This window comes from Oncorhynchus kisutch, linkage group LG4 (genome assembly GCF_002021735.2).
Source record: "Oncorhynchus kisutch isolate 150728-3 linkage group LG4, Okis_V2, whole genome shotgun sequence".
Lineage (NCBI taxonomy): Eukaryota > Metazoa > Chordata > Actinopteri > Salmoniformes > Salmonidae > Oncorhynchus > Oncorhynchus kisutch.
The window spans coordinates 72,281,783-72,353,658 of record NC_034177.2 but is presented as its reverse complement, the minus strand read 5'-3'; the positions used below and the strand labels follow the sequence as shown (position 1 = coordinate 72,353,658).

General features: G+C 40.7%; 5 protein-coding genes across 6 annotated transcripts in view; 2 read left to right on the top strand and 3 right to left on the bottom strand.

Annotated features, from left to right (window-relative positions):
• The window catches only part of LOC109889965 (serine/threonine-protein phosphatase 2A 55 kDa regulatory subunit B delta isoform), a 4,531-nt gene extending 2,533 nt beyond the window's left edge, over positions 1-1,998 (top strand). The window contains exons 8-10 of the mRNA XM_020481832.2: positions 107-276; positions 423-514; positions 658-1,998. Of these exons, the coding sequence (XP_020337421.1) occupies positions 107-276; positions 423-514; positions 658-937 (542 nt within the window). The 3' untranslated portion in view covers positions 938-1,998. The remainder of the gene's footprint in view (positions 1-106; positions 277-422; positions 515-657) is intronic.
• Positions 1,999-4,823: 2,825 nt separating this feature from the next.
• LOC109889964 (BCL2/adenovirus E1B 19 kDa protein-interacting protein 3) lies at positions 4,824-15,223 on the bottom strand. 2 transcript variants are annotated; one of them, XR_004209838.1, is made up of 6 exons: positions 14,910-15,207; positions 14,441-14,600; positions 7,926-7,986; positions 7,632-7,738; positions 5,725-5,874; positions 4,824-5,418 (listed from the first exon to the last, which is right to left on the bottom strand). XR_004209838.1 is itself a non-coding variant. In XM_020481831.2 (6 exons), exons 1-6 carry the CDS (start codon positions 15,020-15,022, stop codon positions 5,376-5,378), a joined length of 564 nt encoding a protein of 187 aa, XP_020337420.1. In that variant the 5' UTR covers positions 15,023-15,223; the 3' UTR covers positions 4,824-5,375. The 2 variants fall into 2 exon arrangements, 1 of the variants encoding a protein (XP_020337420.1); XM_020481831.2 differs by having other exon boundaries at positions 14,980-15,223.
• A 23,577-nt stretch (positions 15,224-38,800) lies between these two features.
• On the bottom strand, positions 38,801-40,928 carry LOC109888984 (alpha-2A adrenergic receptor). Its single transcript, XM_020480129.2, has one exon. The coding sequence runs from the start codon at positions 40,493-40,495 to the stop codon at positions 39,284-39,286; it is 1,212 nt and encodes a 403-aa protein (XP_020335718.1). The 5' UTR covers positions 40,496-40,928; the 3' UTR covers positions 38,801-39,283.
• A 545-nt stretch (positions 40,929-41,473) lies between these two features.
• On the top strand, positions 41,474-49,503 carry LOC109889963 (survival of motor neuron-related-splicing factor 30-like). The gene is made up of 6 exons (XM_020481830.2): positions 41,474-41,649; positions 45,058-45,177; positions 45,325-45,467; positions 47,158-47,313; positions 47,444-47,597; positions 48,703-49,503. The coding sequence occupies exons 2-6, from the start codon at positions 45,058-45,060 to the stop codon at positions 48,838-48,840; spliced, it is 711 nt and encodes a 236-aa protein (XP_020337419.1). The 5' UTR covers positions 41,474-41,649; the 3' UTR covers positions 48,841-49,503.
• Positions 49,504-49,654: 151 nt separating this feature from the next.
• Positions 49,655-61,756, bottom strand: LOC109889962 (max-interacting protein 1-like). Its single transcript, XM_020481828.2, has 6 exons — positions 61,375-61,756; positions 57,112-57,214; positions 56,839-56,868; positions 55,225-55,339; positions 52,075-52,252; positions 49,655-51,447 (listed from the first exon to the last, which is right to left on the bottom strand). Exons 1-6 carry the CDS (start codon positions 61,589-61,591, stop codon positions 51,284-51,286), a joined length of 807 nt encoding a protein of 268 aa, XP_020337417.1. The 5' UTR covers positions 61,592-61,756; the 3' UTR covers positions 49,655-51,283.
• Positions 61,757-71,876: the final 10,120 nt, after the last annotated feature.

Genomic DNA, 71,876 nt, shown 5'->3' with positions numbered 1-71,876 from the left:
CTCTGCATTCTAAATTATGTTCATTCACAGAAATTAGTTTTAAATTAATCTATTTTCAGGGGTTTTGTCTGTCATTTTGAATATCTCTCCATGTTTGTGATTGCAGTCTTTGAGGAGCCTGAGGATCCAAGCAGCAGGTCATTTTTCTCTGAGATCATCTCGTCCATCTCTGACGTGAAGTTCAGTCACAGCGGGCGCTACATGATGACACGGGACTACCTCTCCGTCAAGGTGTGGGACCTCAACATGGAGAACAGGCCAGTCGAGACATATCAGGTACCTGCCTTGCTCTGCCTAGTGATAACACTACCAACAATGTCATAATTTTCAGTGTGGTCCACAATTGTCCAGTTAGGTGTATGGAAATAGTTGGATAGATGCAATTATTTTCCAAATACACTAATCAACATTCTACCGCTCAGGTTCATGAATACCTTCGCAGCAAGCTTTGCTCGTTATATGAAAATGATTGCATCTTCGACAAGTTTGAGTGCTGCTGGAACGGTAGCGACAGGTAAGAAACTCTAGCACTTTCTCTGTTTAAGGCAATCTGCACCTACAATGTTCTTTGGACAACTCTTCTGACAATATGTAAGTTTAAGTTAAGGAGTATCTTTGGAGAATTATAAATTACCCACAATTTCCTTCCTTTCTCAGTGCCATCATGACCGGCTCCTACAACAACTTTTTCCGTATGTTCGACCGCAACACCAGGAAGGACATCACACTGGAGGCCTCTAGGGAGAGCAGCAAACCGCGGGCTACACTCAAACCCCGCAAAGTCTCCACCGGTGGCAAGAGGAAGAAAGACGAAATTAGCGTGGACAGCCTGGACTTCAACAAGAAGATCCTGCACACCGCCTGGCACCCCAAAGAAAATGTCATCGCTGTTGCGGCCACCAACAACCTGTACATTTTCCAGGACAAGATCAACTAAAAAAATAATTGGGCTCCATCCTGAGGACAAGGCTTTACTGTTCCTGCATAGTTAAGCCTAGTGGTTTATCTGTAACAGAAACAAACAGCCCTGTCGTCCTCCTGGTGAAGTTTAAAGCACTTGTCTCCTTTTTTTGTGGCAGGAGGTTGATTGGTCGGCCTGTTTTCTTTTGAGTCTGAGGTTGATTTAGCCTTGGGTAAATCAGTGCCAGGGCCAAGATCGGACCCTGAGAGCCCACCTTGTGTTGAATCAATAGAACGGCACTCATAAGAGGTCAAACTCTTGAACATTGGTGTTTGTGTTATTTTCAGCCTTCATTTCATAGTCTTAACAACCAAACTATGGAAACCCTGAAGATGACCTCTTGTCATTTTTGTAACACCCTCATTAAGATTTTTTGGCCTTTCTGAAACATGGATATTTCATGGGTTATAGGCCTACCTGTTAACATTCCCCATTGACCATGCATTCAGGCTAAAGCACTTGCAACATGTTGTGAATTTGGAAAGTGGACTTCTTCTGTTCTCCACCCACACCCTCCTATCCAAAATTTATCCCCCAGACATTGTAACGTTATATCACAGACTTTATCTATTCAAATACACCTTTATGGTGTCATCCACTTAATAAAAGTAAATAGAACTACATATGTGTTTTAGAATTTAAATCATGTTTATAGTTGCTTTGCATGTTTTTATGTTGTAGTTAGGTGGAAAAAATGTAAAGTCGCACCAGTCTTTTGAGTAGTTCTTTCAAGCTATCTCTAAAATAACTACTCTTAAGTTTCAGAATCACAATTTGAGACTGACCATGTGCAAGTGTCAATATATGTATTTATGTGTTGCTCTCATTTAAGATACAGGCTGGAAACTTAATGTGAAGAGACGCAAGACAAAGGGAATCTGCAGCCTTAATACCTACGTCTATCAATGACAGCTACCGGTTATGTCCCCAAATGTTTTACAAACCTTATGTGCATTATTTTTTTATTCTATTTTATAGATTTGTCTCATATTACTGCTGCTATTTGTGGCTGTCTGTGAAAACAAGGTATATAATAGTCAGAGTACTACACACCATACAGATAAATCTAGTGATAGACAGAGTTCTTCCAAAACATGGAAAGTTCTTTGTGTAGTAAGAGAAGGAGATTCAGACAAACCTCTTCTTACATGTGCCCTTTAAATCATTCATTGGTATGCCACTAAAGTCAACTGCATACTTTGTTTTCCAAGTTATATCAATGCAAAAATGAAGGTTGAATAGACCTGTACTGATTTTAAAAACAGGAACATCGGTAACAAAGCCTTTCTCTGTTTAATCATTCTGAACATGGTGGCAGTGTATTCACTTGTTTGATTATGTTGACCAAAGTTAAATAAAATCTAATTGTGTTCATCTGCTTTATGCCTCCATTACTTTAAATGGGTGAGAATAGTCCTGGAGCTATAGTTGAAGTTGGAAGTTTACATACACTTAGGTTGGAGTCATTAAAACTCGTTTTTCAACTACTCCACAAATTTCTTGTCGCTTAGGACATCTACTTTGTGCATAACACAAGTAATTTTTCCAACAATTGTTTACAGATTATTTCACTTATAATTCACTATCACAATTACAGTGAGTCAGAACTTTAACTACACTAAGTTGACTGTGCCTTTAAACAGCTTGGAAAATACCAGGAAATTATGTCATGGCTTTAGAAGCTTCTGATAGGCTAATTGACATAATTTGAGTCAATTGGAGGTGTAACTGTGGATGTATTTCAAGGCCTACCTTCAAACTCAGTGCCTCTGCTTGACATCATGGGAAAATCAAAAGAAATCAGCCAAGACCTCAGGAAAAAATTGTAGACCGCCACAAGTCTGGTTCATTCTTGGAAGTCATTTCCAAACATCTGAAGGTACCACGTTAATCTGGTACGCAAGTATAAACACCATGGGACCACGCAGCCATCATACCGCTCAGGAAGGAGATGCGTTCTGTCTCCTAGAGATGAACGTACTTTGGTCCGAAAAGTGCAAATCAATCCCAGAACAACAGCAAAGGACCTTGTGAAAATGCTGGAGGAAACAGGTACAAAAGTATCTATATCCACAGTAAAACAAGTCCAATATCGACATAACCTGAAAGGCCGCTCAGCAAGGAAGCCACTGCTCCAAAACCCACCATAAAAAAGCCAGACTACAGTTTGCAACTGCACATGGGGACAAAGATCGTACTTCTTGGAGAAATGTCCTCTGGTCTGATGAAACAAAAATAGAACAGTTTGGCCATAATGACCATCATTATGTTTAGAGGAAAAAGGGGGAGGCTTGCAAGCCGAGGAACACCATCCCAACCGTGAAGCACGGGGGTGGCCGCATCATGTTGTGGGGGTGCTTTGCTGCAGGAGGGACAGGTGCACTTCACAAAATAGATGGCATCATGCAGAAAGAAAATTATGTGGATATATTGAAGCAACATCTCAAGACATCAGTCAGGAAGTTAAAGCTTGGTCACAAATGGGTCTTCCAAATGGACAATGACCCCAAGCATACTTCCAAGTTGTTGCAAAATGGCTTAAGGATAACAAAGTCAACGGCATTGGAGTGGCCATCACAAAGCCCTGGGCAGAACTGAAAAAGCATGTGCGAGCAAGGAGGCCTAAAAACCTGACTCAGTTACACCAGCTCTGTCAGGAGGAATGGGCCAAAATTCACCCAACTTATTGTGGGAAGCATGTGGAAGGCTACCCGAAACGTTCGACCCAAGTTAATCAATTTAAAGGCAATGCTACCAAATACTAATTGAGTGTATGTTAACTTCTGACCCACTGAAAGAAATAAAAGCTGAAATAAATACTCTATACTATTATCCTGACATTTCACATTCTTAAAATAAAGTGGTGATCCTAACTGACCTAAATCAGGGAATGTTTACTAGGATTAAAATGTCAGGAATTGTGAAAAACTGAGTTTAAATGTATTTGGCTAAGGTGTATGTAAACGTCCGACTTCAACTGTAGATGTATATTCAGTAAATTGCAGAAATCAGAGAAAATTAGGGAATTAACTTGAGTGCTCAAAAAATACAATTAAGTAGCAAAGATAGCTTATATGTCTTACTGATCATACAAAAAATTGGAGACATCTTATTTCACAGTGATATTGACTAATTTGCCTTAAAACTGCATGGTAATTACATAACTTGGGATGCTTTGAAACATGTGCCACTGCAGATGTGGTACCAAGTACTTCATTCTTTAGAGTACCTGAAAGTACCACTTCTTAGCATATGTACCAAATATAGTACCAGCTGTGACTGTAAAATAGTTACCAAATAAAAACATTGTTTTGTAACATATAGCTATGAAAAACAAACAAAACATTTCATCATGATTATACTCAAATAGTTGCTACATTTATGGGCCTAATAGTAGACATGTTTTTATCTGATTTTCAATCACTGTGCACATTCATCCACTCCACTAATTGCAGCATTCAAACAGTCCACTGTGCACCAGTCATTGAATGGAAAGAGACAGTTGTTACAAAACACCAAAACATGTAATGACATCAGTGATTGTCATCAGGCCTTCACTCTTGTAGCCGGAATTAAATCATCTTGCTGACAAATTGAGCTTTTTTTGTAAAAAGAGAAGTTGGGACATCTGAAAAGGGCCTGAAATACAGGATGCAAACAAGTGTCTGTCCTGAGCTCATCAGCAGGGGAAACTGAGGGCTCAGTTGATAATGTTGCAAGTTTGCTAGCTAGCTCAATCCAGTCAATATAATGTTGCATGTTTGCTAGCGAAAGCTCAAGACAGACATAAGAGAGATGAATACAATTGAAAGAACCTGAACCAACGGTCACTGGTATAAACCATGACAGAGTGGTGAGGGTGTTCATTTAATTTGGAATAAGCTTTTATTTTCATCTTTACCACTAACAGTACACAATAGAATTTTAAACAAATAGGAGAATAGGTTAAATTAGAGACCCCCCAAAAGTTGGACTTTTGTTGCAATTCACACCCTGCCTTTCACATGTTGCATGAAATGTATTAACAACCCCAGCTTTTTTCAAAGAAAATGAGTGCAGGAAATTATTTCACAATTAATATTCATTCACATTAATCATTCCCGTAAGAATAACAAACAAACAGGCAAAACACAAACACAATATGCTTAAGAAAATGAGAAACAATGCCAATTGGCAGCAGTTCAATATAAAACAACATTCTAAAATAGTGTGAGGAACATGGCAGCACAAATCAGTTCCTGATTCAAGGCATTTCTGGGAGAAAGAAGCAGTCACAGCATTCAGAAGATAAGATGAGGCAATCAGCTAAAATGGAGAATGCTACATCAACCACTTCTCCTTGGATTCTGAAGTTGCCCCCATTTGAAGGCATGCCAGCTGTATGAGTCAGTGGTCTCATAATGCAGCATCAGCTTCAGTAGGTGCTGTATGTGCTGAGACGCCTCCCAATGTATATCCTGAGAAGAAGAACAGAATAGCAAAGGGCCATTCAAAATATTATTTTGATTAAAGTAAAAATGTATCATGGCTACTCTGAAATATCTATCCATGGCCAGCAGCAAGCTTTCACAAAGCCTACATTTCCTCAACAGGGTAGTGTTTGCTTTATTGTATTACAACTCTCAAAAGGCTAAAATACAAAACAATTCGACACCCATCTGGGGCACCATACTTTTAGTAATAGTAAAAGGCAGCTTTTAAAGTATTCAATAGACTGCATGTATTTGTACTGTGTTTAAGTTTCAAAATGCTCAGTCCCTTACCCCAGGCCAACTGCGAGTATATGAGAAATGAATAATGAAGGAAGGAAAAGCTTGAGGAAGTCAGGGGAGAGAACTCCTCCTTTCTTCATGACGTTGGTCTTCCTGATGCTGAGCGAGGCTGAGCGCCTGGGGTGTTTCAGCAGAAACTCCCTACAGAGACACAACACAGTTACAACTGGGTTAATAAATCTTATCTTAAATCAGTGATTACAGGTCTTTTTCTGCCATTGAAATTCTTGGGTGGACCGCCTAAGCATTTTTTCTGGTCGCCTAAGTCTAAACAGTGGGTATGGAAAAACCCTTTCAGTGTAAAATTAAACGACTAAAACCAGATATATAGTGCCTTCAGAAAGTACTCTGACTTTTTCCACATTTTGTTACGTTACAACCGTATTCTAAAATTGATTTAATAAAATAAAAATCCTCTGCAATCTACACACAATACCCCACAATGACAAAGTGAAAACAGGTTTGAACATCTCTGGAGAGACCCGAAAATCGCTGTGCAGCAATACCTGACAGAGCTCGAATACAACCTGACAGAACTGGAGAGAATCTACAGAGAAGAATGGGAGAAACTCCCCAAATACAGGTGTGCCAAGCTTGTAGGGAGGCTGTAATCGCTACAAAAGGTGCTTCAAAGTACTGAGTCAAGGGTCTGATTTAAAAAAAAAAAGTTTAACCTTTATTTAAATAATTCTGTAAATGTATATTTCAGTTTTTTTTTTATAAATGAGGAAAAATGTCTAAAAACCTGTTTTTGCTTTGTTATTATGCAGTATTGTATGTAGATTGATGAGGGGGGAAAACGATTGAATACATTTTTGAATACGGCTGTAACCTAACAGAATGTGGGAAAAGTCGTCTCGGACCGGTAAACCGTGCCAATATATCCTCCAAACACAGACTTCGATAGCATTATCACTTTTATACAACGGGTTACCAACATTTTCAAATAATGATTTACATATTTCCATTAAAAGCGTTATTTTGATTAATGTATTCATATCATTTCATCCTTCCACAAGATACAGTCCCGACACAAATCTAGGGTTGCTACCCAAGCCGACTGGTCGTTCGTTCTATCGGTTCGTTTGCAATAGACGCAACACAGTCATTCAGTCTTTTTGTTCTTAATGTACGGACACAACCCAGTCGTTCGTTCTAAATGTTCCATTGCAATACTGGCTGGCAACATTCTTATCCCTTGCTTGCTAGCTAGCCAACTACGACTAACTTACAGTCACGTCAAAAAGTGCAGCCAGAATAACCGCTAAGTAAATGCATTTGCGTTTGTTTAAGCTGTTTTCTAGTGACATTTATATGGATCCATCCACAACAATGAGCTAATGGTGAACAATTTCGCCCGGCATAGAAATTGGGCTCTTGTCAGGACACGGTTGTTCAGAGGCGCTAGCCAACAACACAACTAAGACAACCACTTCAAACTGAAGCTGGAAAGAAATCAAACTAGCTACAATTCGTATTGCTTGACCTGTTTTCTAGATATATATATATATATATAACTTGTGGAATAGATACCAGCTGGAATGCGGTTTTAACCAATCAGCAGTTTTAACCAACCAATCAGCATTCATGATTAGATCCACTCATTGAATAAAGATTATGGACAATTATTTGTTTATATATATATATATAATATAATCTTTGAGAATTTACAAATCACCAAAATAAAAGCTAGACAGTCAGGGAAAATTGAAAATTCCCAAAACAATGACTAGCAGTAATGGGAGTTACAGGGAGTTTGTTTTAAAATAGCCACTAAGACCTGTAAAATGATCTATACAATTCAGCCGTACCGAAATGTTCTCTCTCTACATTCAATTTCTATCTTCAACATTATGAACATTGGGCCCTACTGTATATAATTACTAGGTACTATGCACTTTGGTGGGTTGTTCTCAGGACGACTGGACCAGTCCCAGATCCAGTCAGCATTCTTCTTCAGTAGATTCTCTACTTCCTGGATTCTTTCTTGGTTATCTTCCTCAGACTGAAATCAATTAAGAAATTCCTTAGTAAAACCACTTTCCACATTATAATCACAAACATGTTTGTACTATTCACCTAATGTAAAGTCTGGTATTATCATGAATTATTACCTTCTGAACATCACAATACATTACATATCAGAGACCTACAGAAGACAACCTTACAACCCCTAAGGACCATGTATTTACCTGTGAACTGTTTCCCTCTGAGCCTCTAAACAGAAGAAGAGGAGTCTGTGACCTAAGTGGACTGGAAAGATAGACAACAAAGATGACTCAAGATGACTCAAGACATCCCTAGAACTTTTGAAATGTGTATTAGGTCATCTGCTAAGAAAGAGCATTATAAATGACATAATCCTTATCTCCACATTCTCAGGCCTTGAACAGGGATACCAAGGCTTTGCCTGGAAACCATATGTTGAAATGAATTGAATTGTATAAGGGGCAAAAACGAGCATTTGAATAAGGAAAGTTTCCTCTCACAACCTCTACAAGCCAAAATGTTGAATCAAATTATGTTGCCTTCTGAGAATCCGTAGGCGAGCGAGTAAACTCCCACTGCCTTCCGTTCTACTTGCTAACATGCAAAATAAAATTGATGACATACGATTACGATTATCCTACCAACGGGACATTAAGAACTGTAATACCTTATGTTTCACAGAGTCGTGGCTGAACGACGACACAGATAATATAGAGCTGGCGGGATTTTTCATGCACTGGCAGAACAGAGATGTTACGTCTGCTAAGACGAGGGGTGGGGGTGTGTGTCTTTTTGTCAATAACAGCTGGTGCGTGATGTGTAATATTAAAGAGGTGTCGAGGTATTGCTCGCCTGAGGTAGAGTACCTTACGATAAGCTGTAGACCACTATCTATATTATTCGTAGCCGTCTATTTACCAAAACAGACCGATGCTGGCACTAAGTACTAGAGGTCGACCGATTAATCGGAATGGCCGATTAATTAGGGCATATTTCAAGTTTTCATAACTATCGGAAATAGTAATTTTTGGGCGCCGATTTGCAAATAAAAAATAAAAAAACTTTATTTAATCTTTATTTAACTAGGCAAGTCAGTTAAGAACACATTCTTATTTTCAATGACTGCCTAGGAACGATGGGTTAACTGCCTCGTTCAGGGGCTCGGGGGATCCAATCTTGCAACCTTACAGTTAACTAGTCCAACGCAATAACGACCTGCCTCTCTCTCGTTGCACTCCACAAGGAGACTGCCTGTTACGCAAATGCAGTAAGCCAAGGTAAGTTGCTAGCTAGCATTAAACTTATCTTATAAAAAACAATCAAATCATAATCACTAGTTAACTACACATGGTTGATGATATTACTAGATATCATCTAGGGTGTCCTGTGTTACATATAATCTGACTGAGCATACAAGCACACAAGTATCTAAGTATCTGACTGAGCGGTGGTAGGCAGAAGCAGGCGCGTAAACATTCATTCAAACAGCACTTTTGTGCGTTTTGCCAGCAGCTCTTCCCTGTGTGTCAAGCATTGTGTAGTTTATGACTTCAAACCTATCAACTCCCGAGATGAGGCTGGTGTGACCGAAGTGAAATGGCTGGCTAGATGTCGCGCGCTAATAGCGTTTCAAACTTCCATCGCTCTCAGCCTTCATGTGGTTGTTTCCCTTGCTCTGCACGGGTAACGCTTCGATGTGGTGGCTGTTGTCGTTGTGTTGCTGGTTCGAGCCCAGGGAGGAGCGAGGAGAGGGACGGAAGCTATACTGTTACACTGGCAATACTAAAGTGCCTATAAGAACATCCAAGTCAAAGGTTAATGAAATACAAACAGTATAGAGGGAAATAGTCCTATAATAACTACAACCTAAAACTTCTTACCTGGGAATATTGAAGACTCATGTTAAAAGGAACCACCAGCTTTCATATGTTCTCATGTTCTGAGCAAGGAACTGAAACGTTAGCTTTCTTACATAGCACATATTGCACTTTTACGTTCTTCTCCAACACTTTGTTTTTGCATTATTTAAACCAAATTGAACATGTTTCATTATCTACTTGAGGCTAAATTGATTTTATGTATGTATTATATTAAGTTAAAATAAGTGTTAATTCAGTATTGTTGTAATTGTCATTATTACAAATACCATTTTTGAAAACATTTTTTATATAAAATCGGCCGATTAATCGGTATCTGCTTTTTTTGATCCTCCAATAATCGGTATCGGCGTTGAAAAATCATAATCGGTCGACCTCTATTAAGTACGCACTCAACGAGCTGTACACAGCTATAAGCAAACAACAAAATGCTCATCCAGAAGCGGCTCTCCTAGTGGCCGGGGATTTTAATGCAGGCAAACTTAAATCAGTTTTACCAAAGTTTTAACAGCATGTCACATGCGGAACCAAAAAATAAAATTTATAAAAATACTAAAATACAAAAAAACTCTAGACCACCTTTACCCCACACATGGAGATGCATACAAAGCTCTCCCCTGCCCTCCAATTGGAAAATCTGTCCATAATTATATCCTCCTGATTCCGGCTTACATGCAAAAACTAAAGCAGGAAGTACCAGTGACTTGCTCAATACTGAAGTGGTCAGATGACACTGATGCTACAGGACTGTTTTGCTAGCAGACTGGAATATGTTCCGGGATTTATTCAATGGCATTAAGGAGTATACCACCTCAGTCACCGGCTTCATTAATAAGTGCATCGACGACGTCCTCCCCACAGTGAAGCCATGGATTACAGGCAACATCCGTATCGAGCTAAAGGCTAGAGCTGCCGCATTCAAGGAGCGAGACACTACTCCGGACGCTTATTAAAAATCCCGCTATGCCCTCAAACGAACCATCAAACAAGCAAAGCATCAATACAGGATTAAGATTGAATCCTACTACACTGGCTCTGACGCACGTCGGATGTGGCAGGGCTTGAAAACCATTACGAACTACAAAGGGAAACCCAGACATGAGCTGCCCAGTGACTCAAACCTACCAGACGAGCTAAAAGCCTTTAATGCTCTCTTTGAGGCAAGCAACACTGAAGCATGCACAAGAGCAAAAGCCGTTCTGGAGGAGTGTGATAAATAAACATTGGCTACCGAAATCGTTATTTAAAAAATATATATTTCACCAGGTAGGCCAGTTGAGAAAAAGTTCTCATTTACAACTGCGACCTGGCCAAGATAAAGCAAAGCAGTGCAACAAAAACAACACAGCATTACACATGGGATAAACAAAGTACAGTCAATAACACAATAGAAAATCTGTATACAGTGTGTGCAAATGAAGTAAGGAGGTAAGGCAATAAATAGGCCATAGTGGCGAAGTAATTACAATTTAGCAGTTCATACTGGAGCGATAGATGTAGAGATGAGGATGTGCAAGTAGAGATACTGGTTTGCAAATGAGCAGAAAAAAAGAAAAAAAAAACAGATATGGGGACGAGGTAGGTACTTGGTTGGAGGGGCTATATGTCCGGACCTCTGGCAGTCTTTATGGGGGTGCCACAGAGTTCAATCCTCGGGCCGACTCTTTTCTCTGTATACATCAATGATGTTGCTCTTGCTGCTGGTGATTCTCTGATCCACCTCTACGCAGATGACACCATTCTGTATACATCTGGCCCTTCTTTGGACACTGTGTTAACTAACCTCCAGATGAGCTTCAATGCCATACAACTCTCCTTCCGTGGCCTCCAACTGCACTTAAATGCAAGTAAAACTAAATGCATGCTCTTCAACCGATCGCTGCCCACACGTCCAGCATCACTACACTGGACGGTTCTGACTTACAATATGTGGATAACTATAAATACCTAGGTGTCTGATTAGACTGTAAACTCTCCTTCCAGACTCACATTTAGCATCTCCAAACCAAAATTAAATCTAGAATCGGCTTCCTATTTCGCAAACAAAGCATCCTTCACTCATGCTGCCAAACATACCCTCATAAAACTGACCATCCTACCGATCCTTGACTTCGGGGATGTCATTTACAAAATAGCCTCCAACACTCTACTCAGCAAATTGGATGCAGTCTATCACAGTGCCATCCATTTTGTCACCAAAGCCCCATATACTACCCACCACTGCGACATGTATGCTCTCGTTGGCTGGCCCTCGCTTCATATTCATCGCCAAACCCACTGGCTCCAGGTCATCTATACGTTTTTGCTAGGTAAAGCCCCGCCTTATCTCAGCTCACTGGTCACCATAGCAGCACCCACCCATAGCACACGCTCAAGCAGGTATATCTCACTGGTCACCCCCTAAGGGGGTTCTCTGCTGCCAATGACTGGAACGAACTGCAAAAATCACTGAAGCTGGAGACTCATATCTCCGTCACTAACTTTAAGCACCAGCTGTCAGAGCAACTCACAGATCACTGCACATAGCCCATTTGTAAATAGCCCATCCAACTACCTCATCCCCATACTGTTAATTATTTTATTTATTTTGCTCAGTTGCACCCCAGGATCTTTACTTGCACACTCATCTTCTGCACAGCTATGACTCCAGTGTTTAATTTCTATATTGTAATTATCCCGCCACTATGTCCTATTACCTTATCCTACCTCATTTGCACACACTGTATATATATACTTTTTATATTATAGACTGTATGTTTGTTTATTCCATGTGTAACTCTGTGTTGGTGTTTGTGTCGCACTGCTTTGCTTTATCTTGGCCAGGTCGCAGTTGTAAATGAGAACTTGTTCTCAACTAGCCTACCTGGTTAAATAAAGGTGAAATAAAAATAATAATAAACAAATGACAGATGGGCTGTGTACAGCTGCAGCGATCAGTAAGCTGCTCTGACAGCCGATGCATGAAGTTAGTGAGGGAGATCTAAGTCTCCAACCTCAGTGATTTTTGCAAGGCCTTTAAACAGGTCAACATTCACAAAGTCACGGGGCCAGATGGATTACCAGGACATTTTCAACCTCTCCCTGACTGAGTCTGTAATACCTACATATTTCAAGCAGACCACCATAGTCCCTGTGCCCAATGAAGCGAAGGTAACCTGCCTAAATGATTACCGACCCGTAGCACTCACGTTGGTAGCCATGAAGTGCTTTGATAGGTTGGTCATGGCTCACATCAACAGCATCCTCCCGGATACCCTAGACCCACTCCAATTCGCATACCGCCCCAACAGATCCACAGATGACGCAATCTCAAACGCACTCCACACTGCCCTTTCCCACCTGGACAAAAGGAACACCTATGTGAGAATGCTGTTCATTGACTACAGCTCAGCGTTCAACATCATAGTGCCCCACGAAGCTCATCACTAAGCTAAGGACCCTGGGACTAAACACCTCCACCTTCCAACACCATCATTAAGTTTGCTGACGACACAACAGTGGTAGGCCTGATCACCGAAAAACGATGAAAAGGGCCTATAAGGAGGATGTCAGAGACCTGGACTACAGGCAAAGGCAGACTGAACAGCCCCCCTTTAACATCAACATCAATGGGGTTGTAGTGGAGTGGGTCGAGAGCTTCAAATTCCTTGATGTCCACATCACCAACGAACTATCATGGTCCAAACACACCAAGACAGTCGTGAAGAGGGCACGACAAAACCCTTTCCCCCTCAGGAGACTGAAAAGATTTGGCATGGGTCTCCAGATCCTCAAGAAGTTCTACAGCTGCACCATTGAGAGCATCCTGACCGTTTGAATCACCGCCTGGTATGGCAACTGCTCGGCATCTGACCGTACGGTGCTCCAGAGGGTAGCGCGTACGGCCCAGTACATCACTGGGACCAAGCTTCCTGCCATCCAGGACCTATACAATAGGCGGTGTCAGAGGAAAGCCCATAAAATTGTCAAGTGGCTCCAGTCACCCAAGTCAGACTTTTTTCTCTGTTACCGCACGGCAAGCGGTTCCGGAGCTCCAAGTCCTGGTCCAAAACACTCCTTAACAGCTTCTACCCCAAGCCATAAGACTGCTGAACAATTAATCAAATGGCCACCGGCATATTACATATTACATATTATTACATATTACATATTACATATTACCCTAGTTACTTCACCCCTACCTACATGTACAATTACCTCAGCTAACCTGTACTTCCGCACACTGACTCGGTACCAGTACCCCCTGTATATAGCCTTGTTTTTGTTATGTTACTGTGTTACTTTTCATAATTTTTTTATAGAATTTTTACTTTAGTTTATTTGGTAAATATTGTCTTAACTCTTGAACTGCACTTTTGGTTAAAGGCTTGTAAGTAAGCATTTCACGGTAAGGTCTACACTTGTTGTATTCGGCGCATGTGACAAATAAAGTTTGATTTGATTTAGAAAAGTATAATTACATACAGTTTTCAAAGAGATGGTATAGTGCAGTTCAGAATTCTATAACCTGAAGCATGTGCACAAGATAAAAATACATGTTTTCACAGTTCTGCACATGCTTCAGGTGATAGAAATCTGAAAGCACTACCAGGGCTTTGAAAAGTTTATATAATTATACTCTCCTGTGGATATGTTTCACATTCCTACCCCCCAAAATGACCAACTGCACGGGCAACAGGTAAAGTAGTTTAAAATAGAACTGTATTCAACATTCTTGCTTGTAGAGGTCGTGAGAGGTAACTAGAAACACTCATTTCTGCGACATAGAATTCAATGCAATTCATCTGTGTGTTTCCTGGGAAACTAAGGCTCAGCACTGTAACCATTTCCTTTCCCCATACCTGTCACATTGTGAGCTTCCTCTCGAGGTACTCCTGCTTGACTCGTGTTGAGCGTCTAGTAGTAACTTCTCCAGGTCTACATCAAGAGCAGTTGTTGAGATCTGCTCCTGGCACACCTGACTCCCACTGCCAGTGTTATAGTGCAACTCCACCCAGGAACCTGGGGATACATATTACCCACAGATAGATAGAAAATAGATAGATAGAAAATATATTTTCCTTTGTCGTGTTTAGTGTTGAATCTTGCCAGTCAGGAATGAACAGAAGTATAACGTGATCCAATTCCGTGAAAAATATAACGTTTAATGTAGAACCATATTAACAGTCATAGGTCTAGTTAGTTACGTTAGCTACTATTTGACAGGCCTTAACAATATTCCCCTGACCTGACAATTCCAGTTGAGGCCAACATTAGCTGAACTTACGTTAGGTATATTAGCTAGTTTGTTAGTCAGCTATACAGACTTACATAAAAATGATGTGGCCAGCCAACGTTAGCTAAAAAAACAGCGTATTTGATGTTTAGTTTCTGTACTGACCCTGCAAGCTCTCCTCATACGGAATTTCCTTCTGAAGCGACATGTTTATTTAAAACGCGTTCAAATCAACCCATAGAGCTTTGTCGACGAACTATAAAAATGTTTGGTCTTATTTTTAATCGATCACACGAGTAAGCACTAGAAGTTGTTGTGCAACACTACCAGGCAGCCGGAAAACAATTATAACGAAATCTTTTGTTGACATGGCCAAGTGAAATGTGATTGGCTAGTAACTTATCGGCTGTCGTTGATGAACATCACGCATGCGCTGCTCACATGTACACTCTGGTCAGAGGAAGAGGTAAAGAGAAAATTCGTCTCCCTCCAGCAGGTGGCGTTTTCCGACCCAGGAATCGATTATTTTTTGTATGGCGGTCAATGAGAGAGTCAAATTTGGTCAACAAAAAAATGAGTGGCTTATTTACTGTGTTAGGTTAATTTGATTGAATATACGTTCCGTAATGCTTACGTTGTTACGAATGCACTGATATACGTAGGACACGTGACATCCCCGCAATGGTTAAGGAAAAAAACACTATATCGGAGTTGTGTCGAGATGGCTATGCATATTCATAACATGAGGCTAGTAGCATAGCATCTCTCTCCATTGATACAAATGATTGACGTCAACAACCTTATCGAATATTCAACTATTAAAATAATGAGCTGTACCAATCCAAATAAAGGATTGGCGGGAGCTAGACAGCCCGCTGTGCTGCTTTGTGGACAACTAATCCAACTGTTAGGGCAGAAAGACAATTATCTTGACATTATACATACATACATATACCTTGGAGCTGGTCGTCAATAGTTACAACAGCCACAAAGTCACAAACCCCACTTACTCCAAATGCCCTATGCACTCTCCTGGCCCCATACACTAAGTCCGAATTTGTCCTGCTAGGTGACCTAAACTGGGACATGTTTAAACCACCTGTCGAAGTCCTAAAGCAATGGGACTCCCTAAATCTTTTTCAGATTACTACCAATCCCACAAGATAACTCCGAAAAACCCAGAAAAGTTTACTCTCCTTGATGTTATCCTCACAAATAATCCTGACAGGTATCAGTCTGGTGTTTTTTCTAATGACCTTAGTGATCCATGTTTTACAGCCTGTGTTCGTAATGGCTGCTCAGTGAAACGACCTGTCCTGATTTGTCATAGACACTTGCTAAAAAACTTTAATGAGCCAGCTTTCCTTCATGATCTGGCCTCTGTAAATTGGTATTGAATCAGCTTGAACCTTCTTTTTTTATATTTTCAGTAGTATTGTTGACAAATACGCCCCCATAAAGAAAATTATCATTAAAAACAAGTTCAGTCCCTGGTTCGACCGCGATCTGGCAGAGTTACACCACCTCAAGAAAATCCATTTGGACTAAAGGCTCGGCATACGCATACTCAGGCTGACTGGCTCTCGTTCAGGCAAATGAGAAATAAGTGCACTCAGGCTATCCGGAAGACCAAAAATGTGTTACTTTAAGGAGCAGTTCTCTCTCTGTGGGTCTAACCCCAATAAGTTCTGGAAAATGGTTAAAGACCTGGAGAATAAACCCTCCTCCTCACAGCTGCCCATGTCCCTTAATGTTGATGATGTGGTTGTTACTGACAAGGAGCACATGGCTGAGCTCTTTAATCACCACTTCATTAAGTCAGGATTCCAATTTGACTCAGTCATGCCTCTTTGCCCGTCTAACATTTACTCATCTCCCACCCCTTCCAATGTGACTAGTCCCGATGCTCCTCCCTCTTTTACCCCTGCCCCACTGCAACGTTTCTCCCTGCAGGCGGTCACTGAGTCCAAGGTGCTAAAGGAGGTCCTTAAACTTGACCCCCAAAAAACATCTGGGTCAGATGGTTTAAAGACCCTTTCTTCTTTAAGGTTGCTGCCCCTATCATCGCCAAGCCTATCTCTGACCTTTTTAACCTCTCTCTCCTCTCTGGGGAGGTTCCCATTGCTTGGAAGGCAGCAACGGTGCATCCTTTATTTAAAGGAGATCAAGCTGATCCTAAATGTTATAGGCCAATTTCCATTTTGCCCTGTTTATCAAAAGTGTTGGAAAAACTTGTCAATAATCAACTGACTGGCTTTCTTGATGTCTATAGTATTCTCTCTTGTATGCAATCTGGTTTCCACTCAGGTTATGGATGTGTCACTGCAACCTTAAAGGTCCTAAATGATGCCACCATTGCCCTTGATTCTAAGCAATGTTATGCTGCTATTTTTATTGACTTGGCCAAAGCTTTTGATATGGTAGACCATTCCATTCTTGTGGGCAGGCTAAAGAGTATTGGTGTCTCTGAGGGGTCTTTGGCCTGGTTTGCTAACTAGCTCTCTCAAAGAGTGCAATGTACTGTATAAAGTCAGAACATCTGCTGTCTCAGCCACTGCCTGTCACCAAGGGAGTACCCCAAGGCTCGATCCTAAGCCCCACGCTCTTCTCAATTTACATCAACAACATAGCTCAGGCAGTAGGAAGCACTCTCATCCATTTATATGCAGATGATACAGTCTTAAACACAGCTGGCCCCTCCCCGGATTTTCTGTTAAACACTCTACAACAAAGCTTTCTTAGTGTCCAACAAGCTTTCTCTGCCAGTAACCTTGTTTTGAACACCTCCAAAACAAAGGTCATGTGGTTTGGTAAGAAGGAGAGCCGGTGTGATTACTACGTCTGAAGGTTTAGAGCTTGAGGTAGTCAACTCATACAAGTACTTGGGGGTATGGCTAGACACACACTCCTTCTCTCAGCACATATCAAATCTGCAGGCTAAGGTTAAATCTAAACTTTGTTTCCTCTATCGCAATCGCACCTCTTTCACCCCAGCTGCCAAACTAACCCTGATTCAGATGACCATCCTACCCATGCTAGATTACGGAGATGTAATTTATAGATCGGCAGGTAAGGGTGCTCTCGAGCGGCTAGATGTTATTTACCATTCGGCCATCAGATTTGCCACCAATGCTCCTTATAGGACACATCACTGCACTCTATACTCCTCTGTAAACTGGTCATCTCTATATACCTGTCACAAGACCCACTGGTTGATTATTATTTATAAAACCCTCTTAGGCCTTACTCTCCCCTATCTGAGATACCTACAGCAGCCCTCATCCTCCACATACAACACCCATTCTGCCAGTCACATTCTGTTAAAGGTCCCCAAAGCACACACATCCCTGGGTCGCTCCTCTTTTCAGTTCACTGCAGCTAGTGACTGGAAAGAGCTGCAAAAGACACTCAAACTGGGCAGTTTTATCTCCATCTCTCCATTCAAAGACTCAATCATGGACACTCTTACTGACTTCGTGTGATATATTGTTGTCTCTACCTTCTTGCTCTTTGTGCTGTTGTCTGTGCCCAATACAGTTTGTACCATGTTTGGTGCTGCTACCATGTTGTGCTGCTGCCATGTTGTATTTCTACCATGTTGTTGTCATGTGTTGCTGTCATGCTATGTTGTTGTCTTAGGTCTCTCTTTATGTAGTGTTGTGTTGTCTCTCTTGTTGGGATGTGTGTTTTGTCCTATATTTTTATTTTGAATCCCAGTCCCAGATCCCACAGGAGGCCTTTTGACTTTTGGTAGGCCGTCAAACCAAATCAAATCAAATTTTATTTGTAAATAAGAATGTGTTCTTAACTGATTTGCCTAGTTAAACAAAGGTTAAATAAAATAAATTATTATAAATTATTAATTAAAATTAGCTTTAAGCCGCAGAGCTTGATCAGATTCAATAGCAGCTTCAGAGGCTGATAAGTCAGGATCAAATCAAATAATTTTTGTCACATGTACCGAATACAACAGGTGTAGACCTTACCGTGAAATACTTACTTACAAGCCCTTAACCAACAATGCAGTTCAAGAAATAGAGTTAAGAAAATATTTACTAATAAACTAAAGTCATTTTAAAAATAAAAAGTAACACTATAAATGAACAATGACGAGGCTATATACAGGAGGTACCGGTATGGGGGGCAGGTTAGTCGAGGTAATTTGTACATGTAGTTAGGGGTAAAGTGGGGGGTGGGGGTCTATGTAAATAGTCCGTGTGGCCATTTGATTACTTGTTCAGCAGTCTTATGGCTTGGGGGTAGAAGTTTCCGGGGATATGGTGTTGATGTGAACCATGACCAGCCTTTCAAAGTGCTTCATGGCTATTGATGTGAGTCCTACGGGGCAGTAGTCATCTAGGCAGGTTACTATGGTAGTCTGCTTGAAACATGTAGGTATTACAGACTCGGTCAGGGAGAGGTTGAAAATGTCAGTGAAGACATTTGCCAGTTCGTCCTCGCATGCCCCGAGTACACGTCCTGGTAATCTGCCTGGCCGTGCGGCCTTGTGAATGTTGACCTGTTTAAAGGTCTTGCCCACATCGGCTATGGGAGAGCGTGATCACACAGTCATCCGGAACAGCTGGTACTCTCATGCATGCTTTAGTGTTGCTTTCCTTGAAGCAAGTATAAATGGCATTTAGCTCGTCTGGTAGGCTTGCTTCACTGGGCAGCTCTTGGCTGGGTTTCCCTTTGTAGTCTGTAATAGTTGTAAACCCTGCCACATCCGACGAGCGTCAGAGCCAGTGTAGTAGGATTCAATCTTAGTCCTATATTGAATGCTTTGCCTGTTTTATGGTTAGTCTGAGGGCATAGCGGGATTTCTATAAGCGTCCTGATTAGTGTCCCATTCCTTGAAAGCGGCAGCTCTACCCTTTAGCTCGGTACGGATGTTGCCTGTAATCCAAGAATCAGGAGGATAGAATTATAGTCAACAAAATGCATTGTGAGCAATGATGTATCTTGTGGAAATACAGCAGTTTGGTCAAAGATTCTTATTGGTCTTGCACAAAACCCCATATGTAAATACTCAGTATCTTCTTTTCATGACTCTTCGGACAAGTTCATAGATACCATTTGGAATAATAGATTCACAATGTATATAAATAATTGAATCCTTATATTCGGAAAAGAAGAGAAGAAGAAGATTTGAAGAACATTGCCATAAGATTGGGCTCTTGAGTGGCGCAGCGGTCTAAGGCACTGCATCTCAGTGCTAGAGGCGTCACTACAGACCCTGGTTCGATAAATATATCCTTCAAGGCAGTATTTTGTCTTTCTGCAAGTGGCAGTGAAGGTCCATTGTAAATTCCTGGTCTTGGTGTCAAATTCTATCCCTCTCTGTATGACTTTTTGTTTTGATTAATGTCCTGAATGGACAGATAATTGTGCCTCAAGTCTGAAAGGCTCTGGAATAAAGACAAACTTAATTTGAACTACTTGTGAACTGTAGTTTTGTTTTCTTATCCTAGGGGGATAGGAAATATAGGGAGCTGACATTACAATTGGATGCCAGCTACCTCAAAGTACTGGTTCTTGGCAGGATAAGATGGTTGAAGTTGGGCTTTTTGCTTACTGGTGAGGACTAGCTTAATACAAATTGCCCCAAGATAGAAGCTGTTAGAATCGATAGTCATTGTAATGTGGACATGCTGTAAGGAGATAAGTTGATTGGCTATAACTTCAACCAATGGGGAACGTATCCTCATGCAAAGACTGTCCCTTTGGAGTGGGAGAGCTCACACTGGATCATTTCAATCCATTTATAAGAATATTTCCTCTCTGGGTGAAAATAAGATAATAGGATGAGAAAAATATAACACAGGTAATAAGATCCTTGAAGGCAGTTCAGTAGTTTTTCTGCAGATGGCAGTGAAGGTCTGTAGTAATTCCTGGATGCCCAACTCTTGCTTTCTTTTGCTTATGAGACCTGTCTTGTTTCAAACTGCCTCTAAATCGGAAGCTGCCCAATGCACTGGACATGACATTTCAACTTCAACACTCCTGGGAATTTATTGTGATGCACTAATCAATTCAGCTTCAGATTCCACATACTGTACCTGCATGTCCTCATTCTCTTTCTCTCTTCCCTATCTCTCCCACACTCACAGTTCAAAATGATATAACATGATATAGATAGAGCCATTAGGAATTCTCGCCAGTCCATAGATGGAAAGACTACTTTTGTCGCACTGCACCACAAAAATTACACTTCAAAGTTAGCATGGGAATTCACCAGCAAACCAGGGGATGCATCAAACAGATACATTTCACACCCGTATTACTATTATACATTCTCAGGAAAATGTATACCATATTATTGCCTGAAATCCAGTCTGTTTCCACTAACATTCCCTCCTTGTACTCTGTGTCATTTGTTTGGTACATGACAAGGAGTGACAAGCAGTGGAATGATAGCTAAACAGACTGGTACCCAGGCTAACTATTATGCATGGTGTGATTCTGTTGTTCAGATGGAATGGTGCAATGACTGCATGGTTAAAAGGTGCAATGCTTTGTGCTGAATCCCCTACAGTAAACATATTGCAAAATAGGCAAATATATTCAGGGAAATCCACATGATCAAAATGACTATGGCCTCAACAGTAGGTGACTTTTCTGAAAGGTTACAGGAGAATAAAATATATATCAAAGGATGGCATGATATTTTAATCACTGAACCTCTTATACCATCATTCATCTGCAGCTAGTATGGAGTTAAAAAAAAAACTGCTCTCCAAAATATACTTCTTTTTTTGGTGCAAATTCTGAAAGTTATTTGACGTTAGATTGACCTCTGTTTTATGTAAAAACAGTCTTACAGTGGATGCAGTTATCCAGCCAAACAAGCCAGACAGTCAAGTTTCAGAGAGCTTGACATGTCACCCCATTTTATATGGAACCTATACTTCCTGTTTATTTACCTTCTTCCTTGTGTTTAGGAATATATATATACTGGCAAAATTGAATGTGATCATACTGTAGATATCCAGAAAGAGACTAAATCGACACAAATATGAAAAGTGCATAGGAATGACATATCGGTTTTTTTTCTGCAGTTAGCACAGCAGATCTGATTTGTATAAGTTTTGGTATCTTTCAGTGTTTGCTCCAATACTTGCACTCTTGGGGCCCGATTCAAACTTATGCCCCGTTCACATTAACTATATAATAAGGTTTTACTATATAATTTCTTCCATCCTAATGTATGAACTGAACACGTCTCTTCCATCCTGAGATGTGCTGTCTGTTGCAGATCGTAATTCTCCCAAGTCGTCCTATAATAATGTGGAACATACTGTATGTTCCCGGCAGGCCCACACAGTTAGCCATTTTTGTAATTTTATCATTAAGTAACTAACTGTTTTAATCAACAGTATCATAATGTATGGACTGAATACGGTAGATGAATGTAGAATGCACAGTAAAATACTGTACATTTGTTTTACTGCGCATTCTAAGACCTTCCTGTAATCTCAACAGTAAAACACTGTAAAATGCACAGTAAAATACAGCAAATGTGTTTTACAGTATTAATTATGGTGGATTGTGAGAAAATGTGGGTGGCGAAAGAGTCTCTGGCTCATTAACATATTTTAAGGTGTGCCTTGTAACGGGCTATATTTGTTGCACCCATGAGTGAGAAGGCTGTACCCCCACAGAATATGGTAATATAATGTTTTTTTTAGGAATTCTACAAACTTTGCCAATTGCTGCCAGTAATTGACTGTAACTCAGAATATAGTACCATACTGCATTTTTGGAATGCCAAAAGCCTTTTGAATACTAGTGGGTATATGGTATTGTTGATTCTCACCCATTAACATATTTTGAGGGATGTCTTGTAAGAGCCTATATTTCTTGCTCCTGTTTGTGAAAGTGCTGTACCAATTTAAGTGATATGTGGTAGTGGTACTCTAACAATAAAATGTTTAAAAGGGACAGATTAGAATGGCAGCAAGTCTCAACCTTTTAATGGTTGAGTGGCTAGCCATGTCTTTTTGTTCTGTTTTGCTCTTTAGTCACAGTCAGTTAAGAAGCCTTTGTTAAGACTTAAAGTGCAAATGATATCAAACACCAAATATCAGTTGGTATGTTGTATTATAAACTGTGTGGTTCGAGCTCTGAATGCTGATTGGCTGACAGCCGGGGTATATCAGGCCATATGACAAAACATTTATTTTTACTGCTCTAATTACGTTGGTAACCAGTTTATGATAGCAATAAGGCACCTCGGTGGTTTGTGATATATGGCCAATATACCACGGCTAAGGGAAGTATCCAGGCACTCCACAAACAGGTACAAAAGTATCTATATCCACAGTAAACGAGTCCTATATCGACATAACCTGAAAGGCCACTCAGCAAGGAAGAAACCATTGCTCCAAAACTGCCATAAAAAAGACAGGCTACGGTTTGCAACTGCAAATGGGGACAAAGATCATACTTTTTGGAGAAATGTCCTCTGGTCTGATGAAACAAAAATAGAACTGTTTGGCCATAATGACCATCGTTATGTTTGATGTAAAAAGGGGGAGGCTTGCAAGCCGAAGAAAACCATCCCATCCGTGAAGCACGGGGGAGGCAGCATCATGTTGTGGGGGTACTTCGCTGCAGGAGGGACTGGTGCACTTCACAAAATAGATGGTATCAGGAAAATTATGTTGATATATTAAAGCAACATCTGAAGACATCAGTCAGGAAGTTAAAGCTTGGTCGCAAATGGGTCTTCCAAATGGACAATGACCCCAAGCATACTGGGGCGGCAGCGTAGCCTAGTGGTTAGAGCGTTGGACTAGTAACCGGAAGGTTGCGAGTTCAAACCCCCGAGCTGACAAGGTCATTCTGCCCCTGAACAGGCAGTTAACCCACTGTTCCCAGGTTGTCATTGAAAATAAGAATATGTTCTTAACTGACTTGCCGGGTTAAATAAAGGTTAAAAAAAATAAAAATACTTCCAAAGTTGTGGCTTAAGGACAACAAAGTCAAGGTATTGGAGTGGCCATCACAAAGCCCTGACCTCAATCCTATAGAACATTTGTGGGCAGAACTGAAAAAGCATGTGCGAGCAAGGAGGCCTACAAACCTGACTCAGTTACATCAGCTCTGTCAGGAAGAATGGGACAAAATTCACCCAACTTATTGTGGGAAGCTTGTGGAAGGCTACCTGAAACGTTTGACCCAAGTTAAACAATTTAAAGGCAATGCTACCATATACTAATTGAGTGTATGTAAACTTCTGACCCACTGGGAATGTGATGAAAGAAATAAAAGCTGAAATAAATCATTCTCTCTACTCTTATTCTGACATTTCATATTCTTAAAATAAAGTGGTGATCCTAACTGACCTAAAACAGGGAATTTTTACTAGGATTAAATGTCAGGAACTTTGAAACAGTGAGTTTAAATGTATTTGGCTAAGGTGTATGTAAACTTCCGACTTCAACTGTACATTTACTGCAGCATACTGTAAATGATGGTGCATTGTGGAGAAGTATTGAGGGAGGAGAAAGAATCGCTGGGACATTAACATATTTTAAGGCTTTGCTTTAAGTGCCTATATTTGGTGTACCTGTTAGTGAGAGTCCTGTACCAATTTAAGTAATATATGGTAGTAGGTCCATCAGAATGAAATGTCTGTAGGGAACAGATCAGACTGGTAGTGTGTCTTAAACGTTTTAATAGTTAAATATTTACCCATGTCCATTTGATCTGTTTTGCCCTGTATTCACAGACAGTTTGGAAGCCTTTATTTAGGCCTCTACAAGTGCAAGTGATATAAAACATCAAGTATTCTTTAAAATGCAAATGCCTTTAGCCAACCTGCTTGCCCTAATCTCTTGTAATTGCAGTAAAATACTGTAGAAAAGATTGTCAGTTTAATAGTCACTTTTAATGTATTATACTGCGCTTCATTGATCTGGCATCAAGTTACTGTGAATATCTCAGTAAATCAAAAGATAGCTTGTTGTCATTTTTTTTGCTCCTTCTTCAAAGTAGCCATCCTTTGCCTTGATTACATCTTTGCACACTCTTGGCATTCTCTCAACCAGATTCATGAGGAATACTTTTCCAACAGTCTTTAAGGAGTTCCCAAATATGCTGAGCACTTGTTGGCTGCTTTTCCTTCCCTCTGCGGTCCAACTCATCCCAAACCATCTCAATTGGGTTGAGGTCAGGTGATTGTGGAGGCCATGTCATCTGATGCAGCACTCCATCACTCTCCTTGGTCAAATAGCCCTTACACAGCCTGGAGGAGTGTTTGTCCTGTTGAAAAACAAATGACAGTCCCACTGAGTGCAAACCAGATGGGATGGCATATCCCATTGCTATATCCCATGTCCATTGCTCGCGTTTCTTGGCCCAAGCAAGTCTCTTCTTCTTTTTGGTGTCCTTTAGTAGTAGTTTCTTTACAGCAATTCAACCATGAAGGCCTGATTCACGTGGTCTCCTCTGAACAGTTGATGTTGAGATGTGTCTGTTAGTTGACCTACGTATGTGAAGCATTTATTTGGGCTGTAATCTGAGGTGCAGTTAACTCCAATGAACTTATTCTCTGGAGCAGAGGTAACTCTGGGTCTTCCGTTCCTGTGCCCGGTCCTCATGAGTGACAGTTTCATCATAGCGCTTGATGGTTTTTGAGACTGCATATGAAGAAACTTTCAAAGTTCTTTCAATTTTCCGGATTGACTGAACTTCATGTCTTAATGTAATGATGGACTGTCATTTCTCTTTGCTTATTTGAGCTGTTCTTGCCATAATATGGACTTTGTCTTTTACCACCCCTACCTTGTCACAACAGAACTGATTGGGTCAAACGCATTAATAAGAAGGAAAGACATTTCACAACTTAACTTTTAACAAGGTTCACCTGTTAATTGAAATGCATTCCAGGTGACTACCTCATGAAGCTGGTTGAGAGAATGCCAAGAGTGTGCAAAGCTGTCATCAAGGCAAAGGGTGGCTACTTTGAAGAATCTCAAATATAACATATTTATAACATCAATGATTTATTTCCCACTCTAAGGCTCTCGAACATGGTCGCAATTTATGGCTGTGACACCAAGGCTGGTAAAAGTATGCTTTATAAACTGCGTATGGCAGTAGTTCCCACTGCTTTCACATCGCTCTCAAGTCTGCCTCTCCCTATTTCACCCTTCTATATAAGCCACAGTAAGTCACAGTGATTCTGGAAAATTTGACTGTGCTGTCTGAAACATTGCTGGTGTAGTCAGTGCCAGAGGGGGTTTCACGCAGTAGGGAGAGAGGGTCAAATACAATACTGAACAGGTTGAGGGAGGAGCGCCTGTAAGAATGAGAAAAAGTCTGAAACCAAGGCACAAAGTGTCAGAGCACATGCCAAGAATACTGAGAGGGTAAAGTGTACATAATCAAACAAAGATCCTGCAAGACCACAACAAAGAGGGGAATAGCTAGGCCTACTAGAAAAGCAAAAGGAAAAATTCTAACCACAAATAGGTGCGAAGTGGCATACAAAATCCAAGTCCAGGGACTTGTTAAAAAGCCTAACTGGTCTCCTGAGTGGCGCAGTGGTCTAAGGCACTGCATCGCAAAGCTTGAGGTGTCACTACAGACCCGGGTTCGATCCCAGGCTGTGTCACAACCAGCCGTGACCGTGAGTCCTATAGAGTAGCTCACAATTGGCCCAGCTTCGTTAGAGGAGGGTTTGGCCGGGGGGACTTTACTTGTCTCATTGTGTTCTTGTGGCAGGTGGGGTCCCTGCAGGCTGACGACAGTTGTCAGTTGAGCAGTGTTTCCTCTGACACGTTGGTTAAGTAGGCAGGTGTTAAGAAGTGTGGTTTGGCAGGTCATGTTTCGGAGGATGCATGACTTGACCTCTCCTGAGCCCGTTGCAGTGATGAGACAAGATTGTAATTGGATATCATGAAAAAGGGGATCAAAAATGAAACTTAAGTTGGTTAAGTTCATTTTTAAATACACCCTGATGATGGTGTAAGCCTATAAACTGAGCAGAGTTGGGACAATTTTTTGAATAAATACAAAATAATGGCAATGAATTGAAAATATCATTCTCTTCTATGGACCATCTCTCAAAAGACAGTTGAAGAAGTTGGTCTAGTTTTTTCTTATTTCTTTGAGTGGACATTTGTAGATAAGGGAACATGGGCATATAGATTTATTCATTTCAGTCTTTTCTTAGCATGAAGTCGACTAGGCTATATTGTGTTGGGGATATTGCAATATTTTTCCTTGTGTAGGACATACAGCAAACGTACCTCGCTATTGCCAAACAGTACCCTATCTTTGCCAAGGTAATTGATTGTGTTTTTCTTGCCCTTGTACAGTGCATTGCCAATATTCTTGAGATTTACCAGATACAACATAGGATTATATATGGTACATTTTCTACACCTCTACCTCATTGAGTTGAGTTGATTTTATTTTTTACAGGGACAGTGCACATTAATCAACGTTTCAGTAAAAGTGCCGGTTTTAGCCAGCCGGCTCATTTTCAACCGCAGTACCTGGGCAGGTAATTAAAAACAATTACAAAACAATTACAATATAGACAATCATTGAGCAGTGAGCACACGCAGAGCAACATAGGACAAACCCCCCTGTCCGGGGGTGTCCTCGGATGGGGCCACAGTGTCTCCTGACCCCTCCTGTCTCAGCCTCCAGTATTTATGCTGCAGTAGTTTATGTGTCGGGGGGCTAGGGTCAGTTTGTTATATCTGGAGTACTTCTCCTGTCCTATTCGGTGTCCTCTGTTCTGCCTTATTATTATTCGACCATGCTGGTAATTTATGAACATTTGAACATCTTGGCCATGTTCTGTTATAATCTCCACCCGGCACAGCCAGAAGAGGACTGGCCACTTATTCTCAGAAAGTGATGCTAGTGTACTGTTTTGTGGCCATTGAGACCACTCCTATTGGGATGTTATTAAACGGCTGAGCTTTTAACAAGCATGAGATCTCTCTTCCATGAGAAAGATAATGAGAGAGAGTGATCGCTTGGATGAACAAATTCCTTTGGTTTCTTTCTTTGCTTTGCTCATCAGAAAATGCAAAACGTGCTTGTCTGAGAAGATTTCATGACCCCCATGGGAAACTCACAGAGCATAGTGCATGTGGATTTAACAAAGGATAACACACCAATCAAAAATTGAGATTTCAGTTTCTATGGGACAGCCAGGGGAGCTTCTGTAAAGTACACTCAGACTGTCTGTGTTTTACAGACTGTATCAAATAGCAAAGTTCTATTTATTTATTTATATAGACCTATTGCTTTGAAAGTTTGATGAATTATTCAAACACTACACACCACTTTCACAAAGAACATCTCATCTGGTGTTCAATTGTACCACCGTGAAAACAAAATACAGAATATCTTTTTCAGGTGCTAAGAGTACAAATGTGTGAGCATTTTTTTTAAGTGATTACATCTGTACACTAAGCCAGGTGCTTCATTACTTAAAGATGAAAAGGTCAGGACTATGGGACATCAAATCAGGATCAGATATCTCCAAGCAGTCAAAGATTATACACTGTATGTTCTCAAAGCCATACCCATTTTTACGTGCTTAAATTCATATTGATATTCACCTGATTAGAACTCATCTTCATATTCATGTAGTTAAAACATAGCTACTGTATATCAGCAGTAAACCTACTATCTCACACGTCAAAGACTTTATCAAATGGTGTATGATTGCTAGATGGTTTGGATCATCAGTTTGGAGTACTTTCTCTGATTTGTCTCTGAAACCCCTACTGTGTAATGATTGGCCAGGATTTAATGTGGTATTCGTAAATCAAACATTCTTATGAGAAGTCTATTAAGTTTGCCTCACTAGAGGTTACTACTTTCCAGACAAATGAGGTACCAGGATTTTCTGGAGACACTCTGCCACAGATTGTATTTTGAGTGCATTGACACACATTTATAAAGTCCTCCCACCATATAAATGTAAACAACTAAAATACACTAATGGATCCTTTGAGTGAACTTCTCTGACCCCATGAGAGTGAGTGAGAGAGAGAGAGAGAGAGAGAGAGAGAGAGAGAGAGAGAGAGAGAGAGAGAGAGAGAGAGAGAGAGAGAGGGCATATTGTTTACAGAGGGATGTACTGTATCATAAGTTGTCAAGTCCTTGAAGATTTCCAGTCGGTTCAACACTCTTAGAATTTTTTTTTATTTGGCTGTCCCAATAGAAGAACCATTTTTGGTTCCGTTCTTCAAAGGGTTATCCTATGGGGATAGTCGAAGAACCCTTTTAGGTTCTAGATAGCACCTTTTTTTTTTTCACCCCGTTTTCTCCCCAATTTCGTGGAATCCAATTGGTATTTACAGTCTTCTCTCATCGCTGCAACTTCCGTAAAGACTCGGGAGAGGCGAAGGTCGAGAGCCATGCATCCTCAGAAACACAACCCAACCAATCCGCACTGCTTCTTGACACAATGCCCACTTAACCCGGAAGCCAGCCGCACCAATGTGTCGGAGGAAACACCGTGCACCTGGCGAACGTGTCGGCGTGCACTGTGCCCGGCCCGCCACTGCAGTCGCTAGTGCGTGATGGGACAAGGACATCCCTCCCGGCCAAACCCTCCCCTAATCCGGACGACGCTGGGCCAATTGTGCGCCGCCCCATGGGTCTCCTGGTCGCGGTTGGCTGCGACAGAACCTGGACTCAAACTCAGAATCTCTAGTGGAACAGCTAAGCACCTTTTTTTCTAATAGTGTACACTCTATTCAAATAAAACTGCCAAAGAGTGTGTCTCTGCTCATAGTTCTTCTTACTAATGGAATGGTTTTTCACAACTCATCACATGAATCAGAAGTAAAGATGCTCTCCCCTGCATCCACTTGCAGCTCTCGTTTCTCTCTGTAACAAATTCTACAGTACATTGATGCCAAACCCTGCTCTGGCTAATCTCCCATCCTGGACACCATAATTCTCTTTTAGCCGCCTCACCTTGTCTACACTATCAATCTACTTCAATTCCAGCCTGGCCTTTTCCTCTGCTCTGCTCTCCTCCCCTCCCCTGTTGTATCCACCTTCCCTGATGTCTGGTTCCACCTCTACCCAGCAGCTCAGATCAGATTCCCATCATTGCTGTACTTTATCTCTCTAGTCAGCAGTCAGCAGTGCAGGATCACAAATTACCCCTCAGTATGTTGTCAATTACCATTCCACTCGCTGTATATTACAGTGCTATGTGCCATAAATCACTCCTCAATGGTCTTTCTGCTTCTGCTAGCCGCTGCAAGTGCCATTGGATTGTCCAGACATCCAGATATTCTCTCATTTAGACAGGTGTTCTCTGGCAGAATGATAAAATACTACACATATCCATCCAATAGCTCTGTCAAGTGTTGCATGGCTTTAGCACTGAAGGACTTCAAGATGTTTCCATTGTTACATATCTCGTGATTAAACGTCCTGGTAGACACAAGAGTCTGAGAATTTATCAGCAAGAGGGAAGAAATGTCTGTCAACTAGGTGCAAATGTATGGTCTTTTAAAATGATAAACAACAACGGCACACATGAACACCCACAACAGAGGACGATGGTGTGATTGACCATCACACTCAGATTTGTAGGCGCAAGGAATCTCTCGAAAAGGAGCAGTGTTCTGTTTTTGATGTTTGGATGAAAAACGTACCCAAATTAAACGGCCTATTTCTCAGGCCCAGAAGCTAGAATATGCATATCATTGTCAGATTAGGATAGAAAACACTCTAACGTTTCCAAAACTGTCAACAAATTGTTGTGAATATAACAGGACTGATATTGCAGGCGAAAACCTGAGGAAAATCCAACTAGGAAGTGCCTCTTATTTTGAAAGCTCCCTGTTCCATTGCATGCCTTCTCTCCATTTAAAGGGATATCAACCAGATTCCTTTTCCTATGGCTTCCACATGGTGTGAACAGTCTTTAGACATAGTTTCAGCCTTTTATTCTGAAAAAATGAGCGAGAACGATCACATCGCGTCAGTGGATGGCTGGGTGCCAGCAGAGTTTTGCATGCGCAACAGCTTGGAGCAGACATTTTCTCTCTCTCTCCTATTGAAAAAGCTATGGTCCAGTTAAAATATTATCAATTATTTATTGTAAAAACAACCTGGATGCTGGCCGCCTAGGCAGAGTTGCAAAGAAAAAGCCATATCTCAGACCTGCCAATAAAAATTAAAGATTAAGATGGGCAAAAGAACACAGATACTAGACAGAGGAACTCTGCCTAGAAGGCCAGCATCTCGGGGGTCGCCTCTTCCCTGTTTACATTGAGACTGGTGTTTTGTGGGTACTATTTAATGAAGCTGCCAGTTGAGGACTTGTGAGGGGTCTGTTTCTCAAACTAGACACTCTATTGTACTTGTCCTCTTGCTCAGTTGTGCACCGGGGCCTCCCACTCCTCTTTCTATTCTGGTTAGGGCCAGTTTGCTCTGTTTGGTGAAGGGAGTAGTTCACAGCGTTGTATGAGATCTTCAGTTTCTTGGAAATTACTCACATGGAATAGCCTTCATTTCTCAGAACAAGAACTTCCACCTGACTGTGCTGCTGCTCCAGTTTCAACTGTTCTGCCTTATTATTATTCGACCATGCTGGTCATTTATGAACATTTGAACATCTTGGCCATGTTCTGTTATAATCTCCACCCGGCACAGCCAGAAGAGGACTGGCCACCCCACATAGCCTGGTTCCTCTCTAGGTTTCTTCCTAGGTATTGGCCTTTCTAGGGAGTTTTTCCTAGCCACCGTGCTTCTACACCTGCATTTCTTGCTGTTTGGGGTTTTAGGCTGGGTTTCTGTACAGCACTTTGAGATATCAGCTGATGTACGAAGGGCTATATAAATAAATTTGATTTTGAATTTGATTTTGATTTGAATAGACAGACGAGTTTCAGAAGAAACTGGCCATTTTGAGCCTGTAATCGAATCCACAAATGCTGTTGAAGGCCAGTTTTATTCCTTCTTTAAATCAGTATAACCGTTTTCAGCTGTGCTAACATAATTGCAAAAGGGTTTTCTAATGAGCAATTAGCCTTTTAAAATGATAAACTTGGATTAGCAAACACAACGTGCCATTGGAACACAGGAATGATGGTTGCTGATAATGGGCCTCTGTAAGCCCATGTAGATATTCCATAAAAAATCTGCTGTTTCCAGCTACAATAGTCATTTACAACATTAACAATGTCTTCACTGTATTTCTGATCAATTTTATGTTATTTTAATGGACGAAAAATGTGCTTTTCTTTCAAAAACAAGGACATTTCTAAGTGACCCCAAACTTTTGAACAGTAGTGTACATTTATATCTGTCACTTTATCTTCCTTGGATTTAGCATGTAATCAGTTACTGCCAACCCTGTGCACGCACACACAGTATTTGCATTCTGGCAACCTGAATTCAATGCTCCAACCATTTATTCTTAAAGAACATTATGAATAAGGCGCACCCATCCCTTATTCTCAAAGAACATTGGAAACCATATGAAACCACGTTGTCCCGTGTAGAGACTCAAATAGAGACTCAAATAGTTTATTAAATTAAACTATTATATTATGTGACTCCTGGTGACAGCTGCAACTGGCTAATGCTATTTTCTATGTTATCCGTAATGTAACTCAACTTTATATAGCGAGGTACCGTGGCCAGCAAAATGTTTACATCTTTGTGTTTTATTCCATAACAACAGGCATAAGGATGTGTTTCTGGCAGAGAGCCTTTGTCTGTAGTTACCATGGAGATAACACAGCACCATTATCTCTCTGTCCATCCCAACAGGACAGGCTGGTCTCAGACTCTCAGCAGGATGTGACATAATGAGGTCACCACACTGCAAATGTCCTTATTTCAGCCAAGTTGCTCTAAATTGACGTCGAAATTGGACATATTTCCATATCCTGAGGACGTCGGGAAATTACTTCAAAACCAGACACTAGGACAACAGTGAGCGCTATTGCCATCAAGTAGTGTTGGGTATTGCTAGGGCGTTGTGGATAGGTGTAATCTCATGACTCTGGATCAGAAGGTTGTGTGTTTGATCCCAGTCGTATACACAGTTGTTTTATGTTGACCATGAGAAGCAAGATTAACTTAACCATTCAGAATGATTGCCTAAACTTAACCCTTATTAACTTTAAAAAATTAGACTTTTGGAGAAACGGAATATACAGAGCAGCAGGACCAACAGAAACACAGAGAACGTGGATCAAATCAAATCATATTTTATTGGTCACATACACATATTTAGCAGGTGTTAGAGAAATGCTTGTGTTCCTAGCTCCAACATGAACATCTGATTCTGCAGTGAGCCTGTGAGAGCTTGTTGCTTATTTACGAAGGGGGTCATTCCGACCTGAGTTAAGTGCAGGTAAATGGAACGTAATTCCCTTTTTATGCACTTTCCTCCCTGGGTGTATTCTGACCTTGAACTTAAGCATGAGAATAGCATGCTATTTTCACCTGCTATTCGTTTGGGGTGGATATCAAAGAAATCAAGGTGTGGCAGAGGTGTGTCTACAGATACACCGCATTTTGGCCTTGACTTAATTCCCTCATAATTCCACCACCTTTAAGCGTGATGAAATTATGAATAAGGTCGGGCAACCTAGCGGTTCCAAGTGGAACAACATCTACTTAATTTTTTTCTCATAGAAATAACACCAGGCACGCTCCATATATTGTAATTTACAAATTGATAAGAGGCTAAAATATTGATAAGAGCTAGGTAAACAAGGACATTCAGAGACTTGTCCTGAAGCCACTCCTGCACTGTCTTGGCTGTGTGCTTAGGGTTATTGTCCTGTTGGAAGGTGAACCCTTTGCCCCAGTCTGAGGTCCTGAGCGCTCTGGAGCAGGTTTTCATTAAGGATCCCTCTGTACTTTGCTCCGTTCATCTTTCCCTCGATTCTGACTAGTCTCCCAATCCTTGCAGCTGAAAAAAATCACCACAGCATGATGCTGCCACCATCATGCTTCACCGTTCTGAGGGTGTCAGGTTTCCACCAGACATGACGCTTGGCATTCAGGTCAAAGAGGTCAAGGTTGGTTTCATCAGACCAGAGAACCTTGCTTCTCATGGTCTGAGAGTCCTTTAGGTGCCTTTTGGCAAACTCCAAGTGGGCTGTCATGTGCCTTTTACTGAGGAGTGGCTTCCATCTGGCCACTCTACCTTAAAGGCCTGATTGGTGTAGTGCTACAGAGATGGTTTTTCTTCTGGGTGGTTCTCCCATCTCCACAGAGGAACTCTGGAGCTCTGTCAGAGTGACCATCGGGTTCTTGGTCACCTCCCTGACCAAGGCCTTTCTCCCCCGATTGCTCAGTTTGGCTGGGCGGCCAGCTCTAGGAGGGGTCTTGGTGGTTCCAAATTTCCTCAATTTAAGAATGATGGAGGCCACTGTGTTCTTGAGGACTTCAATGCTGCCGACATTTTTTGGTTCCCTTCCCCCAGATCTGTACCTCGACACAATCCTGTCAGCATTTCTAAAAACCTGTTTTCTCTTTGGCATTATGGGGTATTGTGTGTAGATTGATGAGAAAAAAATGTTTATTTAATCCATTTTAGAATAAGGCTGTAACGTAACAAAATGTGGAAAAAGGGAAGGGTTCTGAATACTTTTCGAATGCACTGTCAGATGGTTCGTGGGAATCCATCAAAGATGGATCTATAATTTACCATCTGTGGTGAGTAATAGTTGTTGTATTTTAAGACTGGCAACATGGCTAACCCCAAGTATGTGTAGCACAGGAATGTTAAACAGCAGAACTTATGCAACAGAGACATAGTCCATCAACTGGAATGAGAAAGGACTTTTGGAGATGAGTTATGAGAATACCAAATGGTGTGTATTTTACTGTGTGCCTTCCTCACTGGCAAATACAGATATGAAAATGTTTTATAACAACAACAAAATGAAATAACTAATATTTGAACTGATAATAAGAATGCCACCATCATTCTGTTGTATAATACTTGAAGAACGAGTGCAAACTTGTTTCAAAGGGAAACAAATAGAGTAGCCTCTAACATTTCCACAGAAGAAAAGAGCATGCTAATCAAAGAAACTGTCTGGCACAGAGGCAACCATAAATAAGGCTGTGAATATAACCTCACAATGAAATTACATGCACCATAATGTGTGTGCAGGGCCTATAACAATAACCAATCAAATGTGGCTCTTGGTATGTTTCTTGTTTGACTTGGGGGAAGGATGTAATGATATCTCAAACTGTAGCGTTATCATTTCTTGAGAGCTGAACTGTTCTGTGTTCAATATTGTTGTGCCAGCCATGACCTTGTAGGCATAATTTCCCTCTCATTTGATTGCCTTGTTCTCATTTGTAGTTTGGGGAGGAGGGGGCTCTTTGAAGGCAATGCAATTTGTTTTGATCAAAAGTTTCATCACCCAATTGTGAGCAGATGATGAAACATAAGGAGATCTTGGCTCCCTGGAATACACTTATCATGTTCCAATTGCCCTCCTGAATAGGGCTTAATGTAATGTTCACGTTGTAGATTTTCTGCCATTTTGTATTGATTTCAGTGCTATATTCCCTTGCTCATGTTCATAATATGTCATTCTCAAATAAGCTTTTATTCAAATGTTTATTCCTTATGGAGACCATTTCTAGTCCAATTAGCCTGATGAGCTAAGGAAGGACATAACACAGAATATGGCGTGTGATGAATTAAAGGAGAGTTCCACAGCATGTTGCATAATCCTTACTTATATGATAACGTAAACAGAACAATTTCTAACTACAGCGCATTCGGGAAAGTATTCAGACTCCTTGACTTTTTCCACATTTTGATACGTTAGCCTTATTCTAAAATTGATTAAATAAATACAAATCCTCATCAATCTACACATAATATCCCATAATGACAAAGCAAAAACAGGTCTTTAGAAATTGTTGCAAATTTTTTCAATATAAAACACTGAAATATCACATTTACGTAAGTATTCAGACCCTTTACTCAGTACTTTGTTGAAGCACCTTTGGCAGCGATTACAACCTTGAGACTTCTTGGGTATGGCGCTACAAGGTTGGCACACCGGTATTTGAGGAGTTTCTCCCATTCTTCTCTGCAGATCCTCTCAAACTATGTCAGGTTGGATGGAGAGCATCTCTGCACAGCTATTTTCAGGTCTCTCCAGAGATGTTTGATCGGGTTCAAGTCCGAGCTCTGGCTGGGCCACTCAAGGACATTCAGAGACTTGAGCCGAAGACACTCCTGCATTGTCTTGGCTGTGTACTTAAGGTCGTTGTCCTGTTGGAAGGTGAAACTTCACCCCAGTCTGAGATCCTGAGCGCTCTGCATCAGGTTTTCATCAAGAATCTCTCTGTACTTTGCTCCATTCATATTTCCCTCAATCCTGACTAGTTTCCCAGTCCCTGCCGCTGAAAAACATCCACACACCATGATGTTTCCACCACCACGCTTCACCGTAGGGATGGTGCCAGGTTTCCTCCAGACGTGATGCTTGGCATTCAGGGCAAAGAGTTCGATCTTGTTTCTCATGGTCTGAGAGTCCTTTAGGTGCCTTTTTGCAAACTCCAAGCGGGCTGTCATGTGCCTTTTACTGAGGAGTGGCTTCCGCCTGGCCACTCTACCATAAAGGCCTGATTGATGTAGTGCTGCAGAGATGGTTGTCCTTCTGGAAGGTTCTCCCATCTCCACAGAGGAACTCTGGAGCGCTGTCAGAGTGACCATCAGGTTCTAGGTAACCTCCCTGACCAAGGCCTTTCTCCCCTGATTGCTCAGTTTGGCAAGGTGGCCAGCTCTAGGAAGAGCCTTGGTGGTTCCAAACCTCCTCCATTTAAGAATGATGGAGGCCACTGTGTTCTTGGGGACCTTCAATGCGGCAGACATGTTTTGGTACCCTTCCCCAGATCTGTACCTCGACACAATCCTGTCTCCGAGTTCTACGGACAATTCCTTCAACCTCATGGCTTGGTTTTTGCTCTGACATGCACTGTCAACTGTGGGACTTTATATAGACAGGTGTTTTGCCTTTCCAAATAATGTCCAATCACTTGAATTTAACACAGGTGGACCACAGGTGGACTCATCTCAAGGATGATCAATGGAAACAGGATGCACCTGAGCTCAATTTCATGTCTCATACTAAAGGGTCTGAATATTTATGTAAATAAGGTGTATATATATATATATATATATATATATATATATATATATATATATATATATATATATATACACACATGGAGTAAACAATAAACAAGTCAATAACACAGTAGAAAAGAAGAGTCTATATACATTGTGTGCAAAAGGCATGAGGAGGTAGGCGAATAATTACAATTTTGCAGATTAACACTGGAGTGATAAATTATCAGATGGTCATGTGCAGGTAGAGATACTGGTGTGCAAATATAGATATATATTTTTTCAAACATTTCTCAAACAAGTTAAGGGGTCTGAATACTTTCCGAATGCACCATATATAGTATGGAAAAATAAATACATTTACACAGTGAGCACCTCTTGTCTCTCAAATACATCGTTACAGATGTTGGTTAGTTGGCTCGCAAATATTTTGCTATATTAGCATTAGCATAGAATGACATCTGTCAAACACCTCAAAACAAGACATGGTATCAAGAACAAGATAAAACTAGCTGAAATGAGCCACATACGATTCCCCACATGGCAGCTTCTTGTCATTGTTGCTAGCTATCTCGCCATCCAGAATTATAACCACACACAGCCTTCCGCTCCATTGAAGCACACATCGTTTCGTGACATTGTCAGCTAACCGGTCTATACATACTATGATTATATAGTTTGTTTTGCTATGGATCATCAACAGGGGTTGCAGTGACTCATGTGTGCATCACTAACATAATTTACTACTCTCTGATGGCAGAAATCCAACACCCATCAATTAAAGGAAAATTCCACCCCAAAACTATCTTTTGTTATTTGTTTCATTAGTCCATTGTTGACATAGTCCCAAAATGTTTTGCTTGTAAGGAATCAAGTTTTCAAGATATGCAACTTTCAAAATATAAAAATCATCCCCATATGATGCAACAAAATATATCTATTTTGAAAGTTATATATCTTGAAAACTTGATTGGTGACAAGCAAAACATTTTGAGACTCAACAATAATGAAACAAATACCAACATATATTTTTGGGGTGGACTTTTCCTTTAATGTACTGATGTTTTACTGAAAAAAATAATAACCTTTTCTTATTTTGTGTTCATCCTGCCTATTTGCAGGCTGTGAGTGAAAGATCATATAAATAATATACTGTATTTAGCATGCACCATAAAATCAGTTGATTCTGGGTGGATTACTGGCATGGTGTTTCCTCTCGCTACTGATAAAGACAGAAATAATCCAATTATACTGGTAGGGATGTCTGCAGTAGGATGATTCAGTCTGTCTTGCCATGTGGGAAACCAGGGATCTCTTTCTGTTATCTCCTCTGGGTCTGTGCAATATGGTACATGAAGGTTGAAACATTGTCCTTATTCAGTAGGTAGAATACAATGAACACGTTTAGAGCGTAGTGTTTTGAGTTATAGTACTGGTTTTCTGGAACATTTACATAATGTACAAAAATCATACCCCTCAAACTCAATTGGTATCCCAATGCATGTATGCTCATAGAACTTACTGTAATATTCAGGGAATACTGTAATACTCAGGGAATACTGTAATACTCAGGGAAGACATGTTTAAATATGTTTATTCATAATACATGCATATGCTCCCTGACATTATGCATGAAAGAATTATAGCCTAGATATTAACATTTAGCATTACATTATGGGCAGCAGTTAGCCTAGTGGTTAGAGTGTTGGGCCAGTAACTGAAAGGTTGCTGGTTTGAATCCCAGAGCCTACTGGGTGAAAAATATTTAGCTCCAGGGTCACCATACTACCATGGCTGATCCTGTAAAACGAGACATTTCACTGCACCTATCCGGTGTATGTGACAATAAAAACATACTTTTTAAAATGTATTTTTATTAAGCAAGATCCATGGAGATATTAGCCAGCTCCCTCACAACATGCGTGAAGTAATAAACAACATGGCATTCATTAGTTTCAAAGTCAAATACATCTAAATGGTTGTAGTGGGATTAAAGATTGTAATGAACTCAAAACTGTTGTACATTGACACACACATAAAAACAGTACCAGATGCATTACAAATTGATCACAGTTTGCTTGCAGCACCCCACTGGGCACAAACGTCAATTTAACATATATTCCAAATTGGTTCTACGTCATTTCATTGAAATTACGTTGAAACAACATTGATTCAACCAGTGTGTGCCCAGTGGGACAGAACTGAATATGGAACATTTTGTGAAGTTGGGAAGTTTTTCCAAATAGGTACATTTTCTTTCCATAAGAGACTGTACATGACTCCAACTTGTAAACAATGAAATCTGTATTCAGACAGGAAATAGTAGCTAGTCCAAAAAAAGCTTATTCATGGCCCTCGTCGATCCCTTTTGCAAAGGATCTTTTTGAAAGACCTCTTGAAGTCATTGTTGAATATAGTGTATATGACTGGATTCAGCGAGCTATTGCAGTATCCGAACCAGAAAAAGAAATTGAACAATGACTCAGGGACACAGCAGGAGTCACATATTGCGGTGAGTGTGTACGTGAAGAAGAAGGGGAACCAGCAGACAACAAACACTCCCATGACCACAGCCAGAACAAATGTGAAGCGCTTTTCTCGGTTCTGCCTTCCTTTCCATCGGCTCACTTTCACATACTGCTGTGCATCATCACCTTTAGGGGACGGTTCTCCTAGTTTCACCTGACACACTTTGGTCTTTTCCTTGCTCCGCTTCATTTTGATGGAGCACTGGTTCTCATTCCCATCAGACGAGGAGCACTCTTCCTCCATATTTAGTCCATTGATCTCCTCGTCCTCCTCCACTCCATCTCTCCCTCCTTTGTTCCCTCTCTCCAAAGGGTCCTGCTGAACTAAGCCATACAAACTTTTCTCTGGATTATTGTTTTCTCTTCTCCTCTCACCCGGAGGGGCCCTGGTTCTCTTCTTGGCAACCTGGTAAATTCGAACGTACACCAGAATCATGATCACACATGGGGCGAAGAATGAGGCGGTGCTGGAGAATATGATGTACCACTTCTCCTCATTGATCTTACATGTGGGACCCTCCTCTTTGGCTCCTTCCTTCTCCATCGAAATGAGAGGTGGGAATGATATAATGGCAGCCAGCACCCACACGAATAACACTATACATTTGATCCTGCGTGGTGTCCTTTTTGAGTTGTACTCAATGGCTTGAGTGACCGACCAGTATCTGTCCAGACTTATGGCACACAGATGTGTGATGGACGAGGTGCAGAACAGAACATCCAGGGCCAGGTAGATCTCACACCACACTTGACCAAAGTACCAATATCCCATCAGTTCATTAGCCAGAGAAAAGGGCATTACCAGAGTGGCCACTAAAATGTCTGCACATGCTAAGGACACTAAAAACAAGTTCTGAGGGGCTCTTAGGGCCCGGCTGGTGAACACAGCGATGACCACTAGGACATTGCCGAACACTGTGAGTAGAATAAGGATACCCACCAGTATTGTCAGAGGCACAGAAGTCTGCACAGTGTAAGGGAGCCTAGCAGGCAAAGTCCCGTTGCTGTTGGTCAAGTTATCACAACCCATAAGGATGAAGCATGTGTCTGTATAAGAAGAGTCCTTGTTCGAAGAGCCACAACCGATCCACTATTTTCACACATTTGTTAATGAAGCAGAAGTAGCCTTCATTTTTGCCCACTGGGGAAAATTATGTCATATGAACAATCTAACAAACAATCTAACAAGCAATCTCAATGTTAGTTATTTTTGTTGATAAAAAAAAGTTGATACAAAAATAAATAACCAGGTAAAAGAGAAAATACTCCTTAAACAGAACTGTAGTTTTACTCCCTCTTTGTTTTCCAGCATCCAAAACCTCAGCTTTACCAACTACATATTCAGGAAAAAAGTGGTTAATCGTTATCCTTCAAAAACGTAAAATGGCCCCACGTTGTGCGTAGAATAGCATCTGAGCAGGATGATATTTCTCTGCCCACTGAAACAGTAGTTGGTGAAACAGACCTTTATGTGGCAGAGGATGGGATTGCTGCTTTATATATGGTTTGGAGACTCCGCTCCCCAGTCAGTATATTTCAGTGAGAATTATGGGCGGGGTCCAACTACCATCGCAGCTCCAGATTAGTTGCATTGCTGCTTTCCAAACTGAACATTGACAAAATATCGTCATTCTGAATATTCTCCGGATATACATATATATTTTGTATTTTGTGACTACGTCTACTGTTTATTAATGAGCCAAATTAGACATTGATAAAGATGTTAATGACAGGAAAAAGCCCAAGATAAACGCTGCAAGGAGTAAATTATAGTTTAATATACTAATTGGAGCGGGGGTTAAATTGACATGACATGTTGAAGACAACATAATGGCTTTTATTTAAGAAGACAACATATTATAGAATAAGATTTACAGTCAGAGTTGACCTTTTACAGGTAATTCGTTAGGGAGTCGAATCAAAGACACAATTGTTAAATGTAATCACCATGGACAGAAATTATTGGGATTAAAGCCCCATCTGCTGACAAAGTGCGATATGACACTTTAGGATACTGTAGTATCGCGAGAAGAACATGTTATATCAACAATCGGCATTTCCGGTAAAATTTGCTGAGGAGGAAAGGAACTGTTTTGTTGTTGTCTACGATTTGAGTTATTAGAAACAATTTAAGTGAAATCTGAATATCCTGAGTCTGTATTAATTTGAAGCAAATACGGGAAGGTAAGATTATTAATGAACATTTAATCATTTTGAATTAGTTTTTTTATTGCCAAAATTGTCATTGCTGCCAGCGGTCGCTGTGTTGTGATGATGGCCTAGCTGCTAACGTTACTTGCTAACGTTAGCTATCTAGTGGTAGCTAACATTCTAGCTAGCGATGCCTATTTGAAATTAATTTGAAAGTCGGTAGCTAGATTTTTATACCTATCAGAGTATGGAAATATAGGTCAATAACTAACTAGTTACTTTAAAAACGAGTGAAAATGTGTTAATTAACCTTCCCCTAACACCGAAATGTAAATAGCTAACGTTAGCTAAGCCTACTACTACTTAGCTTTGTAGCTAGCTAACTTATTTGCTATTTGTTGGTCTTCCCAACTTGCCACAAAGTCATAATTATAGATAATCCGCCTATATCTACAATCTCTGTTTAAAATCAGTTTTTAAATCTAACCATAAACTTTACCACACTGCTAACCTTATGCCCAACCATGTCCCTTGATCATGACTCAGTGTCATTCAATTTCACACAAGTATTTGCTTTGGACAAAGCCGTCTTCGGAAGGGGGGGACTTTAGTTAAGAAAGCTCGGTCGGAACATTAACACGCATCGCTTGCGTTTATGTTTTGGAAGCATAAGGAGCAGATTTCATATATTTTCAAATCGGCGGAAAATAAGTTTAATAACCTTTTATGGATTGTGGGTTCCCGCGCGGACATATTTCCATGTTACAGCGCTTGTTTATGAAAACAGATGGAAGTATTACATTAAAGTATTTATACTTCAAGTTGTTTTGGGGGGTATGTGTACTAAACTATTTATATTTTAGACAACTTTTCCTGCAATACATTTCTAAAGAAAATGTTGTACTTACTCCATACATTTCCCTGACGACCAAAAGTACTCGTTACATTTCGAATGCTTAGCCGGACAGGTAAATTGTCAAATTCATGCACTTATCAAGATAACACGTGGTCATTCCTACTGTTTATGGCCTGGCAGACTAACTAAACACATGCATCTTTTTGTAAATAATGTTGGAGTGTGCCCCTGGCTATCCGTAAATTGTAAAAACAAGAAAGTTGTGGTGTTTTCTTTTAAAATAATTGATACTTTTACATTGGATACTTAAGTATATTTTAGCAACTACATTTACTTTTGATATGTAAGTATATTTAAAACCAAATACTTTTAGACTTTTTCTCAAGTAGTATTTTACTGTCTGACTTTTACTTGAGTAACATTCTATTAAGGTATCTATGCTTTTAGTATGACAATTGGGTACTTTTTCCACCACTGCCGAACACCTGTGTTTTAACGGAAGGCAGACGCCTCAAAAGCGTTATCTTTGACTATGTCAATTAAGCGATAAGGCATGAGGTGGTGTGGTATATGGTCAATATACCACAGCTAAGGGCTGTTCTTAAGCATAACGCGGAGTGCCTGGATACAGCTCTTAGCCATTGTATATTGGCCATATACCACAAACCCCAGAGGTGCCTTATTGCTATTATAAACTGGTTACAAACTTAATTAGAGCAGTAAAAATATGTTTTGACGTACCCCTGGTATACAGCCTGATATACCACGGCTGTCAGCCAATCAGCGTTCAGGGCTCGTTACATCCAGGTTATAAAACCGTTTTTTTTCTTTTTAAATGTAGAGTAAATGTGTATTTTGTATTTGTGAAATCATTTTTTGTGATATGGAAGTAGCAATTTCTGTTCATAGAACCATACTGTAATTGAGAGTGGAATCCATAGCCAATTCATCCTTTCCGCAGAACATTTAAAGTCCTTCGATTAAGGAGTAAAGTTAGTCCAATATTGGGCTAGCCTAACCCTAGGAAATATGACTTTTGCTTCCAAAACTGGACTGCGACTCATAACCCCCCCCCCCCCCCCCCCCCTTACAGATGAAGCCTTCGTCCAATTATTATTTATTTTTTTCACCTTTATTTAACCAGGTAGGTAAGTTGAGAACAAGTTCTCATTTACAATTGCGACCTGGCCAAGATAAATCAAAGCAGTTCGACACATACAACAACACAGAGTTACACATGGAGTAAAACAAACAGTCATTAATACAGTAGAAAAATAAGTCTATATACAATTTGAGCAAGTGAGGTGAGATAAGGGAGGTAAAGGCATAAAAGGCCATGGTGGCGAAGTAAATACAATTGAGCAAGTAAAACACTGGAATTGTTGATTTGCAGTGGAAGAATGTGCAAAGTAGAGATAGAAATAATCGGGTGCAAAGGAGCAAAATAAATAAATACAGTAGGGAAAGAGGTAGTTGTTTGGGCTAAATTCTAGATGGGCTATGTACCTGTGAGCTGCTCTGACAGCTGGTGCTTAAAGCTAGTGAGGGAGATAAGTGTTTCCAGTTTCAGAGATTTTTGTAGTTCATTCCAGTCATTGGCAGCAGAGAACTGGAAGGAGAGGTGGCCAAAGGAAGAATTGGTTTTGGGGGTGACCAGAGAGATATACCTGCTGGAGCGCGTGCTACAGGTGGGTGCTGCTATGGTGAAAATAGGAAGCCAATTCTAGATTTAACTTTGGATTGGAGATGTTTGATGTGAGTCTGGAAGGAGAGTTTACAGTCCAGACACTTAGAATATGTGGACAACTACAAATACCTAAGTCAGGGCGATCAGTTGAAGAGCATGCATTTAGTTTTACTTGTATTTAAGAGCAGTTGGAGGCCACGGAAGGAGAGTTGTATGGCATTGAAGCTCACCTGGAGGGTTGTTAACACAGTGTCCAAAGAAGGGCCAGCAGTATACAGAATGGTGTCGTCTGCGTAGAGGTGGATCAGAGACTCACCAGCAGCAAGAGCGACAATGACTCTGATGTGCAATGTAATGGCATTAAGAGTCATAATCAACGGCTAGCCTAACTTTAAATGAAGACAAAAAGCACATTTTAGTTCTCATGAATTTTTACGATGTGGCCGATTTTGACTTTGTGGCTGTGGTAACTAGTGACAACCATATTTGTTGTTAATGTATAGATAGTTAGCAACACTAACAAAGTAGTAGAAATGTATTGATTTTATTTGACACTTTAAAAACACAATACAAGCACATGTGGATACAATGCATTAAAAACAGTCTAGGATAACAAACTTATTTCCATTGTGGTCCTTTTCAAAAATATAAATCATGAATTGTAATAAACATCACCAAAAATAATTAAAGTATGCAAAGACCAAAACAATAACACATTTAAATAGTCCTTTACTGTCTAACCCCATTAGTTGCGACGACTTGCGAGTAGCCTGGCTCTGCCTTGCAAGTCTGTCCACTGCCTTGCCATCCTCGCTGAGTTGTTTATTTGCTATTGTCACTTTGTTTCAAGTGTAATTTTACTATGTTGTATCCCCCCCTTTCATTGTCCATTTATTAGATGTCAGAAGATTTGTTGAAACAGTTGGGCAGCTACAAAGCCCAGTTACAACAAGTGGAAGCTGCCTTATCAACCGATCCTGAGAACGAAGACCTTCTCAAATTACAGAAAGACTTATCGGTAACTAGCTATCCATGTCACGAGTATTAGCCATGACATTTTTTTTTTTTAAGTCAATGAATGTCAATAGATTTCTTAGTGTGTCGGTCTTCAAATGTGATTATTATCTAGGAACAAAATGACCTCAATGTTATGTATCCTACACAGGAAGTCATAGACTTGACAAAAGACCTCCTGACGTCGCAGCCCTCTGAAGGTACTGCTAGTGCCAACAGCTCCGATGCAGCCCCCCTGAAACACAGCTGGAGCGTTGGGGACAGGTGTATGACTGTGTGGAGTCAGGATGGACAGTGAGTGTCACCAGAAGTTCCTCAGTCAATATTAACCTACACTGAACAAAAATATAAATGCAACAATTTCAAACATTTTACAGAGTTACAGTTCATATAAGGAAATCAGGCATTTTAAATGAATGAATTAGGCCCTAATCTATGGATATCACATAACTGGGAATACAGATATGCATCTGTTGGTCACATATGCCTTAAAAAAAGGTAGAGGCGTGGATCAGAACCAGTCAATATTTGGTGTGACCACCATTTGCCTCATGTACTGCGACACATCTCCTTCGCATAGAATTTGTCAGGCTGTTGACTGTGGCCTGTGGAATTTTGTCCCAATCTTCAATAGCTGTGTGAAGTTGGTGGATATTGGCGGGAACTGGAACGCGCTGTCGATCCAGAGGATCCCAAACATGCTCAATGGGTGACATGTCTGGTGAGTATGCAGACCATGGAAGAACTGGGACATTTTCATCTTCCAGGAATTGTGTACAGGTCCTTGCGACGTAGGGCCGTGCATTATCGTGCTGAAACATGAGTTGATGGTGGCGGATGAATGGCACGACAATGGGCCTCAGGATCTAGTCACAGTATATCTGTGCATTCAAATTGCTATTGATAAAATGCAATTGTTAGTTGTCCGTAGCTTATGCTTGCCCATACCATAACCCCACCGCCACCATGGGGCACTCTGTTCACAATGTTGACATCAGCAAACCGCTTGCCCACACGATGCCATTAACGTGGTCTGCGCTTGTGAGGCCGGTTGGACGTACTGCTAAATTCTCTAAAATGCCAGAGGCGGTTTAACATTCGATTATCTGGCAAGAGCTCTGGTGGATATTCCTGCACACTCCTTCAAAACCCTGCGGGGCACTCTGTTCATAATGTTGACATCAACAAACCGCTTGCCCAAACCACTCCACACACGGTCTGCCATCTGCCTGGTAAAATTGAAACCGGGGTTCATCTGTGGAGAGCACACTTTTGCAGCGTGGCAGTGGCCATCGAAAGTGAAGATTTTTCCATTGAAGTCGGTTTACGACTCTGAACTGCAGTCAGGTCAAGACTCTGGTGAGGACGACGGGCACGCAGATGAGCTTCCCTCAGGGGATTTCTGACTGTTTTGTGCAGAGGTCCTTCTGTTGTGCAAACCTACAGTTTCATCGGCTGTCCAGGTGGCTGGTCTCAGACGTACTACCAAATTCTCTAAAACTACGTTGGAGGCGGCTTATGGTAGAGAAATTAACATTCAATTCTCTGGCAACAGCTCTGTTGGACATTCCTGCAGTCAAAATGCCAGTTGCGCGCTCTCTCAACTTGAGACGTCTATGGCATTTTAGTGGCCTTTTATTGTCCCCAGCACAAAACAATTATGGGACCAACACTTTACATGTTGCGTTTATAGTTTTGTTCAGTGTAAAATAATCAACTGATAAATGACCAATTTTACAATGCTGCTAAGTGGGAAGGTAATCTTTGTTAATCTTGCTTGCACACCATGGTCTTGACTTACCATTTGACCTACACTCTAGTAATTTATTTGTTCAACAAAACTGTTGTGAGATATTTTTAATTAAGAGCCTAGGCCCTGAATAAGAACAATAACACACTCAACTGTATTTCTTCACAATGTTGTGTAGTAGGGCTTGGGTCTGTGGCTCGTACTCACCTGCTTACAGCCGTGATTCTTTGACAGGGTGTATGAGGCTGAGATTGAGGAGATAGACGGCGAGAACGGCACGGCGGCCATTACCTTCTTCGGCTACGGGAACGCAGAGGTGGTGCCACTGCAGAACCTCAAACCTGCCGAGGAGGGCAAGCATTCTGAGGAGGACGGGAAACCCAAGTCCAGGTAGGAGAGACGACACTTATGTTAAATATGTCCTGTGTAGGAGGGTCAGGAGTTTTTCACTTTTCCTTGATGTCCCGAACAGTCCATGGAGGATCAAAAATTGTAACTTTGTGTGTGCGTGCCATGACAGGAAAGAGCAGATAGCAGACCAGAGGGAGTACAAGAAGAAGAAGGCCCAGAAGAAGGTGCTGAGGATGAAGGAGCTGGAACAGGAGCGAGAAGACCAGAAATCCAAGTGGCAAAGTTTCAACAACAAGGCCTACAACAAGAACAAGAAAGGACAGGTAACACATGTTCATCTACTTTACACACACAACTTAACACTAGAAAAGCCAGGCCCTGTCATTTTTTTTCTCAACATTAAAACAGTCAAATACATTCCATGTATGCTATTGCAAAAATAATAATTTGGTTATGTTGATGAAAGTATTAGGTAACATTTAGAGTCGGGGGGGGGGGGGGGGGGGGTGGTGGTGAGAGATAATAAAAAAAAATACAATAGCATTTTCATTAGTTTGTTACTGTAGACTATACATAAAAATGAAAACACACCACAATTCAGTATTAAATCCATCACAAAGAAATCCATCATTCCATTTTGGTAGGTCTTAAGAAACAACCTAAGAAAATCTATTTCAAAAGAACAGAATACCATATTTGAAGTTGTATTATGTTACTAGTCTGTGTTTAGTAGCCTAGGCTATATGCTGCAGCGAGTGCTCGTGTGTTGAATGCATGCATTTTCAGTTGTTCTTGGAAAAAGTGATATTTTGAAATGCAACTTGTTGTGGCAAAAGTATTTTGTTTTTTAGAATCCTTAGAATATGCTATTTCAAAACGTCTTACCTGTGTGAACCTCGGTAGGGTGATTTGAAGAAGTCGCTTTTTGTAAGCTCTGGTCCCCCCTTTGTCAATTACGCAAGCATCAATTACAATTTGACAGATGATAATATTGTCGCCCATCATACTTTTGTCAATGTAATATTTTCTTTAGGCTACATCTATATATGAAATTCGTTTTGATATAGTTTAGGTAGGTGTAGTTTCGATGGGCCCTGTTATCAGATGGGCAGCCAACTGTCCTGTGAAAAGAGGGGGTGTTACATTTCCTCCCCAAACTGCTTATAACACGATCTCTGATATTGAAATTCTAACAACGTCTGCGTGTTAGACTTATTTAGGAAAATGTAAAGATGAACGGGGACACAACTTAAAAAATGGCAAAGATATTACAATTTGAAATTCATGTGAAGTCAAAATGACAGTCTCTGTGCTTCAAGTCTTAAACTAAGTAACATTTCATATGTTATTTGCACATTTTCAGCCATTGCTTTGATGCAGGAGAGAGTACCATCACAAATAGTCTGAGATTTCCATTGTGTGTTGCAGGTGAAGAGGAGTATATTTGCATCGCCGGAGAGCGTAAATGGAAAGGTGGGAGTAGGAACATGTGGCATAGCAGACAAACCCATGACCACGTATCACGACACATCCAAATATAACGTCAGGCATCTCATGCCACAGTGACCAAAAATGTTTTCTTGGTGTTTAAAGTATCCCATTGTATAGTAGGAGGATCAGTGTTTACCATTGTGTTTATATGGCTTAGGTTACTCAAGTAAAGGAGCTTTGAAACTAATCGCTTACTCACCATTGGTTGGCTCATTGGAATATTGTTCTTACCGGTATGTCATATAGAACAGCAGAATTCTTAATAAAATAAATTACCCCTGTAATGGATCAGCACAAATAAGTGTACTCAAGTGTTTAGATTGTGGTGACATTTGTATGGATTGCTGTATCTTTCTGAATGCAACAAAGGCAAAAACTATAATATGTGCATGTTTCAATGTTACACATTTATTATAGCTTTTTCAGGGTGAACTGGGCTATATTAGACATTTTTACTTTTTGCTGTTTAGTGGTAATAACTCTTTTTAAAGCATTTCAGTTTTGTACATTTACAGTAAAACAAATTGTCATTTTTGTTGAGGTAATATGTCCCTCTCATTTTGCCCTGAAATTACGAGTAGGTTTCCATATTGGTACTGAATGTTTAACAGTTCCTCCAGATGGCAGTAATGCATTTTGTACCATCTTTGTTTCCGTGACGTACATCAATGACCTTGTATCACTGCTGGCGACGTAAGCTTTTCTTTTTCTCAATTAAAATCAGGGATGAGTTGTGTAGTCTCCTATGTTTGTGATTTATTGCCAGATTGCATCTGTCTGGTGCTAGCGCAGAAGTGTACTGCATAGAAAATACATGATTTCAGTAATGAAGTGTATATATGATTATAGCTTTGGACACACCAATAACAAGGACCAACTGGACACTGTATAGGTACCTGGGGTGGTAAAGGTTTATTGATCTAGTTTAAGGGACCACTACCAGGAAACACAAAATGGTAGCAGGGGGCCAGCAACATGTTCTTTTGTAAAAGTCACCTTTGATGGCTGATTTAGCACAGTAGTGTTAAGAGACACTTTCTTAGAACAAGTCTTTTTCATAGTGCGTTTTACAAATTACCCAACACTGACACTGAATAAAGACTTGGAACTAAGAAACTTGTGCAAGAGTCAATTTAGCCATGTTAAGACACAGTTGGTGGTGATAATCTATTTAGTTGTACCACAAAAATATGGGTATGGTCATAAGATGACATTTCCAATTTGGTTAGTGGAATAGTCTTGCAGTGCAATTAGGGGAAAGTGTGATTTTTGTACATAAATACTCAGAATATACAGTGTCAGGGTTTTAACATTGGAATGCTTCTTAGCTACAATGCAACAAATAAGTTACTAAGTAAAAACTCTTGCCCTGTGTTCATCAATACAAAGACATGAGCTCTCAACTGGTCAATCCAAAGCCCATGATTAAAAAAATGGAGAACTACATTCAATACACATGCAACATGACTTGTTCAAACCATTATCTTAATATTGATTACTATTTGTAATTAAAGCTATTGAAGTTACAAAATAAGCACATTCAATTTGGTGTTGACGGCCAAAATGGTGTGCCTAAAACAGCCAACAAAGTTGACATGACTGGCAAGTGTTATTGCTTCAGAATTGTGCTTGGGCCTTGAAGTGCGGTATATCTCATAGCTGCCTAATGTATACAAACAATTATTTTGAAATCTCAACGGGGATAAATGTCACTCACAACAGACCAGAGTGATACATTTAGCGTGTCGTGTAACATTGCACTAGCTTTTGTCTAAGAACTTAACGCTCAGTTCAAAACCACAAGACTTATATAAAACCAAACATTACAGTTGTCAAAACATCCAAATAATATTATCCATTCATTTCATAATTCAAGTGTGACCAAGACAGTACAGCACGATAAATATTGGGAAAATAAATACATTTCTCAATCATAAGGTAGGAATAACAGTGGTGGCTTGTCAAAGATTTGGGGTATAACTCTGGGTACTGTATAAGAAAAGCGGTTTGGATTGGAGATAGAGAAGCACTAGTAACTTGCTTGGTGATTGACAAGAATTGTTTCTTTTCTCAGATGGTCATCTGCTAGGGGTTTCCAAAGTGGGGGGAAAGTTGCCCTTGTCACTGGTGAGCTTCTGGCTGGTTTTATGTCGTTTTTGTGCTGGTTTTAGGAGGAGACTGGTAACAGACACATCAGAGTCAAGATTTTACAGTTGAGGTAAGATCTGTCCTTTCAAACTGTAGGTGGGGTTTAGCTTTTAGCTGGTTCTTGATTTAGGCTGGTTCTTAGGAGGTGAGTCCAGATTTAGACTGCATAAAGAGGAAAACTTCAGGTTGGTTCATAGTATAGGACCAGTTATAGACTGCAGGTGGAGTGGAGTTTTAGACTGGTTCTTAGAAGCCCAGTTTAGACTGCAGGTGTGGATGAGGAACTGCAGGTGTGGATGAGGAGCTTCAGGATGATTCTTAGAAAGCCCGTTTAGACTGCAGGTGTGGATTAGGAGCTTCAGGCTGGTTCTTAGGAGGAAAAGGCCAGTTTTAGGCTGCAGGTGGAGTAGCCCTCGTCACTGGCTAGGCTCTGCCGACTGTTGTGGTCTTCCAAGTCACTGCAGCCATTGGTGCTGATACTGTCCAACTCTCCATGGGAGAAGTCAGTGCTTTCCACGTCCACCTTTATCTCTTCTACAGAAATTAGAGTCAGAGGAAAATATTTCATAATGATCCTCCCACACTTAACAGGTAAATGTATTGAGTGACAATTAATGCTTGATGACACCCAATGCTACACTATATAGACTGTAACACATGTAAATTCTATTGACTGGTTTGAAATGGAACTGAAATAAACTGTCTTAGTATAATATAACATTGCCACAGACAAAATACAGTGAGCTCCATAAGTATTGGGACAGTGTTTTGTTTTGGCACTACTCCAGCACTTTGGATTTTCAATTTGAAACAATGACTGAGGTTAAAGTGCAGACTGTCAGCTTTAAATTGAGGGTATTTTCATCCATATCGCGATGAGCAGTTTAGAAATTACAGCACTTTTTGTACATAGCGCGCGCGCGCGCGCGCGCCCCCCCCCCCCCCCCCCCCATTTTGGGGGACCAAAAGTATTGGGACAAATTCACCTATATGTATTAAAGAAGTAAAAAGTTTATTGGCTCCCATATTCATAACACGCAATGACTACATCAAGCTTGTGACTACAAACGTTGGGTGCATTTGCTTTTTGTTTGGGGTGTGTTTCAGATTATTCTGTTCCCTCTAAGGGACTAACTAAGCTCTGTGGAATGGTTGGCTCACCTTGGTCCGAGTCAGAGTGTTCTGAGGCCAAAGGGGAACCTAGGCTATCCATACGGACCCTGTCCCTGTCTCCACCTCCGGGGGTCTGCAGGTGGGCCAGCTGCCTCTGCAGGTGCCTCTGCTCTCGCTCCAGGCTTTCCAGCTGGTGCTGGCTCCTCCGGTCCATCTCCTCTAGTTTCTACAAACATTCAGAGAGGACAGAGAGTTAATTAACCTAATGTGTGCATAATCCTTAATATTATATTAATAATAATTGCATATATATTTTTTTTAAATGTAACCTTTATTTAACATATAAATGGTGTAGGCTAAAGAGCAGCTATTTATCAAATTTCCTCAGACATCTGCACATCCCGAGTGGCACAGCGGTCTAAGGCACTGCCTCTCAGTGCTAGAGGCATCACTACAGACCCTGGTTTGATCCTGGGCTGTATCACAACTGGCCATGATTGGGAGTCCGATAGGGCGGCACACAATTGGCCCAGCGTCGTCAGGGTTAGGGGAGGTTTTGGCCGGGGTAGGCAGTCATTGTAAAATAAGAATTTGTTCTTAACTGACTTGCCTGGTTAAATAAAAGGATAAATAAATACAATAAAACACAACACTCTGTCTCACAGTACACATTCAGTTTTACTGTACAAATGATAGAATCTTCAACAGCTGCCATTTACAAACATTTTAAATTGATTGTTTTTATTTTCATTTTACTCTACTCTTGCAACATTCAAGATTGAGGGACAAACTGTGTGTTGTGTTCTCCTGAGCCTGAATAATCATATGTGAATTCATCAACATCAGACCAGGCTAAAAATACCAACAGATCCAAACGGCTGTAGTGGCAAAGTAATTCCTGACATTTTTGCATGATGGCCAATTGTAGACCTGAATTTGCTGCTTGGTGGAAAACAAAAGGCAACAGCTGTGTTGGTTAAGGCTGAACATACAAGCCACACTTCCTTTCATTTTGTATTTTAATTCTGAAACACATTAATGTGCCAAAAATCGCAGATCAATTGCAAAGGCTTTTTCCGAGTTAACAGGGGGGAGACAAATAGGTTCTCCAGACTATGGGCCGGTTGCAGGTTTAAGCAGTCACCCTCCCCCTCCAAGAGAATACATTGTATTCGTAAAGTACTCAGACCCATTGACTTTTTACACATTCTGTTACGTTACAGCCTTACTCGAAAATGGATTCAATTGTTTTTGTTCCTCAATCTATACACAATTCCCCATAATGACAAGACACTTTTTTGCTAATGTATTCAATATAAAAAACTGAAATATAACATTAACATAAGTATTCAGACCCTTTACATCCACACAGCATGATGCTGCCACCACCATGCTTCACCGTATAGATGGTAGCAGGTTTCCTCCAGACGTGACGCTTGGCATTCAAACGAAAGAGTTCAATCTTGGTTTCACCAGACCAGAGAATCTTGTTTCTCATGGTCTGAGAGTCCTTTGGGTGCCTTTTGGGAAACTCCAAGCAGGCTGTCACATGCCTTTTCCTGAGGAGTGGCTTCCGTCTGGCCACTCTACCATAAAGACCTGATTGGAGGAGTGCAGCATAGATGGTTGTCCTTCTGGAAGGTTCTCCCATCTCCACAGAAGAACTCTGGAGCTCTGTCAGAGTGACCATCAGGTTCTTGGTCACCTCCCTGACCAGGACCCTTCTCTCTTGATTGCTCAGTTTGGCCGGGCGACCAGGTCTAGGAAGAATCTTGGTGGTTACAAACTTCTTCCATTTAGGAATGATGGAGGCCACTGTTCTCGGGGACCTTCAATGCTGCAGAATTATTTTTGTAACCTTCCCCAGATCTGTGCCATGACACAATTCTGTCTCGGAGCTCTATGAACAACTCATTTGACCTCATTGCTTGGATTTTGCTCTGACATGCACTAGCAACTGTGAGACCTTATATAGACAGGTGCCTTTCCAAATCATGTCCAATCAATTGAATTTACCACAGGTGGCCTCAAGTTGTAGAAACACCTCAAGGATGATCAATGGAAATGGGATGCACCTGAGCTTAATTTCGAGTCTCATAGCAGAAGAGTCTGAATACTTAGGTAAATAAGGTATTTCTGTTTTTGCTAAAATGTCTAAAAACCTGTTTTTGACTTTGTAATTATGAGGTGTTGTGTGTAGATTGATGAGGGAAATGTTTTATTTAATCAATAAAAAAAAAGCTGTAATGTAATAAATTGTGGAACAAGTCAAGGGGTCTGAATCCTTTTCGAAAGGTACTGTATATATATATATATATTTTAGGAACTCTATTGGGGTCTCAACTTACTATTGAGAGTAAGAATAGGAAAATACACCTGGTGAAATTTGGTTGTGCATCAGCAGTTTCTCTCCGGTTAGAGTAGGCTATGTCAGTCACTCAATTAGGCATGTCGGCTAACTATTTTTAGATTGGTAGTTAGATAGCTGGCTAGACTATCTAAACTTGTAGTAATCATGGCCGAATACCAACCGGGCATGCAGGGCACGTGCCCAGGAGCCCTGACCTCCAGTGGGCCCCCATAGATTTTTTTTGTCATTCTCACTCAGATATAATTAGGCAAAAGTCTTTACAAAATATGTAGAATTGCAGGAAATTAGCTGTAAAACTACAGAAATGTTCCATAGCAAAATGAATAGAATTGCATGACATTTTGTATAAAATTGCCTTATTGCAAAATGACTTAATTTATAACTGCAAAATCTTCTGTACACCCATTGCAAAATGTGTACAATTTCAGGAAATTAACTTTAAAATGTACATTTCTCTCTCATTAGAGCTGGCCCTGTCCAAACTACATCTACAACTAGATAAAATGGGGGGAAAACCTTTCTAACCAATCATGTTTGATCAATCAGTTAGACCCATTAAAAGGTATATTCACATTTTCATTGGATTTGCTTGAGTTCCATTGGATTTGCTTGAGTCAGGCCCAGAAGTGTGCAGTCAGGAGTAGCAAGTGATTTGCAGGCTGAGAAAGTAGATCACATTGTGTTTCTGTGCTGCATTGCTATGGCAGGTCATGGGAGCACAAAGCTTCTCTATCCATAGGCTAGGGGCTTCAATTTAACCATTCACCAGATCCCATGACACCATGGTCCCCATGACACCACCATGGCGGCATTGTTGACTACAATACCTTAATGTGACCCTTGGCCTTGTTAAGCAACCCCAGGGTAGTGTGCCGACTGCAGTCTGGTCCCAGTGGGATCAACATCTTTAACCTCTCCAAACACAGGCGGAGATGTGCTCGTCTGAGAGGGGGAAGAAACAATAGAGGACTAATCTTTAGTGAAAACAATAATAGGAACAGTCCCTCTACATCCAGATGCAATTCCTGGAATTGAATGACATGATTGATTTTATACATAAATTAATTCCTTGATGAGGCCCTATTATTCCCATCCCCTCCACATCGATGGATGAATACATTCATATATTTGGACAAATTAGACATTGATCTGTTTTTTTTGTAAAAGCAGACCCTTTATATATTTTTTCCATTTTATTGGATAGACAGGCTAATCCATTACTTAGATGGAATACATAGTCTGTGCCCAGAGCTATGAGCTGACAGGCAAGCAGACAATCTCATTTTAAGGCCAGGGCCTATGCGCCATAAGAACTGAACATCATAGTGTCTTGATTTGGAAGGGCATTATTCTTACTATCAAATGTATTGAAATGTAGGTCAAGTTGGGATGTCAACTCCTGTCTGGCTAATGATGACCAACCCTTTGTAGTGCAAAGAGTCTGTTTGAGATTACGTTTTTATCATCCAGATGCCTGGCCCTTCGCTCTCTGTGATCTACATGATTCCCACACTGGCTGCTCTCAACAGATTAGCACTTGTCACTGTATTTTGGGAACCGTGCCCTGACATGTGCTTTTCATTGGAAACAAAGATCAGGTCCTGTGCAATAATCTGATTTTCAATACACAGAAAAGCTTAGTTTATGTGGAGGGAGGCACACCGTCTAAAACAAGCAGTTCCACTTCCAACTGTGGAAACGTATGGTTAAGAACCTGTACTGGACTACACGCCCTAATTTGCCTTGCAAAACAGACATCTTTGTTCTATGCATTATGCTTCCCCCAGAATGCTAGCATGACCACCACTGTACAAACAAGCTTGAAATGGTGAAGATATTGATCAAATAAGTGGTGTTTGAAGTTCAGCCATCAAATAATAAATAAGCCAGTATTACATTTTCAAATTGTGGGTCAATACATTTGGCATATCACCGGGATATGCAAATAATATATGCAGCCCCCAGAGTATTTTGGATTATCAGCTTGAAGTACCATTTTGAAAAGACAGCTTGCTCTAGAGATAAACTCCCCGGAAATAGCTATTTGCCACATTACTTAAAATTGTATGAAATTTGTAGAAAAACTATATTTCCATCCCTGTATTACATGTGTGCTATCAAGCCATGTATCGGTCTGCAGAGTTGAATGGTTTTGTGGACACATAAGATATAAGCATAAGATATAAGACCATAAGATATAAGCACAATATCTCTTTGACTAATGAATTATCTTGTAACTCAAGTGTTTTACCCCGTGGGACACAGTTGCGTGAGCAAATCACTGTTCGGTGGGGAACGGAGTAGAGAAGAAAATGGCAGATTAATGCAAATGTGGTACTTACAGAGATCTTCAATTGATCAATAATAACCATTAACTGTCAATGGAAATACTCGTAATGGACTCTAACACAGAATGATGGTCACAACCCCTTCTGACTCACCTGTTTTTTTCCAGCTCATTGTGTGCTGACCTGGGTGTAAAATAAAATGGACAGGTTATAGACATAAATCAAAAAACAAGATTTTAGCAAGAGAGAAAAAAAGAGACTGGTTTGACTGGTTTCTTTCTAGTTGCACTGTTTTTCCACCACATTTGACTGATGTTGGAGCCAAGTCCAATAATGAAGAAGGGATAAAAATGAAATGTTATCATGCAACTGTAACATGGGTATTTATAATAAGAGTTATGAATAATTATGACAAGATGAATTTACCTGTTGTGAATATTGTCAATTTTCTTATTCTTGAATTTCCGTGGTCTCTGATGATGCGTGCTTTGAGTTGCAGGGTATGTTGAGGCATATCCATGTTCACATTCTGGTGATGAAATATACACTAAGTATACAAAACAGTAAGAACACCTGCTCTTACCATGACATAGACTGACCAGGTGAATCAAGGTGAAAGCTATGATCCATTTTGGATGTCACTTGTTAAATCCACTTCAGTCAGTGTAGATGAAGGAGAAGAGATGGGTTAAAGAAGGATTTTTAAGCCTTCAGACAACTGAGACATTGACTGTGTATGTGTGCCATTCAGAGGTTGAATGGGCAAGACAAAAGATTAATGTGCCTTTGAACGGGGTATGTTAATAGGTGCCAGGCGCACCGGTTTGTGTCTAGAACTGAAAAGCTGTTGGGTTTTTCAAGCTCAACAGTTTCCTGTGTGTATCAACAATAGGGGGGTACCTAATATTTGGTATACTCAGTGTATATAAGTAACACATTATACACTACAAATTATGTCATTTCCGTCAGACAAAGACTTACTTTCATGGTAGTGTTATGTTCTGTAACATTTGTGACATCAAGCTATAGTCTAAAGTCCCAACACAACGGGGAATGCACAGACAACATGTCACATACCCCACTCCCTCCTCTTTAGATATGCTGAAGATTCCAATAATCTTTCAATGTTGGCAAACAGTACTCATATGCTGTTGATTATTGTAATATATACACTACCATTCAAAAGTTTGGGGGCACTTAGAAATGTCCTTGTTTTTGAAAGAAAAGCAAAAAAAATTGTCCATTAAAATAACATCAAATTGATCAGAAGTGGAAACGGCTGATTTTTTTATGGAATATCTACATAGGCCCATTATCAGCAACCATCACTCCTGTGTTCCAATGGCACATTGTGTTAGCTAATCCAAGTAGATCATTTTAAAATGCTAATTGATCATTAGAAAACCCCTTTTAAATGATGTTAGCACAGCTGAAAACTGTTGTCCTGAATAAATAATTAACTGGCAGCTTCATTAAATAGTACCTGCAAAACACCAGTCTCAACGTCAACAGTGAAGAGGCGAGTCCGGGAAACTGGCCTTCTAGGCAGAGTTCCTCTGTCCAGTGTTTGTTCTTTTGCCCATCTTAATCTTTTATTTTTATTGGCCAGTCTGAGATATGGCTTTTTTTGCAACTCTGCCTACAAGGCCAGCATCCCAGAGTCACCTCTTCACTGTTGACATTGAGACTGGTGTTTTTGTGGGTACTATTTCATGAAGCTGCCAGTTGAGGACTTGTGAGGCATCCGTTTCTCAAACTAGACACTAATGTACTTGTCCTCTTGCTCAGTTGTGCACTGGGGCCTCCCACTCCTCTTTCTATTCTGTTTAGAGCCAGTTTGCGCTGTTCTGTGAAGAGAGTGGTACACAGCATTGTATGAGATCTTCAGTTTCTTGGCAATTTCTCACATGGAAAAGCCTTAATTTCTCAGAACAAGAATAGACTGACGAGTTTCAGAAGAAAGTTCTTTGTTTCTGACCATTTTGAGCCTGTAATCAAACCCACATATGCTGATGCTCCAGATACTCAACAAGTCTAAAGAAGGCCAGTTGTAATTGCTTCTTTAATCAGTACAACCGTTTTCAGCTGTGCTAACATATTTGCAAAAGGGTTTTCTAATGATCAATTAGCCTTTTAAAGTGATAAACTTGGATTAGCTAACACAACGTGCCATTGGAAAACAGGAGTGATGGTTGCTGATAATGGGCCTCTGTACGCCTATGTAAATATTCAATTTTTTAAAAATCTGCCGTTTCCAGCTACAATAGTCCATTATGACATTAACAATGTCTTCAATGTATTTCAGATCAATTTGATGTTATTTTAATGGACAACTTTTTTAAATGTTCTTTCAAAAACAAGGACATTTCTAAGTGACCCCAAACGTTTGAACGGTAGTGTATGTGTGTTTATATATATATATATTCAACAGCTGACAAGAGGACAGTTTTAAAGCCACCTGAAATGCATTTTGGGATAAATTCCATAAAGGTTATTTTGTTTGAGCAGCAACCAGTGATGTATATATACTGTATATACACACTAGATTACCAATAGGGGGCTCTGTGTTGAAGCCACTGTTCCTCCATCTTGGCACTCCCCCACCATTAAGGCAGTTGTCCTGATGAGCCCTTCCCAGGCCCAGCAAGGTTATGCTGGCTAGCTGGCAACAGCAGCATGGTGCTAGTTGAAACTTGTCATCTGGATTTGTTCACCATCTCCAATTCTTTCCATTCCACTTGATTTTATTTAGAGTAGGATAGCTGCCTACACGAGAAATAACTTGTAATATTGATTGTTACCATCCGGATGTCACTGTGATGCAGTTTACACTGCTCAATGGGGAGAGTTTGCGCTGAAAGCCGGCAACACAACCACACTGGACAGTGTCCATTGCTCCCGCTTGCCACAGTAAGGAGAGGGAAGCGGACACTAGATAGTGCAGCCAATATCAGGCCAGGGTGACAACTAAAGAAGATTTAATGTAGTGATTTTCACCGAAAATGTACAAAGTTATGTCTTTAACATTAACATTTCTGTAAAATTATCACTCTTGTAAAAACAGAATTATTCTAAACACTCCCATGTCCTAACTTTGGCAGACAAGTTTAAAATTCCAGCTGAAGTTCCTATCCACAAGCATAAAATAGCTAGATGGGAAGGGCTCATCAGGACAACTGACTGAAACTGACTGAACTGAATCTGTTCATCATCAATTTGGGCACCAAGCATGTCAGTATAGCTTAAACATGTTTTGGAAGCTATAGAAATGCATTTATTAATGTCTACATTCGTTTTTGACACATTGTATTATATTACAGACACCTTAATGCATACTTTTAAATTATGTGAGCTAAGTATAATTATTTCAGAGAACTAATGTTACTGTCCCCACTACAAAAAAACAAAAAATATTAAATACATGTAATTGTGTCCTTGAAACGTTTAATTGAATTACTGTATAATTCCATTAATTCCTATGGAGGCCTGCTACTACTGGGGAGTGCCAATATGGCCGACATGTTTCAAAACCACTCAAATGCCAATAAATAGCAACGTCATAAATCCAGTTTATATACATCATTGGCAGCAACCTAGTGTTCGTGCTGCAAAGCACGTAGGCCTAAACCTATATTTACATGGTTTATTGAAAAATACCAACGAACTCTTTCTTCAAGACATAGGCCTATTCATTAATTAGGTAATGATGGAATATCACATAGTAGGCTATTACAGTACGCAATAAAATGCATATAGAAGACTAAAATGTCCATAAGCCTACAAATCCCAGAGACACATTGCAAATCGGATTTCGACGTCAAAGTTGAACCTGTGTTTGATTGGATATCTGCAAGGACTCGCAAGATGGGAACATGTGTTTAGTCCAATCAAAACGGTACATTTTGTTCCATGTGGATAGAGAGGAAGCGCAATTGACAGGAATAACGAAATTATAGGGATGGAATAATAGGGTTTCTCTATTTAGTTTTTGCACAATATGCCGAGTTTTCTCAAATAAAATTAATATTTGTAAGAGGTTTGATTTGCTTAATTTGACTTTGGTCTGAGATAAACAGGCCGCATAGGAATTAAATTGCTTTTCTTCGGCCTGCAGGCACCCACAGATAGAAGTTGAAGGAAACCCTATGCTAAATGTTGAGTAAACTAGATTTTAAAAAAGAAAGGTGAGTGAGTTTGATAGATCGATTAGCCTATTATGTAGCCTAAATATTTTAATACGTAATTCGACGTGCTCAAAGGAAGACAGTATATTTTACAAACACAGGGATGCCTTCACGGATACCATTAGGCTGTTTAGGTTAGACTGTCTCTAAGGAAAGGAATTAATGGAGCCATAGGCAAGTCTCATCCAAATGGAAAATGCGCAATTTAATATACATTTTAATACGGTTACCGTTCATGGAAAATGCCAGAGGGTGAGAAAGTAATTCGATGTCACGGGTTTGTTTTTGACCATGTATTGTTATTTGTAGGCTATAGGCTCTATTTCATTTAAACCAATTTGCATTGGCATAATAGGTTTCAATATTATTCACAATCAGGCAAATTGCCTCATGTTTACTGTTGCCTCTCATGTTTGCGTCTTTTGTCGCCATTTCGGTCCATTGCATTGTTGTCTGCCTTGGCCAGTCTGCGTCTGAAATCACCAGAATAGACCACATTACTTACTTCCGTTGTTCTTTTCATGGTTTTCAATGTAATTTGCTGCATCCAGCAACACCTGAACGTTTTTCATAAAAGTGTCGATTTGCTCCATTGCGGAACATTCGGAGTATATGACGTCGTTAATAGAATAACCAGACATCTCGCTAAAATCTTGTTGGTCCATGGACTCATCCGACTCCAAAACAACCTCGTTGGATTTCAACTCGCTCTGCTGTCTCATATATTTAACTATTTTATTTTATGACAACTGCCAGTGAGACTGAAGGTCCTCTTGTCCAGACTGTACTGTGCAGAGAGAGAGACTGAAATGAACTGGAGTAGATGAAATTGTGCAGTCCTTGAGCCACTTGCCCTACCTACTTGGTGGTTAATCCCTCCCACCAACGCATGCGTCGCATTCAACATTGTCAACTGTATTGAAGCGTCATAAACATATTGCTGGAAAGTAACATTAATACATGTAGCCTATGTAGTCTTAAACGCACTACATCAGTATGCTCAATATAGATAAACAATTACAACTACCTGAAATGGACTGAACAATATACTTAAAATGTTTTGCTCAAGTGATCACTCCACCTTCATGATACAAATAGTTCACATACTTTGTAACACATTATTTCATATATTTGGTTTTAGACTGGTTCAAATAATTGCTTTACTTGTCTTGTATATTGTTACCATCATTATGACTAGCATCTGTATAAAAAAAAAAAACTTAAGTTATGAGGTAAAAACAAATGAGGCTGGAGGTCATTGAATGTTATCAGTTCTAAAAAATCAAGTGTGACCAAGGAGAGAGGAAATTAACCTGCTGGAAATGTCTTCCTCTACCTATCACATCAAGTCCTCACATAAAGTGCATTGTCATCCGGCCTCAATCACTTTGATGTATTGAAATTGGATGCTCTGCAGGGCCTTGATGTGATTGGGAATGTGCCTCCAAAGTTACAGTTTAGAGTATGAGTACACACTGTGGAAGCATTTGGGATTATATATCCTATGTGTTCCTTCCCCAAAGTTTAGGGCTCTATTCAATCACGGCTGTAAAGTTCAACTTCCGGGATGCGGGTTGAATAGAGCCCTTAGTTACTTTAGCACCCCCTGTTGCTACTTTGAGACAGTTTTAAAACATACAGTGCCTTCAGAAAGTATTCATATCCCTTGACTTATTCCACATTTTGTTGTGTTACAGCCTGAATTCAAAATGTATTAAATACCTTTTAACCCATCTACACACAATACCACATAATGACAAAGTGAAAACATGTTTTCAGACATTTTTGCAAATGCAGCCACCACCATACTAGAAAATATGAAGAGTGGTACGCAGTAATATGTTGTGTTGGATTTTCCCCGAACATAATGCTTTGTATTCACGACATAAAGTTCATTACTTTGGCAAATGTTTTGCAGTTTTACTCTAGTGCCTTATTGTAAACAGGATGCATGTTTTGGAATATTTGTATTCTGTGCAGGCTTCCTTCTTTTCACTCTGTCGTGTAGGTTAGTATTATGGAGTAACTACAATGTTGATGCATCTTTAGTTTTCTCCTATCACAGCCATTAAACTCTGTAACTGTTTTAAAGTCAACATTGAAATCTCTGAGCGGTTTCATCCCTTTCCAGCATCTGAGTTAGGAAGGACACCTGTATCTTTGTAGTGACTAGGTGTATTGATACACCATCCAAAGTTTAACTTCACCATGCTCAAAGGGATATTCAATGTCTGCTTTTTTTTTACCCATCTACCAATAGGTGCCCTTATTTGCAAGGCATTGGAAAGTCTCCCTCGTCTTTGTGGTTGAATCTGTGGTTGAAATTCACTGCTCAGCTGACGGACATTGTGTATAATTAAATGTGTGGGGTACAGAGATGAGGTAGTTGTTAAAAAATCATGTTAAACACTATTATTGCAGACATAGTGAGTCCATACAATTTATTATGTGACTTTGTACTCCTGGACTTGCCAGGACTTACTCCTGGACTTGCGAATTTGTACTCCTGGACTTTGCCATAACAAAGGTATTAAATACTTATTTACTCAAGACATTTCAGCTTTTCATTTATTTATTTTTTGTAAAAATCGCAAAAGGCATTCCACTTTTACATTATGGGGTATTGTGTGTAGGCCAGTGACACAATCTCAATTGAATCCAATTTAAATTCTGTCTGTAGCACAACAAAATATGGAAATAGTCAAAGGGGGTGAATACTTTCTGAAGACACTGTAAACATAACATATTCTGGAGACAAGCTTTATTTACCAAGTTAACATTTTCTATTGTTATGTTTGACTTCAATAGACTTGACTTCTGAAAGAGTCAACTCTAAATAAATTGTTCCATTGTGGGACCACTTCAAATGAAGTACAGAATAATATTTATTGGCCCATATATATAGGATACCATGAAATGACCATATTTCACCATCTAAAATTGAAAGCCCCAGAGCTCTACAATAAAACTTACTTTGAAATTGAATTCATTTCTAGTGGACGGTCTATTACTATTGTGCCTTTGACTGATTAAGAAGTCATTTTTTCCTTGGCAGGAAAGGAAGGGGGAGGACAGAGGGTAGAAGGGCTGGCTTTTAGGGGGCAGCCATGCGTGTGAGCCTGTGTTGTGCAACTGAGACAATGGCCGCAGATGGCTGCCCCACTGCAGAAGCAACCGTGGCTGTGGCTGTCACGGACGCCTGGGAGAGAGAACACCCTCCCACGGAGTCTATTTCAGCTGCCTGGCAAAGACTCACACACACACACACACACACACACACACACACACACACACACACACACACACACACACACACACACACACACACACACACACACACACACACACACACACACACACACACACAGAGAGTTAGAGAAAGGGAGTGAGACAGATGCTCATGTTAAAAGCGTATGAGGACTGGGTTTAGGTACGAATAGTCAAGGCCTTTTAGTATAACACGTTTTGTGTGGTACACTGAGGCTCAGCTTTTCTTTAGAAAAACTATTTCAGCTAGCACTCTAGTAGGCCTTTCCTACAGTCTGTTCCTTGCCAGGACTTGCTCGGTGCAATCCGCTGTTATTAACTATATTCGTTGACTTGCTGAGACGCATGCTCAGGGATAGTCAGCTGTGTAGTGAGGTTAACCAGGTTTAATCCGCTGTCTTTTTCTTATTGGATAGATATACACTTTGTTTTTTACCTAATTAATATGCAAATTCAAAGCACACTCATAGAGCAGAGAGGGTGAGGATTTTGTCGAGACTAGAGAATGTCCTGTCCATATTGCAGACTGGGCTAGTGGACAGACTGTCAGCTCTCTACTTTGACACAGACAACATAGAAAACTGACCCAGTGTAGGATGTGACCCCAACTGGAGTAATCTGAAAAGCTTGAGGATTACACCAGTGGCTCGGCTGTCACAGAGGAGGCAAAGTCACACGTGTGTGTCAGTCAAACCAGCAGTCCCTATGGTTACCCTCAGTAGGGAGTGTATCACATGTAATGTTCTGAACAGCAAGCTGTGTGTTCTTAAAGAGGAAGGAAAACTATAGATAATAGGCATGTGGAAATTACTAACATTGTCTTTCAGCGTGTACAGACATCATGTGGGTGATTTTTCTAATGCAGGTCACATTTTGAATTGCAATTGTGTCTCCTGACTAATAACAAATGCTATCACATAGTGGACAGAAATAAGTCATGCTGAACATATATAAACGCAACATGCAACAATTTCAAAGATTTTACTGAGTTCCAGTTCATACAGTGTAAGGAAATCAGTCAATTGAAATAACTTCATTAGACCCTAATCTGTGGATTTCACATGATTGTGCAGGGGTGCAGCCATGGCTTGGGCTTGGAGGGAATTGATTCTGCATAAATTAGTCATGAAATTAGATCTGATCTTCATCCTAGTCACAACAAAAGACAAACACAGTGTTCTTAAACTAATAGCACACACATAATTGTATTTTTCTTGTCTATATTGAATACATAATTTAAACATTCACAGTGTAGGTTGGAAAAAGTATGTGAACCCCTAGGCTAATGACTTTTCCAAAAGCTAATTGGAGTCAGGAGTCAACTAACCTGGAGTCCAATCAATGAGACGGGATTGGAGATGTTGGTGAGAGCTGCCTTGCCCTATAAAAACACTCACACAATTTGAGTTTGCTATTCACAAGAAGCATTGCCTGATGTGAACTATGCCTCGAACAAAAGAGATCTTAGAAGACCTAAGATGAAGAATTGTTGACTTGCATAAAGCTGAAAAAGGTTACAAAAGTATGTCTAAAAGCCTTGATGTTCATTCAAAATATATATATATATATATTTCACCTTTATTTAATCAGGTAGACTAGTTGAGAACAAGTTCTCATTTGCAACTCCGACCTGGCCAAGATAAAGCATAGCAATTCGACACATACAACAACACAGAGTTACACATGAAATAAACAAAACATAGTCAATAATACAATAGAACAAAAGAAAACACAAAGTCTATATACAGTGAGTGCAAATGAGGTAAGATAAGGGAGTTAAGGCAATGGTGGCGAAGTATTTACAATATAGCAATTAAACACTGGAATGGTAGATGTGCAGAAGATGAATGTGCAAGTAGAGATACAGGGGTGCAAAGGAGCAAGATAAATAAATAAATACTGTATGGGGATGAGGTAGGTAGATAGATGGGCTGTTTACAGATGGGCTATGTGCAGTGATCTGTGAGCTGCTTTGACAGCTGGTGCTTAAAGCTAGTGAGGGAGATATGAGTCTCCAGCTTCAGAGATTTTTGCAGTTCGTTCCAGTCATTGAAGGAAAGACCAAATGAGGAATTGGCTTTGGGGGTGACCAATGAGATATACCTGCTGGAGCGCATGCTACGAGTGGGTGCTGCTATGGTGACCAGTGAGCTGAGATAAGGCGGGGCTTTACCTAGCAGAGACTTGTAGATAACCTGTAGCCAGTGGGGTTGGCGACGAGTATGAAGCGAGGGCCAACCAACGACAGCGTACAGGTCGCAATGGTGGGTAGTGTATGGGGCTTTGGTGACAAAATTTATGATACTGTGATAGACTGCATCCAGTTTGCTGAGTAGAGTGTTGGAGGCTATTTTATAGATGACATCACTGAAGTCAAGGATAGGTAGGATCGTCAGTTTTACGAGGGTATGTTTGGCAGCATGAGTGAAGGATGCTTTGTTGTGATATCGGAAGCCAATTCTAGATTTAATTTTGGACTGGAAATTATTAATGTGAGTCTGGAAGGAGAATTTACAGTCTAACCAGACACCTAGGTATTTGTAGTTGTCCACGTATTCTAAGTCAGAGCCGTCCAGAGTAGTGATGCAGGTGCGGGCAGTGATCGGTTGAATAGCATGCATTTAGTTTTACTTGCATTTAAGAGCAGTTGGAGGCCATGGAAGGAGAGTTGCATTGAAGCTCGTCTGGAGGTTAGTTAACACAGTGTCCAAAGAGGGGCCAGAAGTATACAGAATGGTGTCGTATGCGTAGAGGTGTATCAGAGAATCACCAGCAGCAAGAGCAACATCATTGATGTATACAGAGAAGAGAGTCGGCCCGAGGATTGAACCCTGTGGCACCCCCATAGAGACTGCCAGAGGTCCGGACAACAAGCCCTCCGATTTGACACACTGAACTCTATCAGAGAAGTAGGTGGTAAACCAGGCAAGGCAATCATTTGAGAAACCAAGGCTGTCGAGTCTGCCAATAAGAATGTGGGGATTGACAAAGCCTTGGCCAGGTCGATGAATACGGCTGCACAGTAATGTCTCTTATCGATGGCGGTTATGATGTCGTTTAGGACCTTGAGCGTGGCTGAGGTGCACCCATGACCAGCTCTGAAACCAGATTGCATAGCGGAGAAGGTACGGTGGGATTAGAAATGGTCGGTAATCTGTTTGTTAACTTGGCTTTCGAAGACCTTAGAAAGACAGGGTAGGATAGATATAGGTCTGTAGCAGTTTGGGTCTAGAGTGTCACCCCCTTCAAAGAGGGGGATGACTGCGGCAGCTTTCCAATCTTTGGGAATCTCAGACGATACGAAAGAGAGGTTGAACAGGCTAGTAATAGGGGTTGCAACAATTTTGCCAGATCATTTTAGAAAGAGAGGGTCCAGATTGTCTAGCCCGTCTGATTTGTAGTGGTCCAGACTTTGCAGCTCTTTCAGAACATCAGCTATCTGGATTTGGGTAGAGGAGAAATGTTGGGGGCTTTGGCGGGTTGCTGTAGAGGGTGCCGGGCAGTTGACCGGGGTAGGGGTAGCAAGGTGGAAAGCATGGCCAGCCATAGAGAAATGCTTATTGAAATTCTCAATTATAGTGGATTTATCGGTGGTGACAATGTTTCCTAGCCTCAGAGCAGTGGGCAGCTGGGAGGAGGTGCTCTTATTCTCCATGGATTTACAGTGTCCCAGAACTTTTTTGAGTTAGTACTACAGGATACAAATTTCTGTTTGAAAAGCTAGCCTTAGCTTTCCTAACTGCCTGTGTATATTTGTTCCTAACTTCCCTGAAAAGTTGCATATCACAGGGGCTATTCGATGGTAATGCAGAACGCCACAGGATTTTTTTTTTGTGCTGGTCAAGGGCAGACAGGTCTGGAGTGAACCAAGTACTATATCTATTCCTAGTTCTATTTTTTTTTGAATGGGGCATGCTTATTTAAGATGGTGAGGAAGGCACTTTTAAAGAATACCCAGGCATCATCTACTGACGGGATGAGGTCAATGTTATTCCAGGATACCCTGGCCAGGTCGATTAGAAAGGCCTGCTCGCAGAAGTGTTTTAGGGAGCGTTTGACAGTGATGAGGGGTGGTCGTTTGGTCGAAGACCCATTACGGATGCAGGCAATGAGGCAGTGATCGCTGAGATCTTGATTGAAAACAGCAGAGGTGTATTTGGAGGGCGAGTTAGTTAGGATGACATCTATGAGTGCCCGTGTTTACGGATTTGGAGTTGTACCTGGTAGGTTCATTGATAATTTGTGTGAGATTGAGGGCCGGGGTGTTAAGCATGTCCCAGTTTAGGTCACCTACTAGCACGAGCTCAGACGATAGATAGTGGGCAATCAATTCACATATGGTATCGAGGGCACAGCTGGGACCAGAGGGAGGTCTATAGCAAGCGGCAACAGTGAGAGACTTGTTTTTGGAAAGGTGAATTTTTAGAAGTAGAAGCTTGAATTGTATGGGTACAGACTTGGATAGTAATACAGAACTCTGCAGGCTATATTTGCAGTAGATTGAAACACCGCCCCCTTTGGCAGTTCTATCTTGGCGGAAAATGTTGTAGTTAGCGATGGAGATTTCAGGGTTTTTGGTGGTTTTCCTAAGCCAGGATTCAGACACGGCTAAAACATCCGGATTGGCAGAGTGTGCTAAAGCAGTGAGTGAAACAAACTTAGGGAGTAGGCTTCTAATGTTAACATGCATGAAACCAAGGCTTTTACAGTTACAGAAGTCAACAAATGAGAGCACCTGGGGAGTGGGAGTGGAGCTAGGCACGACAGGACCTGTATTATCCTCTACATCACCAGAGGAACAGAGGAGAAGTAGGATAAGGGTACGGCTAAATGCTATACGAACTGGCCGTCTAGCACATTCGGAACAGAGAGTAAAAGGAGCAGGTTTCTGGGCACGATAGCATAGATTCAAGGCATAGTGTACAGACAAAGGTATGGTAGGATGTGAGTACATTGGAGGTAAACCTAGGCATTGAGTAGTGATGAGAGAGATATAGTCTCTAGAGACAACATGGTAGGAGTTGGGACAACATGGTTGGTTGGTCTACAGTGGTTGGTCTACAGTGAAATAAGACAGTAATCACTAACCAGGACAGTAATGTATGAGGCATATTGATTTTGGAGAGAGGCATGCGTAGCCAAGTGAACATATGAGTCCAGTGAGTGGTTGGGCTGACTGGGAACACGGCGATTCAGACAGTTAGCAGGCCAATGCTAACACGCTAACAGTTAGTAGGCCGGGGCTAAACAAGCTAGCAGTTAGCAGACCGGGGCTGGCAAGCTAGCAGTTAGCAGACCGGGGTTGGCAAGATAGCAGTCAGCAGATCGGGTTAGCAAGCAAGCAGTTAGCAGGGGCTAGCAGTTAGCAGACCGGGGAAGGCAAGCTAGCAGTTAGCAGACTGGGGTTAGCAAGTTAGCCTTTGGGGGACGCCGTGATGGGGGTAAGTCTGTTTTTGCCTCTTCGTGCGGTGACGTCGATAGACCAGTCGTGGAATTAGTAGGGTTCCAAGTAGCTCTAGGTAGCTAGCAGGCCTAGCAGGTTAGCAGAATGGGCCTTCAGCGGGCGTCGCGCCTAAGGGGCCTGTTGGAATCCTTGGGCAGATTATGTCGGTATTCCAGTCGTAGAGGATCGGCGGGGTTCCGTGCCCCGTACCGGCAGTAGAAGGTGTCCGGATATTGTAGCCCAGGAGTGGGCTTCGGTGGTAGCACAGGAGCCCTGTCCGGGCTAGCTTCAGGCTAATTGGTGCTTGCTCTGGGATGGAAACGCTAGCCAGGAGTAATCACCTGGGATTGAGGTTAGCTAGTTGCGAAGATCCAGATGAAAATGTTCAGAGTTTGCAGTAGGAATCCGAGGATATGGAGAGAAATAGGTCAGTTATGCTCTGGTTTGAGTCACGTTGTTCGAACTGGCGAGAGCTTTCTGAGCTAAAGGTTAGCTGATGACCGCTAGCAATGTTTTGCTAACTGATAGCTGGTAGGTAGTTAGCTGGCTAGATTCAGTTGAGGGATTCCAGATCCGAAGTAAATAGAAATACTTTAGAAAAAAGCAGATTCACGCCACATTGGGTGAGGCGGGTTGCAGAAGAGTATTTACAAGTTGAGGTTTAGGAAAATATTTTTAAAAGATATGTGAAGAAAAATATGTAAAAAGATGTATAATGGACACGACCGGACAAAAGACAAAGACATCTGACTGCTAAGACAAATTGTCTATAAATGGAGAAAGTTCAGCACTGTTGCTACTCTGCCTAGGAGTGGCCGTGCTGCAAAGATGACTGCAAGAGCCCAATGCAGAATGCTCAATGAGGTTAAGAAGAATCCTAGAGTGTCAGCTAAAGACTTACAGAAATCTCTGGAACATGCTAACATCTCTGTTGACGAGTCTAAGATACATAAAACACTAAACAAGGATGGTGTTCATGGAAGAAGCCACTGCTGTCCAAAAAAACACTATGTATGGAGAAAAAAAGGCATAGCACACCAACATCAAAACCTCATCCCAACTGTAAAGTATGGTGGAGGGAGCATCATGGTTTGGAGCTGCTTTGCTGCCTCAGGTCCTGGACAGCTTGCTATCATCGACGGAAAAATGAATTCCCAAGTTTATCAAGACATTTTGCAGGAGAATGTCAGGCTATCTGTCCACCAATTGAAGCTCAGCAGAAGATGGGTGATGCAACAGGACAACGACCCAAAACACAGAAGTAAATCAACAGACTGGCTTCAACAGAAGAAAATACACCTTCTGGAGTGGCCCAGTCAGAGTCCTGACCTCAACCCAATTGAGATGCTGTGGCATGACCTCCAGAGCAGTTCACACCAGACATCCCAAGAACATTGCTGAACTGAAACAGTTTTGTAAAGATGAATGGTCGAAAATTTCTCCTGACCATTGTGCCGGTCTGGTCCACAACTACAGAAAACGTTTGGTTGAGTTTATTGCTGCTAAAGGAGGGTCAACCAGTTATTAAATCCAAGGGTTCACATATTTTTTCCACCCTGCACTGTGAAAGTTTACACAGTGTGTTCAATAAAGACATGAACATGTATAATTGCTTTTGTGTTATTAGTGTAAGCAGACTGTGTTTGTCTATTTTGACTTAGATGAAGATCAGGTCAAATTTTATGACCAATTTATGCAGAAATCCAGGTAATTCCAAAGGGTTTGCATGCTTTTTCTTGCCACTGTACTGTCTGCTGACTGACTGTTCTCAAAACTGGTACACAAAATTAAATATTGTGTAAGTGCTCTAAGATATTGTATTTTACTTTAAAGAGTAAGATATTTCCTATCTGACCTTATTGGAACATATTGTCTATATATGACTATGTTATTACATACCGTGGTGATCATCTGATCCGAGATGCTATTTATGTCTGTAGTGAGGCATTATGCAGTTGTGCCTATTGTCTGAACACAATGGTTGTTCTTTGCCCTGAGGTCACAGCAGACGGTCACTCCACCAGGCCAGAGTGTGTCACCTGTTCCTTAAAGCATACCACCACAGACTCCTCCTCCTGTTAACACTCAGACAAAGCGGGGGTTGTTGTTCAGAAAAGTTTCAAAAGTTTGTCACCTACTTTTTCTGAATTACATTCTGAATGATTTAATCCTCCATGTTAGCCTGTCACTTATTGTGTGGTTCACTAGAGGATACAAATATGCATCTTATATAAATTCCAAATTAAACTGGATTACAAACGCTTATTTGACTACTTTAAGAATAATTTAAGCTACTG

Bases quoted from the DNA above. Each gene is read 5' to 3' on its own strand.
- LOC109889964 (XM_020481831.2), bottom strand. From the start codon at position 15,022: ATGTCGCTTCAGAAGGAAATTCCGTATGAGGAGAGCTTGCAGG. The intron at 14,601-14,979 runs GTCAGTACAGAA...ATGTATCCCCAG, and splicing joins GTATGAGGAGAGCTTGCAGG to GTTCCTGGGTGGAGTTGCAC. The intron at 5,419-5,724 runs GTAAGGGACTGA...TCTTCTTCTCAG, and splicing joins ATACTCGCAGTTGGCCTGGG to GATATACATTGGGAGGCGTC.
- LOC109889962 (XM_020481828.2), bottom strand. From the start codon at position 61,591: ATGAGACAGCAGAGCGAGTTGAAATCCAACGAGGTTGTTTTGGAGTCG. The intron at 55,340-56,838 runs GTGAGTCAGAAG...TCCCCCTCTCAG, and splicing joins AATGAGCTGGAAAAAAACAG to ACGAGCACATCTCCGCCTGT. The intron at 52,253-55,224 runs GTATTGTAGTCA...GAATGTTTGTAG, and splicing joins AGGCCAAGGGTCACATTAAG to AAACTAGAGGAGATGGACCG.
- LOC109888984 (XM_020480129.2), bottom strand. From the start codon at position 40,495: ATGGGTTGTGATAACTTGACCAACAGCAACGGGACTTTGCCTGCTAGG.
- LOC109889963 (XM_020481830.2), top strand. From the start codon at position 45,058: ATGTCAGAAGATTTGTTGAAACAGTTGGGCAGCTACAAAGCCCAGTTA. The intron at 45,468-47,157 runs GTGAGTGTCACC...ATTCTTTGACAG, and splicing joins GTGTGGAGTCAGGATGGACA to GGTGTATGAGGCTGAGATTG. The intron at 47,598-48,702 runs GTAACACATGTT...TGTGTGTTGCAG, and splicing joins ACAAGAACAAGAAAGGACAG to GTGAAGAGGAGTATATTTGC.